The sequence below is a fragment of the Mustela lutreola genome, chromosome 7 (assembly GCF_030435805.1).
Source record: "Mustela lutreola isolate mMusLut2 chromosome 7, mMusLut2.pri, whole genome shotgun sequence".
NCBI lineage: Eukaryota > Metazoa > Chordata > Mammalia > Carnivora > Mustelidae > Mustela > Mustela lutreola.
In genome coordinates, this window is record NC_081296.1 from 62,627,231 (window position 1) to 62,699,319 (window position 72,089).

Consider the following 72,089-nt stretch of genomic DNA (forward strand, 5'->3'; position numbering starts at 1 on the left):
ATTTTTTTTTTGAAATTTTACTTATTTATTTGACAGAGAGAGACAAAGCAAGAGAGGGAACACAAGCAGGAGGAGTGGGATAAGGAGAAGCAGGCTTCCCGCTGGGCAGAGCGCCCAATGTAGGGCTTGATTGTAGGACCCCAGGGATCATGACCTGAGTCGAAGACAGCTGCTTAACGACTGAGCCACCCAGATGCCCCTCCATTAAGTTTTAAGGTGGTTTGTTATAGAGCAATAGGCAACTGGATAGCTGGCACAGAAGTCCTGGCTGCCCACAGATTCATGACATCAGACCTCAGATGCACTCTCACCTCTGTCAGGCAAACCCTTTTCAAGCCTCCCAGACTCCCGTACATACTGCTCACCTTGACAGATCAGCTCTCCCACTCTTCCTGTTAGTGAAATCTGTCAGGTTTGAAACTGATGTCTGAGTATGTGGATTTTCAATAGAAATTCTAGGAAACTTCGAAGTTTCTTAACATAGAAAAAGAATACTATGTGGGTATCTCCCTTAGATAACAAGGGTCAACAGAGGTCATAGAGCCCATGAATGAGTTGAATATTATGTTGACTTTTCCAGAAAACACAGAGATAAATTTAATTCAACATAGTAACTATTTTAGCTTGGGGTGGGGGGTGTAAATTGGCTTCTTTCTTCTATAAGATTCTGGTATTTATATGTTTTTAACCTTAACAATCTTATTGAATACATGTCTTAATTTTAAGCCATCTCTAAGTCCTTCTGAAAGCCTACAGGGTCTAAATTACAAAGAAATAATCCTAAGTCTCTGATGGTCAGGTCCCCTCTAAAATCTATGGAAGACACTTGGCTTTTCTCATTTAGAATAGAGCTTCCCAAAGCACGGAACTTGTACCAATGGCAGAACATAAGAAGTTTTAAAGTAGACCTGAGAGTCCCCAATTTTTAATTTTAATAGTAATGTCTTTATTTTAATACACATAAAAAGATCAAACTAGTATATCACATATATTATCACATAGAGCAAGTTTATGTAAAAAAGTGAATTGCTTTCAATAAATATGTTAATTTTAAAATACTTTGTAGATATGGCAAAACCAATAAAGGTAGTGAATAAATGATTGGGAAACACAAATTCAGAATTTCTGAAAAACCCTTAGGGTTCTAGGTTCCCCTTCTCTTACCAGTGATTTGTCATGAGGTAGTTCTATCTTTCTGGCTTATTGATTTCCTGTCTCTTCTTTGAATCAGCAAGCTATAACCTGCCATGGTTGGAACTCATATAGCCAATATTTCCTCTCTATTTAATTTTGTCAGCAAGCTTAATTTGTATTTTTTCCCATTTAATAGGAACTCATCAAGGCCAGTGTAGCAACATCCTCATGAGCTGAAGAGCTGCTTTCTAGAGGTGCTCTTGCTTTTCAGAAGTTTCCCAAAGCTAGGTAGCCCAGAGTTGGATTTCCAGAGCATGCTCAGCCCAAGGCAGCCCCACACCTGAGAAAAAGATGTCACTGTCTTGTCCCATGCCCCTGCCTCAACTGGTATAGCCTCATCTGCAGATTTTCCAGAGACTGAGTGATGATGCTCATTGGTCCCCTGCTCCCACCGTCAGTTAATAACCACCGCCATTTTCTTTGTCTTTCCATCTTCATCTACCCCTGCCACCTTCACCTTACGCATTTTATGTTAGCATTGGAAAGAGTATATTAACACTTCCTACAAAGTTACAATTCGTGTGTCTCCATATAAATAAATTGCATTTCAAAATGATTCCAGAGACATCTTTAAAAAGATAGATTATTATGTCCTTTTATCAATGGGGAAATGAACTGTTTCTATTTTCGAACTTCAAGTACTGCTAAGGAATATATGCCTCTTCAATCTTAACATCAAATAAACTGTCCCCTGTAAGCCAGATCAAGATCCACGGGCACAGGCCCTGGTCTTAGATGCCTCACAGACTTCCTCATTTAAGACCTTTGAATTTACCGCCCGCTCTGGAGAGAAGGTTCTCATCAATTCCCATTTATTAGTAGGTGCTTAAAAGGAGGCACTTTCTGACATGCAATAAAAAGCAAACCTAATGAGCAAATGGCAGTGAACTTGAGGGGCACTTTAGGAGAAGGTCTATCAGTATTCATAACTCTGACACACTATAAAAGATACTTTAGTGCAACGAAAATGTGTCAGAAAAGATATTGAGTTAACCGAAGGGAGAATTTTCTGGTAAAACACATAAGCGCACCCATTTCAAGTGATCTGCACTATTAATATATTTTCACCTTTACTGACAACTCATTTACCAAGTGTCAGATGAATGGTATTGGAGACAGCACTGGTATTAACTCCCAAATGAGGTTCTATAACAATGAAAGGTACATAAGTATTCCTCCCTAGCATCTTCTCTATAATTAATGCCCTTGGCCTTGCCTAGGCAGCTGATGCCACTCAAAAATTAGAAAAGTTATCTCTGGGAATAATTCTCATCATCCTATAAGTGGCACATTATAGCTTATTTTTCACACAACTCATCTTTCACGTGATATAGACAAAAGTTAAGCGTTGTCTTCAGATTCTTAGGGCAAATTCATCTCGATATTTCAAAGCACTATAGGTAACATCACATTAAGAATTTTAAGTTTATGTGGGATTTTTTGGCCCTCAGAAGACTTTTATTTAAAGCCAATTCAGCAGAAATGAAACTCCAAACCCAAAGAATAAAGTCAAAGCAAAATCTATGCATCTCCTACCATGGAGGAGAAAACGTGTAATCACGCTGAACACTTCATATAATGATAAGCCTGGTCAATAAATGTAACCATTCCCTAAATCATACGGGTATGCTATTTATGTAAAATAAGAAGAACATTTTCTCTTCTTTATCCTCTTTTTAAATAATGGGCCTCCAACTAACTTTCCTATTTGCGCTTGATTGATAGCATCTCTATTTTTATATCATTCTTTAGAACCATACAGGTATGGATGCCATATGTTATGAAAGTTAATAATAATATTCACAAAGAATGAAATACAGTGCTTGGCAGCGACATGAATAACAGATCTAGTAAGAGCGAGTTTTACTGCCACAGCATCAGATTCAATTATTAATAGTTTTCTGTACGATTTCTTGCAGGTAGTGATGTGGATTATGGAAGAGCAGACTATTTCTAGAACTATTATCTTTTTTCACCTCTGTATGAGTTAAATGAAAATGTAGTCCATGAAGGAAATTTGAATAAATATTGAGCTTTCTCACATGATAGGTAGAGAAGGGAAAGAGCAAATGGGAGGAGAGGAAGCAAATAAGTCTATGGCATTGGCCGGGATTCAAGACCACCTTAAACTCCATTTAACACAGAAACACTAAGGTCTCCAACTTGATCTGCATTGTATTTCTACATTCACTATACATTTGCTGTGAAAACCACAAGGCCACTTTATCCAGAAAATTGCAAAAAATACACATTAGAATTTCACTGGATGACTTCAAGTAAGACTCACTTAGTCTATTTGCTTTTCAGCTAGCTTCGGTAGTAAAGACATGTTTTATGGGATCATGAATCTTTGACTTTCATCTGTAAGCTGTATTACTAAATGCTTCAATAAAAGCAGGCAAAAGCTACCAGAGTATGCAAGAAAGCACTAATCCATTCCTCCTAATATTCTTTGGAATCTTACCTTATTCATTTATTCCTTCATCCATTCACTCATTCGTTATTCAACAATAATTTATTGAGCACCTAACATGGATATGGTCTTTTGCTAGGGCATTGGAATCCAAAGACGATAAAGATAGCAAAGATGTGATTATAACCCTTGCACAATTTATAATCTATGGGGGAATCTGAGTGGTGAGAAGATCCTCTTGATACAACATGGTAAATATGTTAGTGCTTACCCAGGCTGTTCAGTTGTATGTGCAGATACCTGGGGGTGGGATAGTAGGGTGAGAGGGAAATTAGCATGAGAATGGTTTTTGAGGGAAGGTCTAAATAGAAATTTCAAAGGTGAGCAGGGAATACCATCATTTCATAGATGTTCAGAAGACAAGTACCAACCAGCAGAAGGAGAATATGAACAGGTACTTAGGGAGGTAGCATGAAAAGCAAAGTAGAGATTGAAGGTAAGCAAAAAAACAAACCAAAACAAAACACAAAAAACAAATATGAAGTATATTTTGACTTCTTTAGGAAAAAATATTGAAGCTTTGATGTAGTCTCTTAATGAGTTATTGGTGTAACTGGTGTTTGAGCTTATGGGTGAAATGAGTGTAGTCACAGATTTTTGTGTGAGGCAGCAATGGCCCATATGTTTGGAAACCAGATATCTAGTTGAAATTACATATCTGAAAAACATAGATTCCATTCCTGTATTTTTATTAATTTGCATACCAGGCAAATAATTGTTCTAGAGATTATAGCTGTAGATGTAGGTCAGAGCTCCAAATCCCTGCCTTCATGTAGTTCATATTCTAGGAGGAATAGGGTGAAGAGGGGAAACAAATAACATTGAATATACTGAAATGCATGAAAATATATTTTTATAGGTAAGAGGGAGGATGACATTTCAGTTTTGAATAGGTGGCCAGAAAAGGCTTCAGTGAGATGACATTTGTATAAAGGAGGTAGGGGAGTGAGTTATGTGGATGTCAAGGGAAGAATATTAACAGAGGATGTGAATACCTGCCCAGCAGTTGTGAGAAAAAGGGAGAGCAATGAGGCAAAAGCAGAGTGAGAGGGAGATTAGTAGAAGACAGTGAAGAACAGGCCAGAGAGTATAGGGTCTTGTAAGCCCTGGTGTTTTGGATTTTACTCTGAGGTGAAAAACTATCACAGAGTTTTGAGAAGGGCCAGAAAATGATTAGACTCCCATGCCAGCAGGATCACTCTGCCTGTTGTGTTTAAAAAAGAAGGAATGGGACAAGAGCTGGAACAGAAAAGTCAGCTGGGAGGCCATTGTGCTACTCCTGGAGAGATGATAATGGTTGAAAAGGATAGTAGAAGGGGAAGAGGAAAGAAGTGGTTAGACTCTGAGTGTTGAAAAATAGAGTCGCTGTTAATCAAGACAGTGTGGGGGGAGTGAAGAAGATAAAGACCTGGTTTGGGCTGTTGGATGGAGATGAGCATTCGACACTCACATGGAGATGTTTAATGGTTGGTGTATGAATCTGGAGCTCAGATAAGAGGTCCAGACTGGAAATCTAAATTTATAGTCATCCATGATCAGATGATGTTTGAAGCCTCGTTACAGTATGAGATCACCAAGGGTGATGCAGATAAAAAAGAAACAAAGTCAACTGAGTGAGGCCTGGGGCACTAGAGAGCTGAGGGATCTGGAAGGTGAGAAGCAACCTGGCAAAGAGACTGAGAGGAAACTACTACGGAGGCAGGAGGAAACCCAGGAGAGGAAGACATCCCAAAAGCAGCCCAAAGACAGGATTCTAAGAAAGAGGAAGTGATACCGTTGTTGAACGTTGCTGATAGGTCAAGTAAGATGAGGAATGATCATTGACTTGTGGATTGATCTGCATGAAGTCCATGGGGACTATGGGGACTCAGTATACACTGACACTAGAAGAAAGTGTGAAGTTAACTAGTTTCATAGGTTGGTGGGATCAGAAATCAGATTACTGAGAGTTAAGGGTGAAAAGAAGGTGGGAAATTAGAGATACCAAATGAAGGCCAGTCTTTCTAGAAGCTTGGTTATAAGAAGGAAAAAGGAAATCCTTAGAATTAGTAGGATACCAAAGTGTCAAGAAGAAAATACATTGTTTTTCTAAGACAGGGAGACCAGAATTTATTCCTCTGGGCTGATAGGACTGGGTTGCCAGGGGACACAGAAAGGTCGAAGAGTGAGAAGAGAAAGTGTGGTGGGTCGAGGCTTTTGTGTGATTGTAGGACTCCTTCGTGCCTCACCTCTGCTTCCGTAGTTGCCATTATACTGTCACGGTAGCAGATTCTTCTAGTCTGATACGGGCAGTCACTGTTGTGGCGCCACAGTCCATAAGATCGTCAATAAGTGTGATGAAAGGGCATATGTATACATGTGTATATGTATACATGCATACACACACAAAAGAAAAAATAAATATGCCACTCCTAGGTACATGTATATATATGTGTATGTATGTATGCATTTATGTATGTATATAATATCAATAGCATGTTTATATATAGAATATAAAAATGTATTTCTTTCCTTTCTTTCTTTCTTTCTTTCTTTCCTTCCTTCCTTTTTTTTAAACATTATTACTCTTGAGGGAAGGGTATAAAGAAATTCACATTAATTGTTTTCACGAGGAAAGGGATCTGCTAAACATATCCATAAAAGAATATTTGGCTGAGCCCAGGGCCCACTAAAATTCTATGGTTCTCAAATGAAAGCTAAACCAAATTGTTTATAATCCAGTTTATATCTCTAGTAAAGTGAAACACCAACAAAGATAACACAAACACTTCCATGATGGATGTCTTCAGAGACAGCAAACGGATCTCTGATAATATTGCAGTAAACTCGGAGTTTTATGATAAGAAATAGATTACATTTCCTTTATCGTATAGAATAAACAATGGAATAAGGGAATAAGCTGGGGTTTCTTTATTCAGAGAAAATAATCAAAATATAGAATGTGGCCTATCTCATCTTTCTCCCATGCCCAGAAAGCCCATCACAAGGGGCTGGTGTGGGGATAATGGAGGTAGTTTGAGTTCTGTTTTTGGATATTTTATCTGCTGCGAACACACTTTGTTTACCAGATCGAAAAAGAACAACAAGAAAGTAGAAACGACAGCTCATCTTAGACGAAAGCTTATCTTTCTTGCGATCATGCTTTCCACGTCCCAAAGTGCCGGCATCAATTGAAAATTAAACCAACTACAGCATTGTCGGGAATCATCGCGCGCCAGCCCAGCCCTCCCATTTGTGTTCTTCTCCTCCACGAAGCCGCTACCGGGCTGCACCGAACAGCCCCTTAAATCTTTATTGTATTTTGCCTCTGGGGCTTGCTCATCACTGCGGGTCTAAAAATGTCCGTTACGGTCAGAAATACCTTTAAAAAAATATTGCACCCCTGAGCCAACGAGCAGTTCAAATGACTCCAAAATTGTAAACTTGTAAAAGGTACGGTAGAGGAAGCACTCCAGCGTTTGGAATAAACTGACTCTCTCACTATGTCATTCGCAGTGTGCTTGTTTTATGGAGACTAGAAATACTAAGTTGGAGCAGGAGTCCCCATAAAGCCCCTGAAGGTACTTCAGAGTTTTCTTTCCTTCCTCGCCATGAAGATGAATCGCAAAGCCTGGATTCTGTAGCTGAAAGCGATTCTTGAAACCTGCTACTCGCTTCCCAGTGATTTCCACATGTCTGGGTGGAGAATGGCTGGGTGAAAAATATTTCGAACGAAGAATTAAGAGACCAGTCTTTTTAGATCTAAACACATACACGGAGCTTTCTGATATAAGTAAGACTATTCACGGTCTGTCGCTTCTGTTTCCTCCTGGCAGCTGTGAAAAGAATTTTCACGATCTTGTATTTTCGCATTACTGGGGTTTGGGGAGCATTTGGTGGTTGTTCTCTTTATAGGTTAGTGTCTAAATGATACTTCAATGATACTTTTTGCCTTAATTATGAGTTTACAGAGAATGGGAGTAGATGGTGGTGTCCACAGATGAAATGCTTATTAAAATGCTTTGAAAGCATTTCAAGAGCAATGCATATCTTCAGGTTGGCTAGTCAAAATATTTAGAGGTTGTCATCAATATAAATAAGGAAAATGAATATGATATTGAGAAAGTAGCATAATAAAGCAAAGGTGAGCTTTTTAAATTTTTTAAATGAATTTTTTATTAATTACAAGAGAGATTTTGACATATGCACTGATGACATTCATTCCCTTTTAATGTGGTTTTGGCTTAGCTATCTTAAGTGCTGCATATATTTGGACAAGACAGAAAAGTATTATGTGTGTATGTGTAAAAATACATACATATATATATTTATATGTATACATACACCTATACACACATATATTAATACAGAGAGAAAAACAGTAAGACCAGATCTTGGGCAGCATTTCTTAGAACACTTGGCCTTTCGCCCACAAAGGTAAAACGTATGAGGGAGTATAAATTATTTGTCACCAGGAAGAATGTCTGGTAAGCCTAGAAGCACATCTCAAATCCAAATTTACATGTTTAAAATTAAGCTGCCATATAGTTGGCATTTGTGCAGGAAGATATGACTGTGCAACACTGGGAGATTGCTTATAGGAGTTGGCAGGCAACTGTGTTATTCCCCAACTCAGAAACCATGAAATCTGTCTCCAGAGTTTAATGACAAGGCCATGACACTCTGTTTACATTGCCAGATCCCAAAGTACTCCATTAGGCCAGTCAATTTAGCCCTAGGACTCCTCATGCTCTTCTCTTTTTATCAGTCCAAGACTGTGGCCTTTATGCAGTGAAAGTTCTATGGAAGCTTTTAATTGCATCTTGTGAAAAAATACATCTTTGACTCCGCAGTCATGTGTATCTGAGGACTTGCTGGAGCAATGTAAGGACATTCTTCAACATCTGAGAATCTTTATTAACTATTTATTTTAAATATTTTATTTATTATTTGACAGAGAGAGAGAGAGATTACAAGTAGGCAGAGAGGCAAGCAGAGTTGGGGGTGGGGAAGCAGGCTCCCCGCTGAGCAGAGAGCCTGATGCGAGGCTCCATCCCAGGACCCTGGGATCATGACCTGAGCCAAAGGCAAAGGCTTAACCCACTGAGCCACCCGGGCACCCCTAAATCTTCATTAACTATTATTTATTCAATACACATCAGTGTCAGGCACTGTGTTAGGAATCTCAGAAGGCCTTAGCTTGTTTAATTGCTGTATGATATTACTTATTCATTGCTTATTGTGTGTCACTTACTGTGCAACTAGTAGAACAAAAGGAAACACATATAGAGATAAGACAAAATTCAAAATATTCAAGAACAGAATCATCAAAAAAGGCAAATACGGTACTTACTAGCGAGTCCTAATTGGGAGTTAGGGAGAAATAGTAATAAAACGGAGGTGATGATGATGATTATGATAATCTTGTTATTTTTGACTCAAGTCCTTAAATAGTGAAGTTATTTGATTCAAAGTCTTTAAAAAAGTCATTTTAAGTTGCTCAATTTCTAGATGTTTTTGAAAATAATTTAACTTTATTTTTTAAAAATTATTTATTTATTTGAGAGAGAGAGAAGGAGATAGAGAGGGAACACACAGGAAGAGTGAGAGGGAGAAGTGGACTCCTTGCTGAGCAGAGAGCCTGATATAGGACTCGATCCCAGGACGTGAGATCATGACCTGAGCCGAAGGCAGACATTCAACCAACTGAGACACCCACTTACTGAAAGTAACTTTAAAAACATAGGCTGAGATAGTTCTTGAATAAGAGGCAAAAACCAGTTAGGCTTACCTCAATTCATTTTGATGGTGCCATATTTTCTTACCTCCTCATTCACTGGGACACAGTTAGATTGGAAACCAGTTTCACAATTACACTCTGGCCTTCCTCACCACTTGTGTTACTAATGAGGGCACAGCTGATCTTGTAGTAGCGGTTAGCAAGAGACTCACAAATGCTCATTTTAATCAGAAATTTCATTTTATTGACATATTCCATGGTATGCATTTGGCTCAGAATTTTGCAACTCTATAATGGGAAACACACACTTCCACTTTGGAATACTGCTTTCAGGGAGTAACTTTACTAATCACATATGAAGACTATTTTTATAAAACAACTGACATGGAGCATTAGCATGTCATACTTCCCCTACTCAGATCCTGAGATTGAGCCCTGCGTCCAGCTCCTTGCCCAGTGGGGACCCTGCTTCTCCCTCTCTTGCTCTTCCTGCTTGTGCTCTCTCTCTGTCAAATAAATAAATTAAATAATGTTTTATGGACACAGTGATGGGCAGAAAGGCCTCCCAAGATGTCCATGTCCTAATGCCCGAAACTTACATGGCAAAAGCAACTTTGTGGATGTGATTAAATTAAAGCCCTTGTGGTGGGGGAGACTATCCTGGGTCACCAGCATGGGTTCATTATAATCACAAGGTTCCTTATAAATGAAAGGCAGGGAAGTTAGAGCCAGAAGTGAGACAGTGGAAGCAGAGATTGAGGAGATGTGACCACACACCAAGGAATGTAGGCAGTTTCTAGAAGCCAGACAAGGCAAGGGATGGTTTCTCCATGGGAGCTTCTACAAGAACACAGCTCTTCTGACACGTTAATTTTAGCCCGTAAGACTCATTTCAAATTTTTGTATGACCTGCACTGAAGGATAATAAATTTGTGCTGTTTTAAGCTACTAAGTCAGTTGGTAATTCAGTAAGCATCCATTGGAAACTAATATGCCACAAAACACACCTTTATGGGAGCTAGCTTTTCTTTTCACTTTTATGACTCATTTTAGCTTCCATCTTCTCTTCTTTCTCACCTTCTTCACTCAATATGGCATTTGGGAAAAAAATGTGTAATATATTTAAGATCTTGGTGTTCAGACTGGAAGTGATGATTACTGAAAATATATATTTCATCTGAAAGCATAATGAAATATATTTTCAAAATATCTGCAACCATTATTTTAGTGAGGAAGAAGCCCTTCCTTAGAAAAGTTACTTTCACATAATTAAAAGCTTTTTGTGTCAAAATGTGCAAGTGTCTAAAATGTTTCTGCTCTGAGGGGCAAAAAAACCTTATTACTTTGTGGTGTATTTTTATTGACACAGCTAGAGAGTAATGCCATATATGGGAAAAAAAAGTGCTTTGGTGTGCTGTTCTAGTTGGAAATCTCTTAGCTGACACTATCTCTATAAAACAGTAGAAATTAATGGGAAAAAATTATAACCTTAAAGTACTATAAGAATTTTGAAGTGTCCTTTGAATTAAAGTTTAAATTTTCGCATGATGTCAAATGTATCTTTTTTAGGTTTTAATTTTTGGAAATTGAAAACCAAAAAATGAAATCAATCAGAATGTTCCTTTCCTTCATCAAAACAGATCAAATAGATTATAATGGAGTAAATGTTTTAAACCTTTTTCTATTTAAAGGATTAAAGCTTAATTTTCACTTTAGATAGTATATGTCTGATCTGGTATTTAGGTAAGTATGGTAGAATAGAAAGAACCATGAGGTAGGAATCAGAACACCTGGGTTTAAGCCCAGATGAGTACATGACCATGGAAAGCCATTTAATGTCCCCTAATAGCAGTCTACTTCTAGCATTATTTGTCCCAGCTACCTTATAGGAAATAAGTGAGATAGAGTAAATTTTGAAAAATGCATTACAGGCTGTTAATTACTATTAAAATGAGAGAGATGACTCAAGAAGAATTCTGAAATATCCTGTAGAATTGTAATACCTAGAAGTAAAATGTCCCCAAAAGGAATTCTTTAATTTCCTCATTTAGAATTGTGTGTGTGTGTGTGTGTGTGTGTGTGTGTGTGTGTGTTTATATCCCAGGCTGCTCATCACTCACTAATAAATTTCAAAAGATCTACAAATCTTCACAATAACTATAGATACTAAATTTTATATGTATATATATATACATATAATATGTATATATATATACATATAAAATTTAAGCCTATTCTTTTCAAAGTTAAGAAGTAATAGAGATTTACTTATTTGACTGTAGGCATCTAGAAATTTTTAAAAAAGCAAATGAGCAAAATTGTTCTCAGGCTTTAGAGATGTTGTTATGCTTTGAATTAAGGTTCAGGTTGATCTTTCTAATATTGCAGCAAACTCACACATCATTAATCACTTCGAAGTGGCCCCAGGTCATGGTAAATGGATGGCCTAATAATCAGACAAGATGTTTGCTATTTCCAAATTATTGTCAATAAGTAGAGTAAGGAGGTGACAATTCAATAACTAATGATTATTAACCTAACTTTTTATTTTTCTAATGTTAATCAAGAACATAAGAAGTAGGAAGGTGAGCCAGAGCATAACACATGTAATTATACAAGCATGAAGACAGTAATAATCATGGTAAAAGATGTGTTTATTAAAAACAACTCACATCGATCATTACGTATGAGTTGCTCTATAGCTAGAGATACTGTTTCTAGTTGTCTTAACCGTGAGCACAGAATAAAAAAATTGGGACTCAAAATATTTTCATTCTGAGAGAGCAAGAAAATGGTGGATATGGAGTTCATGAAAAGCAGGATAAGGATGGATGGGGATTGAGCAGAACGGACTGCAGTAAGAGCAGTGCGCATGTGGAAATAGAAAAGTAAATGAAATACAGAAAAAAACAATCCACATGGAAAATGGGAGAGAAGGAAGAAATGGGGCTATATAGTCAATGCAACTTACTGTAGCAGGGAAAGAGATCTTGAGGTCAAGGCTCTTAAAAATAACTAGATATAGAGAATATCTAGGAATAATGTCCTTTGACACCAACCAATAAGCCATGATACAAGATGAACTGAGAAAATTACAGAATGGTAGTCAGCATATCTTGGTCCACATTCTTAGAAGCTCTATCTCCTGGTATTAGAGGTGCTGTCGGACAAGCTGGGGAAATATGGCAAAACACAATACAATGAAAAACAAACATTAGCATTGGCCCCAGAAAATGCCTGATCATCAAAGTAAAAGGAAGGATTCTCATGAAATGGAGAGCCGAGGAGTCCTGGATAGGCTTGCATAAGCATGGGGTGAAGTAGAGAGAGACAAAAGTGAATCAGAGGGAAATAAAGACAATAAGCAACCACTTTGATGTTCTTAAGTTTCTGTTAGGACAGTGAGGTAAAGTGAAATTTGTCCACTTACTGAAAACAAAAGATATGGCTTCAAATTCCAGTTTTGGTTTTGGAGGAGTAGGGCTAGATGAGAAAAGCACTGGGTTTACAGTAAAAAGTGTGTTCAGGTCCTAGCCCAATCATGAACTAGTTAAGTAAGATCTTTTACAACACAAATTGTTGAAAGCCTAAGATTTTATTTGTTTTTTTTTTTATCTATAAAATGAGAATATTAATAGCCCCTACCTCCAGATTGCCATGAGAATTAATTGAGAAAACCCATGAAAAAGTTGTAGTATTTATGTTGAATGTCAGGTTAGCTATAGCACCATTAATATTAACTACAGGAGCTTAAGAAAATCCCTGGACCTCTGTCCATTTTAGTTGCCCAATCTGTAAAATGGCAATTATATGTCAATAAACTGATGATCTGGAGGGAGGCGCTAAATGAGATCATTTATTCAAAGGGTCTGGCACACAGTAGGCTCACAGTAAGTAGTAAGTACTATTATTTTAAGATGCAGTGGTTTCAAAGTAAACCAAGTTTCATTTTTTTCAGATGACAAAGATGTATTTAGGGGTTCCAGGGTGGCTCAGTTGATTAAGTGTCTGACTCTCGATTTCAGCTCAGGTCATGATCTCAGGGCTGTGAGATGGAACCCTGCATCGGGATTTGCACTGGGCATGGAGTCTGCTTAAGATTCTCTCTCTCCCTCTCTCTCTGCTCCTTCCCTCTTAGCCCCTGCCCCGCCTGCTCACTCTCTCTGTTCTACTTCTTAAAATAAAAATGTATTTAGAATGCCTGAATTATTTCTCAGCATGTATTTTTCAGCATAGATGATGCATTTCATATTAAGGGGAAGGAACCCCATTGGTTGAGATAGTGATATTTGTACTTTCCTTGGGAAAAGCACTAAGGATTAATAGCATCTGAAAGTCATTAGACCACCAAAATTCTGTCTGTCCAATTAATTTAAAACCTGCTTCTGATTTTCAAAATTCCATCTACCTCTTTTTAGCTATGACCGTGTCTTCTGCTATGAAAAGGACCTAGTGGTTACCACATGGAGAAAGAGAGTTCTGGTTATACCAAGAGTTTCAAAATGTGTTCTCTGAGATAAGAGAAGGAAGAGACAAGTAAATTTATTTTTTGAAATCTGCCTGATTTCTAGTAGCCCTGGTTTCTTTTGTGTTGCCATTGTTGTCTCTTGTACTATATACAGCTCCTACAGCCATGCTGGGTGCATAGAAGCCATGAAGTAAATAGTTATTCAGTTTTTCACTTAGTGAATAGTGAATAATTATTCACTTAGCAGCCTAAGACTAAGTTTTCCTGGTAATATTTGCTGTTTAGTTGCATTCAAAGACTCGTATCAGCCATGTTTTTGTAAACAGAGATTTAGAATAGGTGCTTAACTCAAAGCTACATTATTATAATTGATTCCAATTTTTTTTTAAAAATGCACGCACGCACACACATCTAAAACATCTATAATTAGAGCAAAATGCAACCCTGTCTTCTTTATTGGGGATCCATATTGCTGTCATTATAAATGTCACTTTTCAGCACCATGTCTCTTACCAAACAGAACTCATTCTGAAATGCCAGTTTTTTGTTTTTGGGTTTTTTTTTTTTTTTTTTTTTTTTTGTGAAAAACTTTATCCATTTGTCCAAATGGTATTTGGACAAGAGAAGAGGTTTTTTTCCTTTGGGTTCATTTTCAGGTTGTTAGCCTAACCTAAAATAGAGCTTCTTTAAAAGTCTGCCCAAACGTTTACTTAAAACAGAGAAGGGACAGCTGAGTGTTGAGTGGTAGTGTTACATTGAGTGAAGACACGACCGTAAATAACTCTGCAGTTTGGAAATGAATGATGCTTTTGACAGAGACGATTATGTCGTATTGACAACATTGATGTCAAACGTGGAGTGAAAATATGAGATTGACTATCAGCAGTTCCCACCAGTGATCACTTGAAATAGCTTCTCTGAGATAAAGAAACAGTAGCAAATGTATTCCTCCCCTTCCCTCCACTCACACTCTTTCCTTCCCTCAGAGCTAGCTTAGTCCGGCTCCATTATGGGGGAAAGGATTCTAGTGTTCACACTTCATCAAAGGAGGATCAAATGCTCTGTTTGTTTGTTTGTTTGTAAGTTAATCGTTTCTAGGGCATCATTAGTTACTTTCCCTTCTCCCCCCAAAAAGGGTAACCACAATACCTAAGAAAAAATATCAAGCCCTGAACTTCTATAGAAATAATTACCATTTCCAAGTTAGACCTAGTGCATCTAAAATAAGGTCTTTGTAGTGAAAACCTCACATGGGGTTCTTTGCAGTCTTCCAAGTCATTGTTCACATAATGGCTAAATACTGGCTTACATTCTGGAGACTATTCTGCATGATAAGTTTTCCAGCTTGGAAAAGTGTCATATACTGGAGAGTCTTGATGAGTAAATAATTTTTTTCCATGTCTATCTCTCCATTCCATTCATTTGTTGTGTCATAGAGGCTCTTTGTGTTTGTACTGACTAGAAATTACGCTTTTTTAACGTACACTAAAAATGCTTGCATTCCTTAATATTTATATTTAAACCTGTAAAATAATTTTCATGTTTATTAAAACTAGGATAGAGCGTAGGAGTTAACAGACCACATTTGCATGGACTTGGTCAGAAGAATTTGAGGAGGAATTTCTGAGGGCATAGAAAGTCTATGAGGAAAATGTTTGGCCCCTCATTCTCAGAAGTTACAATGGGACATTTATTTTGGCACGGAGCAGTGCTACCCGCCCTTGTGTTAATCCTGTCATTGTGGCTTTTCATGCAGCCTCGAGGCAATGATGCAGGTCATTCGTGGCAGGCACACTTCTTACAATAGGTATGACCTTTCTGTTCAGGGTGGGGAGATGGATAGGTGACTTTTTTGGTTTGTTTTGAAAGACAAATAGCGTGAGCTTTCTGTAAAATGTTACGTGACTTTCACATGGTAAAAAGAAAGTATCCAGTATTGGAGGCTAGAACTGGATTCTTTAAAGCAAGTACCCCTCTGTGAAATACGGGTCTGTTTTGGAAGTTTTTAAACTTAGTAAGGGATTTAGGAGTTCACGGTCAAGATCACTGAAGTGAAAAATTCACTGAGTGAAAAATAAAACCTGTCAAAGAGGAGAAACCTAAGAACATCTTTTACTTAAATAAAGCAAAGTAATTAATTAGTTAAAAGACAATAGTTGTGGGGGGCGCCTGAGTGGCTCAGTGGGTTAAGCCTCTGCCTTTGGCTCAGGTCATGATCTCAGGGTCCTGGGATCGAGTCCCGCATTGGGCTCTCTGCTCAGCAGGGTGCCTGCTTCCTCCTCTCTCTCTGCCTGCCTCTCTGCCTACTTGTGATCTCTGTCTGTCAAATAAATAAATAAAATCTATTAAAAAAAAAGCAATAGTTAGTACTCTGTTTCATTAAAAAGAATGTCCTGAAATGCAATTTAATAATTCACCTTTGATACCGGATTCCATAAATAAGAACCTATATTTTGTGTTGTTGTTGTTTTTTACCACAACATCTTAATCTCTTCATGATAAGAGGCAGATCGGGTGGAGAAGACACCTTTCCACATAAAAGACTACCTAAAAGGCTAAAGGCTACTAAAGGCCACCTTCCTATAGGACCCGTGTATTTATTTTCATTTTATTAACTGGGTTTTGTATTAGCCACCTGTAAACTAACAAGTATTTTTGCCCTAGGCCTGTCTCATTATACAGAAATATGTGAGACCATTTATTCCTGTGGACTTTCTCCTTTTACCTCTGCTTCCTGGGTCTCAACTCCCTTCCCTGCAACATGACAGAACTGAACTAACTCACAGCTATGGTCCTTCTGGCTCTAAAATGGCATCAACTTATGATCCTTACTGAGAGAATTAATTCAGTATATATTCTCATATAAATGCTTTTCTGTTCTAAGCTGAATTTATCGCTAAGTATTTTACTTTTTCACCTAATTTCCTGTTTTTTGTTTTTTGTTTTTAAAGATTTTATTTATTTTATTTGACAGAGAGAGAGATCACAAGTAGGCAGAGAGGCAGGCAGAGAGAGAGGGGGAAGCAGGCTCCCTGCTGAGCAGAGAGCCCGATGCAGGGCTCGATCCCAGGACACTGAGATCATGACCTGAGCCGAAGGCAGAGGCTTTAACCCACTGAGCCACCCAGGTGCCCTAATTTCCTGTTTTGAGAGAGCTAACAAAGCTCCCCTCTTTACCAACAGCTGCCTCTGTACAGTTTGTCTCCATTGTGTTTCGATGGTTTTGTTCATGGTCACAAAGTATGAGAAAATTTTATGCATACCTCCTATGTTGGCCTTTTGTTTCAACGTCTTCATTGCACCCTAGTAGATCAGAGTGATGAGAGAATTTGTGTTTGTTCAGGTTTAGAAAATGGGTGTATTAAGAGGCCTTAGCTGGTATTTCTCTCTCCCCTGTCCTCTGGTTCACAATATTAAAGAACACCCACAAGGGGTTCGGATTGTGCTTGAATAGACATTACTAAGTCAGATAGGAGTTTTCGGCCTTATGCTTACAATACAGTGGGGATACACACAAGTTTATAATTACACCAGGAATGAAAGGGAGAAGGTACACAAAAAGTAAGCGTCCTGGTAGAAGTGGTTTATATTGTGGAATTGAGAAATACCTGTTTTAGAAGGTGGCCTTCAGTGGACTCCCGGTGAGAGTAGGAATTAAACCAACAGATGGTTCAGAGGCAACTCATTGTTCTCAGAGGCAACAGCATGTACCAGGGCTCTGAAGCAAGAATGTTTGGTGTCTTCAGATTAGCTAGTTCCAAATGACAGGAGTTGAGGTTGGAATAAAATCATATGGGAACTTTGTGTTTAAAAGTAGGGTGACCCTATAATTTATTGTCTAAAATGAAATACTTTGAAGAATGACGGTAGATTCTGCTGATAATTAAGCTAGGACAATAGGCAGAGAGAGACCAAGACGCATCCCGAGAAAACCGGCACAAATTGTTATCACTTCAAGAGAATAGAAAGACAATTAAATCCTTGAGGCAGAGGAGTAATACAATCTGATATCAGTTTTCGAAAGATCGTCCTGGTTGCTGTGTGTAAAGTGGACTAGAGGAGGACAGAAATGGAGGTAAATTTTTGTAATTGTCTAGATGAGGAATGAGATATAAAGAGTGGACAGATTTTAGCTACAAATAGGCAGTACAATTGATAGAACTTGGTATTGGTTTGGTTGTGGGAAGGGAGAAGTAAGGGGTTGTCAAATGACTCAGACTTCTATTGCGTATAACTGAGTGAATGGAAGTGTGTTTTATGAAGCTATGATAAAATTAAAGAAGCAGATTTGGGGCAGTATGGAGAAAGATCAGGGGATTATTTGGGAGTTCCTAAATTTGAGATGTCTACTGAATCTCCAAATGGAGAAGTCATGGAGAAAGCCGTGTTTGGAATAGGGATCTATGTGGTGGATAAAAATCTATGGGTTGTAAACATTTTGGGTGCCACATTCAGCATGAGAAGGTCTGAGATTATTGGGAAGGGGTAGGAAAGTGATGAGAAAAGATAGCCCAGGAGTCCTGAGGACCACAAAAATTAAACGATAGGTAAAGAAGGAAGGAACAGCAAAGTCTTTTGGACAATTAAGGGGAAGCATGCTCTAGCTTCTCAGAAGGCCTCAGAGGAATTACTATCTTTACCCCTCTGGCCTACCACATGCACCCTGATAACACACTTCTATTTTTTTTTTTTTTTCTTACTCCACTAAGTCTATAACACCTGCCCCCTTGGATCACCTTTCACATCAACTACTCCCACACCAGTCCTCACCTTGGCCTCTGCTTTGGATGTGAGAAGGAAGAACCAAAGGAATAGAAATATGACCAGGAGAGTATATGATTGCAGAAGCAAAAAGACGATGTCAAAAGGGAATGTGTGGGAAAGGATTTTGAATGCTGCTGAAAGGTTGAGTAATGCAAGACCTGGTTTGGTGACAGAAATCAGCGGTGATCCGAGAAGGAGCTGGGATTGTGGCGATGTAAGCAAGATTGCCTTGGGGAGAGTGCGGTTGAACTTGGGTTTGAAGGGAAGCTGAGAAATTAGATACTAATTGGGGATGTAGAATCAAGGGAATTTGATTTGTTTTTATTCTTTTTTATTTTTATTTTTTTTTGAATGTGAGAACTATTAGTATGTGAATGCTGATGAAATGATCCATTAGAGAGAAATGGAAGAAATAAGAAAGGGGATAGTTACCTGAGACACGGGACAGAGAGAATTCTGAAAGAAAGGTTGGCTCCTCCTTCACAGTAAGAGAGGAGACGAGTGGATGCCTGCAGATGTAGATTTGGTAATCCGAAGGTAATGCAGCGTGTATTATGTGTTTTCTTCATTCTCAGAGAACTTTGAAACAGGTGATATGTCTAGAAAAAAAGAGAGCTGGGCAACAGGAGGGACGTAGACAAAGTGTTGACTAGTCACCGTGGCTGTGAGGGGGAGATCACTTTGGACTTTCGGTGTTAAATGAGCATTGGAGGCTGGTGACCCTTAGTGAATCATGATCACAGCTTCTCTGTTGTAAGACTTCGGTCCAGCAGTGTTTAGCTCTGTGGATGCTGGCCCCGAGGAAACGCGTTGCTGGATTCTTCAGTGAGGTTTGCAAACTGGATGTGATGGAAGGAGAAAGAGCCCAGGGAATCGAGGGTATTTGCAAAAGATTCATTATAAAGAAGGGCTCTGGGACGAGGGCTATTGAAGGAAGGAAGTGAATTCCTGAGGGGGTTGGTCGATAGAAACGAAGCAATAAGGATAAAGGATTGCAGTTCTCTGCGAGGTCAAAGAATGGTCGCAGTGGGAATGCTCTAGAAGAATAAGGGTGTGACAAGACTAGAGGATCTTTGAAAGAATGATTCTGCTTGTGATATGGTGTTTGGTGATAATCTCTGTTTGGTATTAAAATTCACTCAATTCCTACAAATTCTTTTCTGTAGGATAGGGCCACACAGGGATAAAGTACATTTTATTTTGTCTTAGAAAAATCACCTTTTCCTTTTCCTTAGTTGTCAAAGACACTCCTTTGAACTGGGCTTACTTACATGATCACATTATCTGTTCCAGGAAGGTGTCATGAATCTGATATAGTTTTCTATGACTCTGGGAGCCATACCTGTCTCCTTCTGCTTTACCCTGAGACTTCAGGGATAGACAAAGTTGAGGAAATCCTGATACTGAAAACAAATGTCATTATTTTCTCAAAGGAGTTTATGATGTTCAATTCCAGCAACATGCCAACTGTCATCTAATGTTCCCTATATGCCAAACTATTGGTATGTATGTAACTATATTATTTATTTTTTCTTTTCTGTGTGTGTTTGCTGGAAATGGCTTCCCTCCGTTGTCTCATATTCCTCTTCCAAAGATGATTCGAACACTGTCTTCTGTGCACTGTCCAACCTGATTACTCCTGAGCTTCTTCTCAGTCTTGTTACTCATTCATCCTCTGTGCTGAAACGGAATTTTAGACTTCATTTTCAGTCTTACTTTATTATAATAATTTATTTACATGACTGTCTCTTTACTTGACTGTAAGTTGTTTTTTTTTTCCCCCTTTTTTCTGAAAGCAGGGAACATGTTTATTCATCTCTGTTTTCTGAATGCCTCGCCTAATTCCTGGCATATTTTAGGTGTTAAGCAAATATTTGTTAAAAAAAAATTAAGAAAGGAACTGATGAATTCCATTTACCTTTTTATAAAGCACACAGCCATCACTAACAACCATCATGATATGAAATGGCACACACAGTCATAAGCTTGTTTGCTGACTCTTACATTGTTGACTGTCAGGAGAAAAGTGTCACCAAACACATTTTCATAATGAAGCAAATCTATAATCTGGCATTTATACCTCCTGTGCTGCTGTGGCCTGAGTGTGGTTTAGGAGGTGGAGAGAGAGGGGAGACAACGCTGATGCCATTCTTCCCAATTTATGAGAGGGCTGGGGAGCAGAGATTAAAATGCAGAGCAGCAATCAGATTAAAAGGGCTGATGAGACCCTAAATATATCCCTCAGGCCACAGAGGTGCCCGAGGGAGCAATCTTGGGAGGACTACAGGCCGTGGAGGGGAGGGAAATACTAGGCTTCCCACCACTAAAATAACAAGAGATAAAATGAAACCCCCTTATCTGATTTTAGAATTTGATCTGGACATAGAAACCTTCAAATTATTTATTTATACATAGTGATATCAAGCTCTATCTACTTCCACTCCAAAGGGAACTCTTAAATAATCAAATAAAATGTTGAGGTTTCCTGCCTGAGTTACTCAAAGAGGAAGAAGAAAGGGGAAAAAAAAAAAAAGACAATAGGTGTTTGAGATACTCTTTTTCTAATAATATATTTTTAGGTGTGTGTCCAGAAGTATTCATTGTTTTATTTCGTTCAACATAAAAAGATTCATTTTTTTACTAAGTCCATTTCTATGCATCAAATCTATGTATTTTCAATTTTATGCAAGCCGAAATACAAATACTTCCTTTAACTTTATGTTATAGACAGTAAGACATGAGCTAAAGGAGAAAATCCTTCAAATAGGTCAATTTTTTTCACTCAAGAGTGGGGTTTAAATGTTTATTTGTTGTCATTTACAATAAAAACCCATTTTAAATTATTTTAAGCACTTATGTTTCGCATACATCTTAGATACTCAAGTAACATGCTTTTAATGATGCCAATCTTCCCGTCACACCAGCTTTACTTTGACTTTAAAAAGATAGTTCCTTTTGAACTGAGTCCCTTAAACTATTACATCTGTTCCCAGTTCCAGAAGAATGATGGGGTAAATGATAGTTATTTTTCTACATGGGGAAACTGAGGGAGACAATTTGAGTTATCAGAGACCATGACCCAAACTTGGAAAGTTTATAGCTAAATTTGGGTTTACAAGACACATTAGCAAATTAATGATACAAATAGATTTGGATGCCCTGGTGCCCAGACATATGGATGTGTCTTTGCTTCTTTGTTCAGAGTCTAGGTTCAGAGATGAGGGAGTAGGGGCATCTGGGTGGCTTCAGAATATCTAGGAATGATGTCAGATTTACACATGGAATAAGAAAGGAAGTAATAAAAGAGAACAACAAAAAGAAACAGGAAGTTAGGGTGATAGGGAGGAAGCAAAGAAAGGACAGTGTGAGGGAGAGATCTACATTCAAGGTTGGGATTTTAGGGTTCCAATGTTCACTTCCAAACCCCAGCCAAGTTCCTGCTCCAATGGGCCCGTTTTTAACAAAAGGCAAATAAAATGTCTCCTGAGGACAGCCTATAAACAGGTTCGTAAACAGGACAATTCCTATCTTTTCGGAATTGCCACCCATTACATTACACTGTGTTCAGTGTTTCCTCATGGGCATTTTCTACCAGTCCCCAGGGCGCTTGTCCGCTTCACTGAAGAATGAAACACCGCCGAATGCTTTTCCACAGAAATTCCTCTTACCACCCTAGAGGTTTTCCACATTCATGTGGAGGACACATCAGCACCTTCCTTTAACAACTCTTCCATTCCGATGATCTTCATCTTTCCTCCTATTCCATCACCAGTTCCTCACGCAGACCTGCTGTTCAACCAGTACAGGGTGAGGTGCTGGACGGGAAACACTTTCTGCCCACATGCTCCCACCCCTCTGCCAGTCCCTCCACGCCCATGAGACCTTTCCAGAATTCTCCATGGTCCAGATCCCCGTTCCTGTGTGGAGGAGCACCAATCCTCTGCTCCAGCCCAAGGGGTGACTGTGCCTGACCTCTCCATAGCAGTCACGAAATGTTTGCATGTCAGTCCTGTCCACGGCCATTCACACAATCTTATCAATGTCTGAGACTCCTTTGCTTCTGAAATTACATGCCCCTATTTCTACTCTAATCCCCCGATTCTGTCTTTCTACTTTTCTTACTCCTTTGCTCTTCTTCGGCTGTTCTGAGCCCTCCACTCTCAAAAGTCCACCGTTGGCTCCAGACATCAGCTTTCCTCTGCCTTCAGTTTCTTCTCTATTCAATCTCTATTACGTTAACTCCATTTTCTCCAGCATTGTCCTTTTTTTATTGCCTTGTGCCTCTACCACGTCTGCTCTGTAAAATTTAAATTAAACCCGCAATCCATCTTCTCTGGAACCACCCAAGCTTTGGAAGAAGAGAAAACCAAGTAAGTGTGTACAGAGCATCTTGCCTCAGCGTGGTGGGCGGGGAAAGGCAGGTTACAGTCGGGGGTGAACTCCCTTGTCCCTTATACTCCAAATTCTGACCTTGCTCCTCTCATGCCTAACCTGCCTTCCAGTGTAGCCACTTCACTTTTACCAGAGATCTTTCCCTTTTCGGGGAAATAACTCCGCGTTCTCTGACAGGAATGCACTCATCTCCAGTTTCTGGATTTTTGACCACCTCTTTATTTCCTTCCTTTCGGAGCTGAGGGATGAAGCTTCCCTCCTTGGTCCAAAGCTGGAAACTGCCTATGTTTTTGTTTGTTTGTTTGTCTGTCTGTCTGCCTATTTCACCCTTCCCATTATCTCTCCGTCTGTCCTCCAACAATGATGCATTCTTTCGCTGCACTGGGTCGTTTCTCTAAGCCTGAAAGTGTGCTCATGCATATCCCATTTGAAAAAAGAAAGCCCAACCCTTCTCCACCTCATGACTCTGCTTGCTACCACGTAGTTTGTCCTTCCGCAGGATCATTTTGGTTAGTCACCCAGCTCCCATTCACTCTGCAACCTCGTAAGTCATTGAAGCCATTCTTTTTTTTTTTTTTTTTTTTTTTTTTAATTTCCAATGTTTGTAATATTTTCAATTATAGAGCACTATATAAATATTTGCTATTTTTTTCACCTCCCTATGCATTGAAGCCATTCTAATTAAGATCACCATTGTTTTCCCATTTGTCAAATACAGTGGACACTTTTTTTTTTTACTTTTATTTTACCTGACTGCCTGAAGCATGGGACACTGTTGATAACTTCCTCTGCCTGATGCCCTTGACCTACAATATCTTCTGTTTTACTTTCTTTCTGTGTGACCACTCCTCAGTTTCATTCAGTTCATCTATCAATGAAAGCATTTATATTCCCCTGGATTCTAGTAGTCCTGGCTTCTTCCAATGTTTCTGGATGATCTTATCTATGACAAAGTTTTAAGAATCATCTGGATGATATTTTCATCTGTCTGTGGAATATCTCCAGATATCTAATGATGATAGTATTAAAAATAACAAGAGTTATTAATATTACTGGCATTTATTAATCACTTCCAGGCACTGTACTAAAGTATTTTCTTATATTAACTGAACTCTCTCCCCACTTCTACAACTGAGAGGTAAAACAATTCGCCATGTTACTCAGAAATTAAGAGGCAGAGGTAGGTTTTAAATCCAGCTTATCTGGATTTTAAAAAGCCCATACGTTTAACCACTTTACTAAACCTCAGATATGCAAAATTAACTTTTATTCCCCAAATTATTAATCTTCCTGTTTAAGCTATTTCAACAAACATTATTGTTGTCAACAGAATCCAAAACAGAAAACTGGAAGTCATGTTAGATTCCTTCCTTTTCCAAGCAATAAGCCACTATGTCCCATTAAACTTTTATACTTTTTCGTTATATTCTCATCTAATGGTAGTCAGTTCAATGTCTCATTATTTCTCTCCTGCCCCACTCAAAAAGCTTTCCAATTGGATTATGCACCTCCTTCTAGGCTTGGTCTTCCAATTTATTCTCTAGGAACTATTTATCTTCTTATGTCATATATCTGACTATATCACTGCTCTGATAAATCCCTAATGACTGCCTATATCCTGCAGCCATGTTTCTTAAAGTGAGTTTTATGTATCACCTTCCATCAGAATCACCTGGAGAGCTTGTTAGAAGGCAGATGCTCAGAAAAAAACAAAACCAAAACACACACACACACACACACACACACACAGAAGAAAGCAAAAAATATATATATATATATATATATATAATATATATGAACCACACCAGGATTTCTGAATTAGAACTGATGGTGGAGGGACCTAGACCCTATATTTTTAAAGATTCATTTATTTCTTTTAGAGAAGCAGGCAGGGGGTGGGGGCAGGGGGAGAAGGAGAGAGAATCTTAAGCAGACTCCCCAACAAGAATGGAGCCCCATGGTGGGGGATGGGGCGGGACCGATCCCATGACCCTGAGATCATGAGATCATGAGATCATGACCTGAGCCAAAATGAAGAGTTGGATCCTCAAGTGTCTAAGCCACCCAGGTGCTCCTAGACTCTGTATTTTTTTTTTTTAAGATTTTATTTATTTATTTGAGAGAGAGAAAGCACAAGCAGGTGGAGGGGCAGAGGGAGAAGCAGGGTCCCCGCTGGCCAGGGACCACCCCACCCCACCCCACCCCACACACACCCACCCCATGAGGGGCTCAATCCTCAGATCCAGGGATCATGACCTGAGCAGAAGGCAGTCACTGACCCTACTGAGGCATTCAAGTGCCCCTAGACTCTGAATTTTTAACAAGTTCCACATGTGATTCTTTGTCATGCTAAAATTTCAGAGTGGCTGGCCTTCAGATCAGGTGCAAACACTTCAGAGTTGCCAATAAATACCATGGGACACTAGCTTTTCTTTTCTTTCTTTTTTTTTTCTCCTGGTTCTTTCCGTTCTTCCACCTACTCTCCGCAGTACCCTGGACTTGTTGTGTGCTCCCTCTCGGACCAAGCTTTTGTAAGTTCTGGTGACTTCATATGTGTTTTGTCTTCTACCTGAAGGTCCTTTTCTCTATATGTCCAGCAACTCATGTGAATATGTGTGTTGTCTACCTTGAGTCCTCCTGGGACTAAAAGTTTCTCCCAGGGGCGCCTGGGTGGCTCAGTGGGTTAAAGCCTCTGCTTTCGGCTCAGGTCATGATCTCAGAATGCTGGGATTGAGCCCCACACCCGGTTCTCTGCTCAGCAGGGAGCCTGCTTCCTCCTCTCTCTCTCTGCTTGCCTCTCTGCCTACTTGTGATCTCTGTCTGTCGAATAAATTAAAAAAAAAAAAGTTTCTCCCAGGACCCTGCTGCTGTATAGTTACAGGAACTGTGGGTCTTGAAATCTCTATGTAAAAAATACCATTCCAAGTTCAGCTTGCATGAAAAAGGTATGGGTGAGAACAATGAATTTAATGCGCACTTAGTATGTACTCAGTACGTAGGTGCTTGGATCTTTTCGCAATTTCTGTTTGGCCCATAACTGATTGTTTAGTTTGTGATTAAGCTGTTTTAAGGGAAATTTCATGTTTGTCAGCGTATCTCCAAATGAGAGCACCGGTGGAAGTGGAATTCAAAAAAGCTATTTGATCACCAACCAAAAGCTCTAATTAGAGAAATATTAGTAATAATTTTATGGAAATCTCTGTAAGGTCTGTTTATGTAGATGTCTCCCACCCCTGGGAATACAAATAATCCAGGGGATGGAGGGATGTCAGTAATCATGTTTATGCACTTGATGTTGAACTAAGCTTCACTAGTCACAATTTGCCTGTGAATGTGTCATCCTCTCTTTACAGATGAGAAGATTGTGGTCAGAGATGCCCAGAGACGTGGAAGAGTCACCTAGCAAAGAGACAAATCTGGAATTTGAATGTAGGTGTGTTTGTCCTTCTGTTATACCTGTGTTATACTGGAGTACATGTATATGGAGATTTCGCATTAATGAGTAAAAGTTTGGACTTTTTTTTTTTTTTTTTTTTTTTTGGTGACAAGTGGAAATGTTCTGTGGAGTTTCTCTGATAAAAGACAATTTGCTTCACATAAATTAGTTTGTTTCTCCAAGTTCTAGAAAATGATATTAAGGCTAATATATTTTGTTTTTGAAGCTTTTCTAGTAGATCTTTAGGCCTTCAACCGGCATGGGGAAGAGTCCTACTTTGCCCACAAATTACTGAGGGTGTCCTGTAATGCTATTAATGGATTTGCCAGATTGGTCACCAGATCAGGGGTAACATGGCAAAAAACGACATTAAGGGCTAATTCGAGGACTTCCCTATACCATTCCTTCCCCTCCCTTCTCAGCACCCTCTCCCTCCCCAAACCTCATCTCCAGGAAACTGGGACAGCTGGTTATCCATCTCATTTTCCTCACAGTTGCGTGCTGACTCTGTCACCAAGCTGTGCATTTGCTAGAACAGTTGATTTTCTTTATAAGACTGATGAGGAAGAGCAAGTAAAAGTCTTATTGTTTCTCTTAAGGTTCATCATGGTGGGGGTGGGTGAGGGTGTGGGGGTGTGTGTGTCTCCCCCTAAGTGAGGGGAAGCCATTAGGAGAGAGACAGATCTCTTTAATGAGCCTAGAGGTAATGCAAAATTCATGTGTTTTCACCTGCAGCTGGGTAAAGCCTGGTGCACAAACAGAAAGGAAGAAGGCAGGAAGTGTTGGTTATTTATGATTTTGCTGAAGCAGGTACCCTGCCTGCTACTGGGTATCCTGACCCACTTGTTCATTTTTTAGGAAGAAGTGGATACTTTCAATGGGAGAAACTCAAGCATCAGATTTGCTCCTTGGAGCATTAATAAAAGGGCTCAGTTAGCTTCATCTCATTATTTTACTATGAGTATTGACTTTGGCCTAGAGTCATGTATAGATAAAATGGTGCAAGGGCTTGTCCTAAGTGATTACTCAGAATTACAAATCATTTCACGTGTAACTGAATCCTGCAGTCTAGTTGGCACTCTGCCCCTCGCTTTCCCCCTCCCCTTTCTCTAATAGGAGCGCAAATCCAGCTTTGTCTGAAGAGGCAATTAATCTTATTCACTGAAAGCTGAATTTTAATTCACCAGCATGTGGAGGACATATCTGCCTATCACACAGAATTAGTTTAACAGAGAATTTAGAAAAAAAAAAATATTGGAGGTCTTGGCATTCTTGAGCAGGCAAAATATCTTGTAGGTACATTCCTTCATTAGCCATCTACATGCTATGGATAAGCTTCCTTTTGTACTAATAACTCTTTTAGGGTAAACTGGGTTGATTGTGTATTTGAAAATGGCCGATTACATTTTATGTTCTGTAAAACAAAACCAAGAAATCCCACAAGATAGGTATGTTTTGGGAGGAAAATGAACTGAGGTGAGAAAGATAAATTCTAGTTTTCTAGAGATTCTCAAAGGCTATTATTTTTAAGGGCACGGTTTAGAGATGATCAGAAAAATAAAGGGACACATAAAAATCTGAGAAAGTCTACATCCATCCAAATCAACCCCTATGGAGGTGTGAGTCGGAAGGTACAAAGTAGCAGGATTGCCTGAGCTATAGGGGAGATGCTCATGTAAAACCTGTTTGGCAAATACTGGGGGTTTCTAGTGCTTCTGCACTATATTTTAGCAATTTTACCCTGTGTAAGACCTCAGTGTTTGGTCTGAGGTTTGTTTGGTTCACATGTAGACAGTGTGTGTGTGTGTGTGTGTGTGTGTGTGTGTGTGTATTTTTTTAAACTTCCTGAAACAGGTTCTTAATTCAAATTTCTTAATTTGGACCAGAATAGGATTTAACACATGCCCACATTTAGTTAGATATCAAATTGCCATAAGGTCAGAAAACACATGGACTCTGGTTTGTACTTCTATTTAACATAGCACTGCTCAAAGGCTAGCTTGTAGTACAGGCAGATATAAAAACATGTAACTGTCTCCTCCCCAGTGGAAGAGGGGATTTAATAAAGTACAAATGATCCTATGTAACGAATAATAATTAGCATAGCATAAATCTTAAGGGTTTGCTCTACGGGAATTAAAAAGGTACTATTAGCTGTGTGTGTGTGTGTGTGTGTGTGTGTGTGTGTGTCTTTCTCTCCACTCATCATGGTCTTATACTCCTGGAATTAATTTTCATGATTCCTTCCATTGCCTCTTCCAGAAATTCAGAATACTTATAGATGAGTTAAGGACTCAGAAAACAATGGAACTTTTTTTTTCAAAACTAGTCCTAATGCTCCAAAAGGTTTTTTGTTTGTTCTGCCGTGGGTGGGTCTGGAGTGGGAGTGGACTGAGGACAGGGAATCTATCAGATTAAGTGAGCCTAATGGTCACCAAATGTCACAGTGTAACTGGTCAAGCACAGTGTAACTGGTCAAGCTTTATTGCCTTGTCAAACTATTCACGGTGCTGAAACTGGCAATTATTCTTAAAGGAAACAATTTAAAAATTCAAGGTTTTTACATTATTAGCAGAAACTACTGCTTTATGTAGTGTTGGGGCCATAAAGATGGATTTTTGGAATCCCCTGTGTAAACTTTGCATTATCTATATAATGTTTAGAATTTAAATTACGCAGATTTGGAATACGGATATGTGAACGCCCAGAAGCACATGTTTGCAAATAAACACTTGCAAATGTTCCAAGACTTAAATGACAGCATTGAATGCCCAGCGGTGTTAGTGTTCATCCATTATTTATTTACTTAATTTTTTGTAAGCTCTACTACTATACAAGGTGCTTAAGCTTATTTTGAAAGAAGAGGTGGTCTTTTGCATTTCTTCTGATGACTTTGTGGTGAGATTTTCAGTGTTGCAACTATTTGACCTTAAAAAAAAAAAAAAAAAAAAAAAAGATGGTGGGGGAGACAAAATAAAGAGGCATCCCTTTCAGTATTTCTTTTTCCTCCTCAAAGTATATGAAAACATTCTTGTTCCATTCCTTGCAGACATGAACTTAAACCTATACACTTTAAGGGAGCTTCTGGGTGATCTTCAACTTGCCCCTTCACTTCTGCTTGATGGGGCTCATCAGTAGTGTCCTTTCCACCATGAAGGTGAAGAAGTCCTCCAGCAGCATTTCCTTTTGGATGGAGGGCTTATTTCTCCTGTCTTTTTCCAAAGATGTGAATTTTGCTCAGAATTCTTAATGAGATCCCCAAAAAGTGTATATATATATATATATATATATATATATATATATATATATTAAAGATTTTATTTATTTGATAGACAGAGATCACAAGTAGGCAGAGAAGCAGGCAGAGAGAGGAGGAAGCAGGTTCCCTGCTGAGCAGAGAGCCCAATGCGGGGCTCGATCCCAGGTCCCTGGAATCATGACCCCAGCTGAAGGCAGAAGCTTTAACCCACTGAGCCACCCAGGTGCCCTCCCAAAAAAGTAGGTATATTTCTATGCAGAATTATTCTTTCCAAACTTCTAAATCTCTATCTGGATTCTTCTGAACATTCCCAAAATCTGTCTATTGGTAGTCTGTTTGTTGAGGCAAAATTGAGGTTTTAACGAATATAAAATAAGTTAACTGCATTCAGGGTTAATGAAGTTCCACGTACAACCTTACAGAGCGGGTTCTAGTAGACCTATTTACAGGTGGAAAACAGCTCTATTAGTTATGTGTCCCATATTTTGCTCAGAGTAGAGCAGATAAGATTTAAACAACGACCTTTTGACTCTAGTTCCCATTCTTTAAACTACTTGGCTATCTTGCCTTCTTATGAGCTACAGAAAAAAAAAAAAAAAAAAAGTTTTCAGTGTTTTCATAAAGTGACCAAAATGGAAAGCAGAGAGGTAACTCAAGTCAGTAGAGGAATTCCTTTCCATGTCTTAAAATTGCTAGATCCCATTTCTGTTGTCCATGAGTAGAGATTTTCAGGGGATTCCTCAGGCCCCTTGACAAGAAACCCTAGAAGTAGAAGGGCCTCAGATAAGGATTAGCTTTCTCTAGTACATGAAAATGGATTGCTGGGTTTGTGGGTGCAGACCGGGAGTTTTGTAAAATTCATTTTGAGGAATGTTAGGGTGTTTTGTGTTGTTAATTCATCAGAAAACAAATATCCAAGGCATTATGGGGTTTTAAGAATTGTCATGTGTGTGGTTACGTCTGAAGGTGGGAGATCTCTGGGTTGGGGAACCCAGCAGCCCAACCACATCACTAGATCCAGATTCTGTTCTTATTCTGCTGTCTTCAACATGAAAATTATTACTCCTCTGGGTCTCAAGGTGGCTGCTCCTCTCCAAGCATCACATCTTTATACACCAACACCAGAGGCAGAAAATGCAACTGCCTGTGTCTTGTGTGTTTTTGTTAAAGAAATCTTTCCTGGAAGTGCCGCTAGAATATTTCTCCTGCTATACCATATATTGCTATTTATAATGTGGTTGCCTATCTACTCCCCCCAAGACCAGTTGTTGGTAAAGAGAATGGAATGCTTCCCTCGGATTGACTTAGATACAGTTATAAGGATTTCCTAGAGTCCTCTTGTCTGAGGGGCCCCAGAACAAATCAGATTTCTGCCATCAGAGTATCTGTAGGGGAAATCAGCTCCACCGGGTGTCCCAGACACCCCCAGTACTGCAAAGAGGGAAGAAATGAAGCACGCAGGAGTCAGGAGAAGCTCCTTTCACTTCTAGTGTCCCTCCAGCACCCTCTACTAACAAAGATGAACTTTGTGCCAGCTGGCAAGGGAGAAATGTTCCAGTATCACAAGCAGGCAATGAAGGGTGGCTCAGGGCTGAGAGGCAATAAATTGGTAACTGGCACAGTTGGTTTGGCTGTCAAATGCTAGCTCTTTAATAAGGGCCTTCTGAGATGCTGACAACATGAACATCCAAGGAAGCTTTATGAAAAGAAAATTTAACACACAAAATATTTAGCCAGAGAGCTTCTTTCAGAAGTTCTATTGTGGGTTCTGAGAGTGATAGCTATTTTTTTTTTTAACTCCTAGAAATAGATTGGACATCCTACGTCTTTTATTTGTCTTTTATTTGTAAATATATATACTAAAATGTCGGTAATGTACTATGTCGGTAATTTTTTAAAAGAAGATGAGAAAGAACACGGAGAAATTGTTTTCTGCAGGAAAGTGAGTTACTTTATATCGGAATCCAAATAATAGTTCCCCAAATCCTCATGATTGAAAAACAGGTTAGAGAGAAGAAAAGACAGAAGTATCAATGGGTTCTGGGTATTTGATTTGACAGCCTGATATCCTAAAGTGTGTCCTAACTCCTGTCCCCCTTGTAGTGCATCTGTGGAGAGAGGACAAGTGGGCATTAAGCTAAGGTTGAGTCTCTATCTATTCCTTCCTTCATCATTGCATCAAATATTTATCAAATTCCTCCATGTGCTAGGTACTGTGTTTAGTGCCAGAGTGAGGAATAGGGAGTGTGAGAAAACAATAGTTTCCTCACACAGGAAGGTGAATAAAACTCAAGATGAACTTTGGGGCCTTAGTCTTGGACAAGACAGACAGGCTCTGTCAAGATCTGTGAACTGTAATGCAGTAATATATAATTTTTTTCAGGACATGCAGCTAGAACTAGTAGATGGGAGGGGTTCATGTCCTCTGTTATTGTCCTATGTTGTCTGTTGCAATTCCCATAACTGAGTGCTCATAGGGAGTGACTTCCCCATGGAAAAGACCCCTGATCTTTATTTCCTGCCCTTTTTTAATATATCTAGCCATAAAAGGACAGCAGAGATAGCTCCCTTTTTAGGTAAATCAGATTGTCATCAGCCCTGCAGTTCCTTAAGGCAGGTGGAAAGCCTACCTTCTACCACAAGAAGGCAAATTGGGCAAGATCATCTAAGCACAGCCGTACTCCTAGTTGAAAGAAGGATTAGCTTTAAGAATATTTATATATAGGGGTGCCTGGGTGGCTCAGTGGGTTGAGCCGCTGCCTTCGGCTCAGGTCATGATCCCAGGGTCCTGGGATCGAGCCCTGCATCGGGCTCTCTGCTCGGCAGGGGGCCTGCTTCCTCCTCTCTCTCTGCCTGCCTCTCTGCCTGCTTGTGATCTCTCTCTGTCAAATAAATAAATAAAATCTTAAAAAATATATATTTATATATACAAAAGCTTCTGACTTACAGTGAGATCTAATAAAGCTATTGTTTGCCCTATCCATTCTCTGAACCATTTTAAAATAAAAAGTACTCAAATTTATATATCCAAGTGGCTCTCCAATAAAATGTGCCATAGACCCAGAAGACAACTTCACAGGAGAAGTTCCGGGGTTTTAATAGTATCTGTATTGTTGGAATAAGGAAAGCCTCCTAAAGTGACTATTTTGAATACTCTCCTAAACAATTACTCAAAAAGTGATTGACTTTACACTTCAGGGGGACACCTCCTGTAAAACCTTTCCCTCTATATCAGTACCTGGCTAATGATCCAGGTGATGGTGGTTAGAATAAAACCCATTGGATGCTCAGCGCTTAAGGAAATGAAATATGGAGAAATGGGAACTCGACTGTGTTACCATGTGCAGTGTTCAGAAATCAAAAGGCGAGTGTGGAGGGGGAGTGGGAGAAGAATAAGAGGAGGCGTGGAGGAGATGAAGAAGATGAGCAGAAGTAGAAAAAAGAAGAAAAATACTTCCTGAAATTCCAGTGGGTTATGATGAACAAAGAGTAACGACTGAAAAAGAATTCTGGATATTTGGATGAAGAGCTAGCACATGGAGGGATAACACCTTTGAGGATTGTTGGCAACAGAATTTTAAACGATGTTATACTTATTGTGAAATTGCATTGCTTCTACTTATTTCATGGAGTATATGCCTTTGGGGAGTCTGGTTAACATAGTTTAGTTGATGATTATGTTGTTTTAACATTCTGTGGTGAAAGCAATCTGGCAAACTAGCCACATTACAGGACGCCTCCTGAGGAAATTTACCAAAAGCAAGCAAACTGTTCTCAACTCTGTTTGTACTTGGTGGCCCAATTGAGAACATGATTGGAAACACTTCAAGAGCTTATGCTGTGATAATCTGTCAAAATGCCCCGAACATCTAACTTGTAGGATCCTCAGTACTTGTTATTATCAATTTATCAATATCATGGATAGAATTCTGATTGACATTTTAGACATGCTGGATGCAAAGGTTAATAAGGTATGAATTCTTCTTCCAAGGAGCTAAGAATTCAGCATGTCAAATAAACTTTAGGCTTCTGTAAGAGGAAATAAGACCCAAAAGCTGTGCTTCTATGGCTATTAAAGAGTCACTGGGTCTTGGAAATTATTTTCCTCTTAGCCTAATAATTTAGTATGGCATGTGACTTACTAATAGGACTGACGAGTTTGACCCTGTAGAATTTCTCAAGTTCTTTGGCATTGGTTTGAAATAGTCTGACCTGAGACTGGGCAGCGTTAAGTTGAGAGTGAATATGGGGCAGGGGCATACAAAATAAATTCTTCTTAGCAACTCTATTTGACAAATTTTTTGAGGCTTTCACATTATGTATTAGTAGTGGATCAGAGGTTACTCCTCCTAGCCCAGGGAATCCCAGAGAGTTGTTGAGAGGTAACTTGAGGGGCTCTGGGAAGAAGGAGTGTAGCCCAGGCCATCAAGTTAGATCACAGAGATTAGAATTTTCAGTAACAAAGACTGGAGTGATTGCCTCTGCTGCGGGCTAAAGTTCTAAATGCATCAGAGTTTGGATTCCCAGAAGCAGGGGGAGAAAAGCAAACAACTTTTAAGTTATTAAAGTTAGTCTAGGAGCAACTGGGTGGCACAGTTGGTTGAAAATCAGACTTGATTTCAGCTCAGGTCATGGTATCAGGATCCTGAAATCTAGCCCCCCATTGGGCTCTGTGCTGAGCATGAAGCCTGACTGGGATTCTCTTCCTCTCCCTTTGCCCCTTCCCTCCCTGCCTCCACCTCCCTCTCCCTCCCCCTCCACTGCCCCCCACCCTGGGCAGCGCACATGTGCTCCCTCCCTCCCTCTCTCTTTCTCTCTCAAATAGATACATAAATAAAATCTTTAAAGATGGCCTAAACAACTCCTTGAGATGGAGAATGTGTATTTACAAGTTGCTTGTAGATGTATTTTTAAACAAATTTTCGGGAGCTACTATTTATGCTAGATTTTTCTATTAATTAATCTGTATTTCATGTTTCTGAACACTGGCATTTTTTTTCCACTGTTACTTGGAGTTATGTGGGCCATCCTGTACCCAAAAAGTCAGGTAGTTATGTCCTACATTGAATAAACATAGAAGAGAAAATGTAAATAAACAAATTTCAGAAACACAGGACAATACAAATGTTTCAATAAAATAATTTTTTTAAAAAAATTAGAAGTGGCAAAGCACCCCAGATTTCTCCCCCCCCCAATCTATCTTTTCCCATTTCCTTAGAACAAGTTTTAATGTGATTTCATCCCTGAGTACTTCCCCCCCCCCCTTTTGCAGGGCCAAAGGCAAAACACAAGTTAATACAGTAAATATATTTAGAACCTATAACTAACTTTGGTTATTTTTATGGTTCCATTTCTTCAGAAGATTGCATTTTGTGGCAGTTCCTTTGTGGAGGGCACATATCGCATGGAGCACTGGGTGTGGTGCATAAACAATGAATTCTGGAACACTGAAAAGAAATAAAATAAAACAAAATGGAAAAAAACGTTTTCTTTCTAAAGAAAAAAAGGAAAATTAAAGTCCTTAGGAATATTGATTGGGACTAAGTCTCTATTAGAAAATCAAAGTTTCTTTTATTCATATCTATGGAATTCATATCCTTGCTGATGGTACATAGTAACTACTCTGTAAGTATACATTTAATTTTCTAAGTTATAATAAAAACAACCAAAACCCAATCCAAAGAAACCATTTTCTATTTGATAAGACACAGGAGCCTTTGTGTAGTGGCTGTTTCTCAATGATGTAGATAAGGCCAAATTTATTCTGTGGTATTGACACTAGACAATTTAAAAACACGTTTTTTATCTTTTTCATTTGACATTTTGAGTCAATTAGCCCCCACCTAGCTGAGTTATAGCTCAATGAAAGAGAATTCAGAAGATTTTCTTTGTTGGCTTCATGTTTGAAGTAAACACCCTGAACCTTTTGTAAATGTGATGATTTTCTCTAAAAATTCACTAATATCATAACTATACTAATAAAAGCATAATGTATATTATTAGGTCTGAACTTTTGGCCATGGATATCAGTACATTTTAGAGATGGTCTGCGTACAAGTGTCATAAATGACCATTTTATAGATAGATAATGTTCTTAATCCATAATTCTTTATTGCTGATGGTTATTGCATTAGATGATGACCCATAGCTATTAAGAGTCAGTTTTTAATATCACAACCATTTAGAAAGGTTAATGGACTCAGTTTTGAGACTTAACCTTTGGATGCTGCAGGTTAAGAGGTTATATTTGTGCACTAAAATGCCAGAAAATATCTACTTATTTTCATTTCTCAATGTACTCTTAGTAGCATGGTTATGTACAGTAACTGTTATTTACCAATCAAACTAAAAGAAACAGTGTGTGACATATAAGATAACAAGTTTCTAGAGCAGTGAGATTCTTTTAAAATATACATTTCATATTTGGCTTCTATTATTTTTCATTTAGACACAAGAATTGAAATGTGAACAGATGTAACCTAAATCAGTTGAGGAATATTTATTATGACTGTTCAAAAAAATAGAAGGAGATTATAATTCATAGTTTTCTTGGCTAGTTTGGAAAGTTCACATGCATTGTAATGGGGAACTGGTTGTTTAGGGAAGTCATGAATTCCCAATAGATGATACCTGTCCACAGCTCCCAATTTTTAGAGAAATAAAACAGTGTCTATGTGGATTCGGTTTCATTCAAAAAATCTAATTAGGGTTCCATAGTGACCATTTATTGTGTATTTTTGCCACCCATTATCCATTATTCTTCTTAATGTCACCCTGATTCCTTTTTATTCCATTAATTCACTGTGACTTGGCTTTGTCGGAGGAAGAGTTCAGGAACTTCCCTTCTATTATGGAAGCCAAAAGTTGAGTGTGTAAACAGTTACACTAATGTCCCTCAATGAATTATACCTTCTTGTATTGATGCAGTTGTATCTCTACTCCAGGTAGACTCGGCTTTCTGTGCAGTTGGTTTTGGTCAACAGGGCGTGAGCAAACTTAATGCAAAGACTGGAAAAGTGCTTGTGCACTAGGCTACCCTCTTTTGCTTGCTGTTTTTGTGGCCTATGATGGATGAAGAGGGACCCTGAACTAGTAGCTTCTTGCAAAATTCATCATCAGACTTGGGAGGGAGGCCATCCAGGACCAGTCAGTCCTCAGCTGATATATTTCCACTCCCAGCTACTTAAATTCTTGTTGACTCTCTGAGCTTCTTGACGGTTTTCCAAGAAATTGCCTCTTGCTAATTCAGCCAAAATTGGTCACCGATGCAACCAAGAGTCTTAAATAACATAGATTCTTAAATTGGGATTTTTTTTTTTTTTTTAGATTTTATTTATTTATTTGACAGAGAGAGAGATCACAAATAGGCAGAGAGACAGACAGAGAGAGAGTTGAGGAGAAGCAGGGTCCCTGCTGAGCAGAGAGCCCTATACGGGACTCGATCCCAGGCCCCTGGGATCATGACCCGAGCCGAAGGTAGTCTTAACACACTGAGCCACCCAGGCGCCCCTCTTAAATTGGGATTTTGAAGCACAAAGAACTTAAGAATAGCAGAAAACCACATGAACGTACTTATACAGATTCACCTAGGAGTTAAATTATGAATGGAGTATATATTAATTAATTTGGTTATCAAATATTCCTTACCAGGGAGCAATTGATAGAACCTGTGGTAAGTCAGTGATACTAACTTTGCCACCTCTGGGTAGGAATCTGAGTTTCCATTTACTGATTGTGCGCATTTTGTTGACTTCCTGTGGAAATTAGTCAAAGAACAGATACAAAATTTCAAGACTTCAGCCCCAGAAGTATTCTCTACCCTTCCCTCTCCACTGCATAGATCAAATTGACATGTTACATTGTATTAGTTTAGGGTGTTCACGCTTTCTTTTTATTTCTGTATTCTCTTCTACTTTCTTGCCTGTTTCCCCCCTCGGTTGCATGGTTTTGCCTTTTGTATTCCACATTATGGTGGGTTCTGCTCCTGCAAAGTGCATGGTCCCAAGTGCCTCCCAGTGTTGCTTTAACAATTCCTGTGTGCTGTTCTTCTGTGTCTGCCCTGAGCTCATCTGTGTTATGCTACTGGAAACTTAATATAAAGGCCCTATACAATCCGTGAATTATCCTGAAAAATAGAGCACATTAGTGGGTTTTTTTCATCCATGGCTGTTCGCACAAGCTGAACTACATAATTATTGATAAATGTTTGTTTTCACTGCTTTGATAAAAGCCATACCTTCTTCTCATTTTATTGCTTTACTTCTTCAGTTCTCAGCTGGGGTAAATGGGGGACTAAATCGTGGCCTGTGTGGAGGGATGCATTTGTAGTGAGAAGAGACAGACTCTAAAAGCTGCTATCATCATCTAGCCCAGCTCACTGCTTTATAGATAATGCTCAGTGAATATTAATTGACTTGAAATTAAATGAAGTCGTTCTCCAGGATTGGAGAATTGGCCCTCATTTTCGAACAAAGGAGCCTAGAGTTTCTGACATTATGTAACCACTTCCACAGTAAAAAGGAAAGAAAGTTATTCCGTTTTGATAAACAGATAGACATTCAGGCACAGAAGATGAGGGGCCATAAGAAGACCTAGAGAAGGGATATGAAATCTACGATCCAAGAGAAAAAGAGGCCTGGGAGGTTAAGTAACATTTCCCTTTTTTCCCCAGCACCACTCCACCAAAGCTATCACAATCTAGTCAAAGATTGTAAATTCGGTATTTCGCACATTAGAAGGTGCATTTAACTGACAATGCTGAAAAATCCATTTTTACAACTTAACAGTTTCTGTCAACATTTAAAAAATGTTTTCTGTATCCATTTCTTGGGAGACTCATAAAGCTGGCTTTCCTGAGTGTTCTTGGTTTCTGCTGTTTGTTCGTTCTTTAACTATTTTTTTCCTTCCATTTCAAGGAAAAGCTGTTGGGCATTTTCTCACCTTCTTTGGCTTCGGCTGTGATACTAGGTGATTCCAATATAATTAGGTGAGATTTTTATAGGCCCTCAAAGGCTAACAAAATAATAAATGTGGCAGTTCAAATAATAGCAATCAGCAGGTCAAGCAAAAAAAAAAAAAAAAAAATCCTTTGGACTGAGATTGGCAAACCCTAATGCTATCAGAGTTTGGAAATGCAACATAGTTTCTTGTTTCCTTCTTACTGTTTTTTTGTTTTTTGTGTTGCATAGGGATATTTTCATTCTGCCTGTTATTACTATTTTTTTCATTTACATTTTCAATGCATAGTCTGCTTACTAAGAAATAGAGACATGTTAATGCAAAATGAATCTTTTTCCTTGAGATTATATTTATTGTAGACTCTCAAAGGATACCGATTTCTCTAACTATTCTTATAAATCAAGACAGTACAAATATCTCTAAAATGATTTTTTATTCTTTGATTTTAAAGGTAATATGTGCTTATTGTGGACAATTAAGATATTACAGAAAAGCACAAAGAAGAAAATTACTATCATTTCTCTAATAATAACTGCTTTTATATCCTTCTAGTCTTTTTTCTGTGACTAGATGGATCTGTGTATATAATATATCTAATTGAATATGTTTTTTTGATTAAAGATTAATAAATTTCTTGATAATTCACGTAAGGGTTTCTAAAACTTCAAATATTAAAATCGCAAATGGAGCTCTTTTTATAATTAAAACATGAAAATCAAATTTCTACAATGTGGATGGGAGTAAAATTGCATTTCAGGTATGACTACCTCTCGCTGTTTTGGTGGGGGCTTCTCCTAAAAATTAATGACAGCATATATAAAGGGAGAAAGATTTCAGATGGCCTTAAAGTAATGTCTTACGACCTATTTTGATATTTGGTTATTTTCCAAAGGACTTGAATAGGACTGCTCACCTCCCAGTCCTTACCTAGCATCCTCTTTCTCATGGAACTCTGCAATTCTACACGCTTAACTGGCTGTAATAAGCAAAAATCAAGCCCACAGCATTTTTCTTCCTTTCTTTTACCTTTTTTTTTTTTTAACCTTCACTTTCTTCTGTTTGTTTCCACCAACACTTATAAATGTGGCTTCTGAAAACTAACAAGGCATGGTTCCATAGCCTGCCATAGCCTCCCCGCTTCCCCCACTCACTGCTAACTCTTTTGTTTGTACAATATTCTTTTATTCTGAGCAATATAACATTTTAGTTCTTGTAATAAATGCCTTCATGTGAAGCAGTTCAGCTCAGAGAATGTTATTAGAGTGTGCTCCCAGGCAGCGCACCTCCACACGATCAATACAAAGCTGGGCCTCAGCTCATTCCCTCTTTGCTTAAATTCCCTGCAAATGTGCAAGAGAAGCAGCAGAGGGTGTCATCAATCACAGGCCACTGTGACATATGCTGAAACCTGACCAGGGCCGAGATGTTTTAATAAGGCATCCATTAAAACCCTCAAATAAATTGCAATTTGAAAACAGAACATAATACCAGCCAAGTTTTCCTCATCCATCTTGTGGCATGTCATGTAATGTAATTGCGTTGTTAATTTATCCAAGAACTTTCTCAGTACACTGTTTCGTTGGCACCGCTTAATTTCCCTGTAGACTATTTGTGTGTGTGTGTGTGCGCGCGCACACGTGCATGTGTGCATGTGTGCGTACGTGCACATGTAAGACAGAAAGCAAGTGAGTAAGCTACTGGAAGAGGAAAACAAAAACCCCACAGAAACTGTGTTTATTTCTGTGTGTTTGTGTGTCTGTGTGTCTGCGGGTTCCTTGGAGGAAATAGTTATGTTTCTGCTTAGCATGGCATTAGTCAGAGAGCTAGTCAGAAATTTGAAATGTTTGACGTTTTGTCAATGACCCCTGAGCAGGGGGACTCTGGCCTACAGCGGGACCACCTCCTTTCCCCGTTCACCTTGCCATTGGTTTATGCCCCTCCGGAGTGGGATCACTCAGAGTGCCTGTGGATCCCATCAATAAAAATCGACAAAGGTGTTTAGGGGCCACTTAGGATCACCACACAATGACACTCAGAACAGGACAGGACTGATTTTGGTTCCCTAGCTCTTGGGTCGTAAGTGAAAAGTTTTGACAAGGGTAAGAAAAGTAAGAAGTTATAAATCCATAGGAAAGAATAAGAAAGTTTTTCTCTGGAATAATGTCAAAGTTATTGCTATACACACACACACACACACACACACACACACACAATTTTTTTTAAAAGAGCTTGGAGGAAAGATACAGGCAGGCAGCAGCTCACATAGATTGCTTTGTCTTCTAAGCATAAATCTAAAAATAAGTAATGCAATTCTTCATAGAGGGGCTGCATCAGCAGAATCCTCACCTTTATTTACTCTTCTGGGTTTTCTTAATCAATCTGTTCTCTCGTCTTCTCTAAAAGAAGCCCCTGGAAGGCAGAGGGTGAATCCACCCCCGCATATCCCATCTATATCGAGGATGTCACCGTAACCATGATGCCAATCAAATATTGGTTTAAAACTGTCACATGTCTTTTTTGAGCCTACCGTTGCCAAGTGATAAGTTGTTGAACTAATGACAGAGGAGAGCAGACAGTAGGACAAAAGGGGGGAAATCCACCATAAATCTACTTGTGTAGTGGCGGTTTTAAGATTATTAAAGAAGAGCAAAATTGTTGAATTATTGAGGAGATCCAGTAAAAAACAAACAAACAAAAAACCAAAAAGCAACAAAACAAAAGCAGTCAGTGTAAAGCACACCAGTGAATAAACTAACAGCCACCCTCTCACAATAGATCCTTACGTCCAAAGCCATGTTGTAAGTTGATCCGGAGAACATAGTGACATTCTAATATGCAACCTGCATACAAACCATTCTTCTCCAAGGCTCCACCTTATCACCATGCAAACTATTAGACAATCACCGAGTATGAGAGGTGCCAGGGAAAGCCAAATTAGTTTCTGCTCTCTGCTAATGGATGACCTTTGTGCTTTGGATCAGGTGCTGAAATTCACTTAGTCCAAAAGGCGGGAGAGTGGGGGAAAACACCTAAAATAATTTTCTCTCCCTCCAGAGAAGACGCCTGGCTACCACCTGCCCAATAAATGTCAATTGGGTTATTTCTTAAAAAATAAGTAGCCTGATCCAAAAGCATTGGTGGACGCTGGATCGAGAGGGGCAGGGGAGTCGGAGTGAAATTGCTTAGAAATAGAAAAGCTACCGAAAGCTGAAACCAAAACATTACAAATTAGACATGAGAATGGTTAGTTCTTTCCTGGGAACTTTAACACCTCAGGGTTCTAAGTAGATTCTTAGAGCTTTACTGAAATTTTAGCTGATTTATTATGCTTAGGAGGAATTATGTTTGGTTTCTCATCGTTGAAAATATTTTGAGGTTTAGCTGAAATTTGTTTGGAATTGGGAGCGTAATACCCCAAGCAACATTCAAGGGATCAGAACCAACAGGAACTGGAATGTACAAAAACACTGTTTCTTTCGCTCCACGTGAGCCTGGGTTGCCAACTTTCACATGCTTCTAATGTTAGCTCAGGCTTTCTGGCAGTCCCATTGTAAGCTCCATTTCGCACACATCCTCTGCTGTTTTGGCATTTGAACGTTGGCCTTCTTTTTATTTCCTTGTCCAGAAACACAGTCACTTAAAAATAAAATAAAATAAAATAAAAGCATAATTATTATTAGGGGTGATTTTTTTTTTTTTTTTAAAGTTGCAGCTTGAGACGGATTCTTTTTTGCCATGATATTTAGCCACTATCCTCGAAATGCATGGCAGGGATAAAACAGTAAAGACACAGAGGACACGGACCTTTAATTCCTCTTGTGTATTGCAAGGGCATGAATGAAATGTCAGTTCCCAAGCTGATTATATAGCTCATGTTGGCAAGAATGGAATAATTGTGTCCTACCCGTGGTGGGAGAAATGTATACACGGGGAGATAAAATTGTAAGAGGACAGACAATATAGGGCAAGCACATGTACGGCACAAAGGAATTCAATTGGGTGGATGACACAGGTCTGCGGCCTTTGTGGAAATCAATGAACTGCTGTTGAGGTGTCTTTTTCAAAGCACAGGGACGTGGAAAGGATCAAGCCTTGACTCTGACCCACTGTGGCTTGCTCAGTTAACCCTAGGATATTTTTAAGAGAGTTGATGTGTTTTCCTGTTTTCCTCCTCTTCTTCTTTTTTTTTTTTGTTTCCTTCTCTCTCAGCTTCCTTGAACTGATTTACAATTCCTGCATCTATTGCTGCCTTTAGCTATGTGTGCCATTATTCAGCTACCCTTTTTGTAATTAAATTCTGCTTGAATTGCTTATAGGCCTAACCTCCCTCCTTAACTTTAATCTGTGACCTCCTGTTTCTAAGTTAGTTAGCAACGTTGTTGTCTTGGGCGCTCTGTGAATAACCTTTCCTGGCCACTAAAATACCTGGGTCTGAATTTAATTTGAGGTTTCATCTTTGTACAAGATTCCCTGCAAACTTGCATGCAAATTCAAAGCCCGATCCATACAAATCTTGTAGCAATATCCTTCTAATTTCAGAAGCCTGGTGAGATGAAGCCATGTGTTATGTTATAAACACCCCAACAAAAGAACTGTGATCTTACCATGTTATTTTTTCCCCCAATGTAATTTTGTAAATGTTGTTGATTCTGCCTCAGCATTTGGAGACTCTTGCATGTGTTACTCTTCCAAATTCCCTGCTTTAAAATTCCCTAGAGCCCCATAAGTGCTGGGTTTCTTAAAGAAATAGGTTATTGTCACCCCTACCCTCCCACTCCCCACTCCTCCAAAAACAATCCCCATACGAAAGTGCCAATAAACTAACTCAGCCGCATACAATGATATTGTCAAGAAAACCTCAGGAGAGAACCATTTAAATTTCATGGCATAAATCTGAGCTCTTGGCCAACCTTCCGTTAGCAAGTAGCGAGTACAAGTCTCATGCTAATTCTCCACCAAACCTCGAGTTTTATGAAAGCTACATTTTATCTGTTTGGTTATTTGCCGTCACTCGAGAGTTGGAAAAGGAATATTAGCACCACTCACATTTTATTGTGGGAGTCACAGTACTTGGTTGACCCCCTTTTCAGGTCCTATTGAATTTCCTATACAAAGGAAATGAAAATGTTTTATATTTAATACAGCAGCACGTAACGAGAGGCTTAGTTATTACACAGAGAGCTGCAATTTTCTGCCTTTGTTTCAGCTATTACTGTGGAGCTGAAATTTCCAAGCACATTTTTTATGATTTGTTTATTGCTGGCTCTAGAGATGACAGTGAGGGTGAATGCTACCCTCACGCTACCTACTCCACAGAAAAGGGATTTTTGTTTGGACTTCAGGACCCTACGAAAGAGTGGCCCAGTTTTTTACTGATGTCCCAGTTTCCTACATGAGAGTATAAGAAAAAGGAACTGGCAGATCACAGATGGAAGAGAGGGCATTTTCCTGCCTTTACTCCCCTGCGCTCTGGGGTCACAACGGTAAGAGAGGATGCTGCGTGGGCTCTTGGCCTGTGCCAGGCCCTTGGGGCTAAGAGCTTCACCTTCACCATCCTACTCCATTATGACAATGGGGACAGTCGAATAGCAACTAGGGATTCTTGTTACTATCATGAAGCTCTTTCTGCAGATAAGGAAACCAAGGATTGGGTTTTCGAATTTGTCCGATGTTGCCTAGTTAATAAAAAGGTGATCCTCCAAGGTTGTGGCTCGGGTCTGATTCCAGAGCCTGCTTTTCTTCCTCCTTTGGATAATAGTAATCATGTATTCTGTGTGTTTTGTTGTTGTTGTTGTTGGTTTTGTTTTTCAAAGAAATGTACTTTCCTTGCTGCTGCTTTATCTTAAAACTTAGATTTATTTTCTTTTTAAAATAAAGCACCCATAGCTTTCTGCTAGACTCACCGATTCTGCCATATTTTCTTTCTCCCCCACCCTGCAAGTTGAACATCTATATGTATTTATTTCAAATGGTTTCCGCTAAGCCATCTATAAGTAAGTTGTTGCCATTATGATACTTCTGCCCTAAAAATAAGAACATTTTCTCCTTTAACCACAGTGCCATTTGCCACATCATAAAAATAAACATTCATTGAATAATGTCATCTACTCCGGTCCATATGCGAATTTTCCCAGATTGCCCCCACAGTGACTTTTATCACTTATTTCTTGACCAGGGCCAATTAAGGAAGAGCTTTCCCTGTGGACTCCTCTACACACAGCCTCTGCAAACTACTGAATGTAGAATGAGATCCCCCCAGATAATAAGAATTACAAAGCTATGCCTAAGTGTAGCTATTATTTCAATTTATAGAATATCATGCTAATACGTGCTTAGGACCCTTGCTGTTCTGACATTCTTGGATCTGATGATTCTTTGATGCTGGCTGTCTAGAATGGGATAATGGAGTAGTCCTGGGATTCCCTAAGCCATTCTGTAGTCATTTCTTCTCAGAATTAGTTCTGGCTACCATACGCAGCCTTATTCTATCTTCTTGCTTCCATGAATTGAAACTTGCCTCAGCCAATCTCTTCCTAAACAGATAACACCAAACACTCCAGGATTCAGAAAGTCACCACTGAGGGAGAAGAAAGGGGATGGAAGGGGGAAGGGAGAAGTGAGAATCCAGAAATGAGAGAGGACTAAGGAGAGAATGTGAAAGAGAAAAGCAACAAGAATCGTGTTGATTAGACTTAAAAATCATAGCAACCTGGTAATAATGGCCAAAATATATTGAGTATTTCACATGCCTGGAGGAATCATGAGCTTCTTAAAGGTATTTCACTTAATCTTTACAAATAATGTTCCAAAATACGTTACTGTTTCTCGGTCACCATTTTATGGAAGCATTACTAAGTCTTACAAAGGTTAAGTATCTTGTCCAAGGTCACCTCTATAATAAAATGCAGCTGTGCTCAAGCCCAAACTGGAGGAGGAAGGAGGGGGAGGAGAGAGCTAAGGAATGGCAACACTGGCAGGGATCCAGCGGTCATCTTCTGCTCCGATGGTGACCTTTGTTCCCATAAGTTCGTAGTCAACACAACCCGAGTCACTGGTCAAGAATCTCATTTTTCCTCTATGTCTGCTACCAGAACTTTAGTTCTACCCAACTCCCATCTTTTGACCAGATGCCTGTGAAATCCCTCTCAACAGATTCCCTGCTGCCAGCCTCTCCTTCCTTTAACTTGTACGTCACAAAATGATGAGACCGTTTCTTGTTCCTCTTGTATCTCTCCCTTGTTTGAAACTATTGACTGCCCATCATTTAGACCAGGGATTCTTAACCCTGTTTGCATGTGAAAAGCACTTGTAGAGCTTTAAGAGAGCCTGGTGGCCAGACACCACCTCAAGAGATTCGGATTCGATTGTTCTGTAAGGGTAGGTTCCTGGGGTGGGAGTGGGGGGGAAGGAATATATATGTATGAATGACACCTAGTCACACTTGAGTTTCAAGTCAACAATAAGAACTTTTATTATAAATGTGTTCCAGATTTTGCACTGGACATACCTATACTGAAAAAAAAAAAACAAAAAACAAACAAAAAAAAAGTATTTAAAATTCTGATTTAACTGAGTATCCCATATTTTTATTGGCAAAGTCTGGCTCTACATTTGTGTGCATTGTGAGGGAGAGGAACCATAAGTATTTTAAAAATTTCCTCAGTTCAGTCATACGTACTGCCAGGGTGGAAACCACTGCCTTATAGAAAATAATTATGGATGAGATAATATCTAAATGCCAACTCATGGCGTAAATCTCCTTTACAATCTTAACTCCTCTTTCTCTCCACCCACACCCATCCTAAATGCCACATATTCCATGTCTGTGCACATTCTGCCTCCCAAGCCTGGAATTTCCTTTTCTGGGCTATTGGAATGCCCAGTCATTCTTAAAGACCCAAATCCAACCTCCTTAGGTGAAGGCAACTGTATGGTCTGCTCTATACCAGCAGAGTTTTTCATGTGTGTCTGTGGTTCTATCCCTGCTATTAACAACTGTATGCAAATGTCTACCCTCTTTTTACTAAGCACCATATTTAGTCATTGTACATTGAATATCTCAAGCTCTCACAATTAAAGTATAATCATTTGCTGATTTGTGAATTCAAGTTAATAACAACTGACTTTGTTATATGAAAATAGAACCTTTTCAGCAAATGCCAAACATCAATTTTAAGCAGATTAACAAGTATTACGCTCTTAGTATAAACTAAAGTTGTATACATTAAATACAGCATCTACTAGAATTGCACATTTTTTACCAAGATGCTTTTCTCTCCCTCCTACCCACCAGCCAACTGAACAAAACAAAATAGCTTAGATAAACATTTGTCCCCATGGATTCAGCATTTAAAAACATGTTGATATTTCTAATCTCCCCAGCTGCAACTTCCTGGGGGCACTATAGTTTCCCTCAGTAACATTATAGATGTGTCATATATTTATGTAAAGCTTAAAATGTTATCACATTTGATACTATATATTTTGATACATTTTCCTTATATCTAACACTGTTAAACATGTCTCATAGCAAAATTTCATCATTTTGGATTCCATCCATAATAATAGATTAGGACTTGGACAGAGGTTGTGTTGTGGTTACTTCTTACATTCAACATTCATTTTGCCAAATAACCTCTTTTGGAATTGGAAACAGAGGGAGAAAGGTAGAAACCTCTGCTGTTTCATAGTCCTGGAAAACCTAAAGTAGATTTCCAGTTGAGTAATGCAGGAAAAAAACAATTAAAAGAGGAGGAAAGTCAGGTGGTCACAGTTACCCCAAATATGTTATTCGTGTTTGTCTGTTCCATTTAGAAGGCAAGGTGGGGAGGTGAATAAGATCTTAGTTGAGATCTGGGATTTGGAGAAGCTACTGACAAAATTATTGATTTTTTTTTATGATATTTTTTTAGAGTGAGAAGGGTCAAAGAAAGAGAATATTCAGGCAGACTCCCACTGAGCACAGAGCCCAGTGAAGCAACTGATCTCATGACCCATGAGATCTAGACTTCAGTTGAAACCAAGAGTTGGTTGCTTACCTGACTGAGCCACCCAGGTGCCCCCCAAATTAGTGATTTTTAATAAATGCTTTATCAACTGCCATTTAACCTTGTAACATTTCTCACCAATTTACAAAGCAAACCAAGGTTTGCAATGTAACCCAAAGTTTTGGTTTGTTGCAGGGGAAACACATCCTGCTTCACTGAGCTCTTGCCCTATTCTAGGTTTCTCTTTTCCCTCTGGTAGTGTCTATATGGCCACTTCCCTATAGGTACTCTTAAGTAGTGTCAGCCTTCTTTTGCTTGATGTTAAGCCTTCCTAATTTTATTTGTTAGTTAAACGCCTGCCTCCTCACTAGAGGGTTATCTCCCTAATTTCTGTGATTTATTCTAGTGGCAAGTATCATGCTTACCATAAACTGGGTTTTTAGGATGTTCATTTGTTCAGAATTTGACATAGGATATTTATTGGAATATAAACTACAACTAACAAAGTTAGTTGTTAGGAACTTGAAATAACAAATCCAAAATGGTTACCTTTTAATCATGAGGTAACTTGAGATAGTCAATGTATAGTACCTAATAAATTTATTAGCCAAAACCACCAATGAAACAAACAAACAAACAAAAATGCATGCAATTAGTGGTAATCAGAGCAGTATAGATGCCCCTGGAAATCGAAAGAATATTGAGGACTCTACACTTACTTTGCCTACAGAAGTCAGATTTGGGGGACGCCTGGGTGGCTCAGTTGGTTGGACGACTGCCTTCAGCTCAGGTCATGATCCCGGAGTCCCGGGATCGAGTCCCGCATCGGGCTCCCAACTCCACGGGGAGTCTGCTTCTCCCTCTGACCTTCTCCTTGCTCATGCTCTCTCTCACTGTCTCTCTCTCAAATAAATAAATAAAATACTTTAAAAAAAAAAAAAAAAAAGAAGTCAGATTTGGGTCTTAAAGAATGACTGGCAGTTCACCAAACAGCCTGGAAAGGCAATCTTAGGTTTGGGAGATCACGTCTGTGATGTCATGATGATTAGAAAGGATATGGTTTTAGGAGGGTAGGTGTGGAGCGTGAAGGGATAGAGGAGGCTAGACTTGAAAATTAAGCAGGGATGAGGCAAAAATACCTAAATGGCCAACAGACCTATGAAAAGGTGCTCAAAACCACTCTTCATCAGGGAAATGCGAATCAAAACCACACTAAGATCCCACCACAAACCTTTTAGAATGGCTGTCCTGAAAAGACCATGAGAGTGAGAATGTGGAGAAAAGGGAGCCCTTGTGCACTCTTTGCTAGGAGCATGAATTGGTGTAGCCACTGCAGAAATCAGCATGGAGAGTCCTCATATTTAAATTAGAGCTACCATATGTCCCAGGAATCCCACCTCTCTGTATATGTCCAAATAAAGTGAAAACAAGATCTCAAAGATCTGCACTCCCATATCCATTGCATGTTCATCACAACAGACAAGATATAAAAATAATGTAAGCATCGGTTAACAAATGACTGGGTAATGATATGAGGTATGACTGGATAAGTATGTGTGTATGCCCATGGAAACACACACACACACACGCAACATGGAACTGCCACACCATGGACGGACGTTGAGGACATTATGCTTGTAAAGTAAGTCGGACAAATACTATATGATTTTTATGTTATATGTCTAATCTAATGAAGCCAAACTAGAAACCGAAGAGTGGTTACCAGGGGCTGGTGGCTAAGGGAAACGGGGAGCTACCCAAAGGATACAAACTTCCATCTGTAAGATAAATAAGTTTTGGGGCTCTTATGTACAGCCTAGTGATTATGGTTAGCAATACCATACTGTATATTTGAAACTTACTGAGAGAGTAGATATTAAGTGTTCTCAGCACAAAAAGGAAAGTTTAATTATGTGATGGTGATGGGAAGTTAGGTAATGCAATAGTGTAATATGGTTATTAATAAATGTATCAAATCTATGCATAATGCATGTTAAAATTATACAATGCTATAGGTAAATTAGATCTCAAAAAAAAAAAAAAAAAGGGAAAAAGGTTTTAGGGCCCAAACTCTGAGAACATTTTATACCATAAAAAAGAGTTTAGATATTATTCTACTCAAAATTTTTCCTATAAGCCATTAGTTTCAACCCTGGATGCACACTTAACTGTGTGAGTTTTTTCAGTAAATGATTAAACACTGATCTTTTTCTAGACTGAGAGCTTATTTTCATATGACTCATCCCCCTAATATCCTAACTTATTTAAAGACAACCCTTTTGGAATAATGATGATAAATATCATTTAGGTTTACGTAGTCATTTAGACCTTTCAGAACAAATAGTTTATAAAGAAGAAAATGTATTTCGATCCTCAACATCTTTGTGAAATAGATAGGGAAGGTTTTATAATTACAAATAAAAAGAGAAGTTAAATAACCTGATTCTATCTAGTAAGCAAGGGTACTATTAACCATTTCTGCCTTGTTACCCACTCTAATTATCTATTTAACGTGGAATTATAATGCCAATAACACAGAGAACATTTTATTTTGTTAGAAGTTGGTCTGAGAATTCCTTGAGAGGGAAAACCCACATTTTGGGGGACACTTTCATGATGAGCCTTTTGAGACGAACCTGAGACTCTTTAAGAGTATGCTAAAAACACAAAAAAACAGCTTCTAAATTGTTTTCTAAGATGAGTAGTGTCTAGTGAGAAATGTCTAATATCTTTTGTTTAATGAACAATGCTATGCAGTTTCAGGATAAAATTTTGATCTAGATGAGGATTTCTCTACATAATAGAGAGGAAAGGCAGCTGGGGAAAGAGATGGTCATGCTAGGAAGGAAGAAACAAGACCCAACAAAACTAGATCACTTGAGAAGTAAAAAGCGTCCCATCTCATGACAAAAAGAGCTGAGAATAGGAGCTATGCATGCCTGAGGTTGGTAGCTTGAGCATGTAATGACTGTAATCCTCCCTAAGTTATCTTTGCTTGTATACATTGTTTCCTAAAAATTCCATGTGGAAAGTAAAAATGAGAATGAAAGGGTACCTGACACTGGGGTGCCATAACACAGATCAATATACTATGTGTGACCAAGAAGACCTTTGTTGGCTAAAAATGGGATAATGACACTTAGTGCATGGGATCATTTCAAGGTCTCAGTAGTGATAAATTGCATACGGAAGTCAGACTGAAAATGGAACCCGATAGCATGTTACTAAACAGGACTATGACTATTGATGCTGCCAATCTATCTGCACCAACTGGTCGTAGAAACTTACAGACTGAGGTCAAGAGAGCCCTGGAGTGGGCAGCCAGAGCAGGCAGCCAAAATGAGCAGACTGGGTTCAGTGCACCCTTTGTGTGTCTTCCTCTCCTTCCCCTGCCTTCAATCTTTGTGTGTGTTCTGCTCTTCTATTTGTAGACGACTAAAGTCTCACATACACTAAGGTTTTAAGATACAACCAGCTTAACAAGTTTTCAATTATATCTTCCCAGAGGTTGAAAGAACACTGTTGGGTGATGAATGTAAAATGAATCTCTGATAGGGAAATAATGTCAGGCATCAAAAGCTGAGTCAATGAGAGTGAAGGAAACATCTCAAGCCCTTAAAATCATACCAAGAAGGTTGACCCTTAATCTCCTTGTGCATGAGTTGGACGGGGTTCCATTGCAAGCATTCTATTGGATCTTACAGTCCCTTCGTCAGTCTCCCCACAGAATCCCTGTATTGGGATGTGTGCCGTTCCAAGGTCTATGTGGCAACAACAGTTTTAAGACTTAACAATTTAAGACCTATCAGTTTCCTATCAAAAAGACCAAGACAATTTCCTGGTCTTCAACATCTATATGTACTTTTGTCTTGCAGTGGGTCTGTGGCTGAAACCTGATCCTGGTTCTTCTTTAATATCTCCTCTTTAAAAACTTCCTCCTACCGGGGCATCTGGGTGGCTCAGTTGAGTGAGCATCTGACTCTTGATTTCCACTCAGGTCATGGTCTCAGGGTTGTGAGGTTGAGCCCCATGTCAAGCCCTGTGTAGAGCTCCTCAGTGTGTATGGAGCCTCCTTGAGATTCCCTCTGTGCCCCTCCTCACAGTTTCTCTCAAAAAGAAAAATTAAAAAAAAAATTAAAAACTATTCTTCTCCCTTAATAAAGTCCTACCACTCACCGGCCTGGAGGTAAAAACCTCCACCATACCAAATGAAGCAACAATTTTTAGTTTTTAATACTGTTGTCTGGTAAGCCTCTTGTAACCAATGCACTAAAAACCTAAGGTCTTTCTCTTCTTTAAACATATCTTTATTAAGAATGAAGAATGATATTAAGAAGAGGCCCTTTGGTCAGGATGATATATTCTAATTCAAGTGTATTTGTAAAGTGGGTGGCAGAGGTTCTGTTTTCTTCCATGAATCTTTTCATTTTCCTTCACCAACTATTGTCAAAGAATGAATTATTCTCATTAGAGAGCCCTTTGGGAGGAAAGCAAAGGGAGAGACTGTGAGAAATACGGAGGTAAGGATGTAAGATTTTATGCCAAATCTCCATGCCTCATTTATCCTTATACCTACCTACCTACCTAGCTAATGTGACTTAGAGCTAGGATTCAGAAATGAGATGTTGTCACAGTGATGCATAATAACTATCAAAAAGTGATTTTTATTTGATTGGTTAGACAATGAAAACTAGCTTTGCCAAGTAGGTTAAAGGGTAAACATCTTCCAAGAATGGAATGAAGTAAATCTTCAGCTCCAAGTTGGAAAAAAAAATCTTCAAAGCATGTGATAAGATGAAAACATTTTATTTAAAAACATATTGGCAAAGATGAATTAAAATAAACGTTTTTATTTTCCCATCCTTTTTTGAGTATATCCAGGCTGAAACAAAGTGCTTCAAAGTAAAGGAATTGCAGGAATAATTAACAGTTATTTGATCGATACTGGTAAAGCCTTCTTGGTCTACTTCCCAGAAACTGAGGCAATGAATGTGTCTAATGACTGGGTGACAAAGTCTTTCACAAGGCAGGTTGTTTATAATTCTTTGCTTTCAGTAAAATTAAAGGAGTCAAGTTGTTAGCTGATAGAGCACTAGAAATAACTTTTGATAAGTGACTACATGATATTTTGGCATATAACTCAGAGGAATACTGTGAATTGGGTTGCAGTGTTATAATAAAATTCCTTCTATTTCCATCTCCCTGGTCAGGTGCACAAGGTTTTTCAGTGTTCATAAGTGAAGAAAGGAATAGAATCGATGTTCAACTCTGTTCCATTCTGGCAATGATATTCATCCAAAAATACATGAATCAATTGAAAATGAAACCAGACCTGTCCTTCTCATTAATAAATGCATTTCCAATGAAGTTTATAATAATATAATTACTTATCCAGATTTATCACTTATTTCTGCTGTTTTCATTGGTTTACTAATATGAATATTTGTAATAAAAACCCAGTTGGATTTTTTTTTTTTTACTTAGAGCCATACACCAAAGGAAAAAAAAAAACTTGATTTTGATTTACACACATTTTTATTACAGAGAAATAACATAGAGAAATTTAAAAAAAAAAAAACACCTTAAAGGATAGAAATACAAGTATTAGGATAGAATGTAGGGGGGGATTAGAATAAGTATAAAATCAGAGGAGAAACAAGAAAAGCTATAATATTTTCAACTGTTGAAGACAATCTCACTTATGTATTTTTAAGGAGATTATGGTAGTTTAAAATCCCAAAGTATTTAGCGATTTTTGGAAGTGTCAATATTCACAGCAAACCAGAAATTTTATACTCTTTGACTGTTTAACTTGCTATGAGAAGTTTTAGATAGCAATTTAAAAATAGATTTTCACTATTTTGGGGATCAGGAGAGCAAGAAAAAAATACTGTAAAGGGAAAGAGATAGTTGTGAAACTGAGTTGTCCTCTCCTTTTTCCCATTAAGCGAAGTTTTCAACTGCAGGCAGGTCCACACCTAACTGTACACATAAAGGCACATGCAACCCGCTTCCTGCTATAACAACGTGCAATAAAAATGCACCTGCGTAGCCATGTACCAGCACATTTTTAGAGGTACTGAAGTTGGGCCAGAACCAAAATGGTTTCTGGTGCAATTATTTTACATTAAGATGCAAATATTGCTAAAAATCTTAGTCCCCTAATGTTCACTGTTTAGAAATCACACATTGAGTTCTCCGGAAGATACTTCCCTCCCTGGTTCCCTTATCTTTTTTTTTTTTTCCAAATAGAATACAATGAACATGATTAATATAAAGTTTAATGGGGATTTGGCCATTGTCCAAATATATACTAACCGGGGGGAACCAGGGATTTAATAATGTGCTGACTCTGCAGAAAAATCCCTTTGCTCCTATTAAGAATACTTGATTCAGGAGTAAAAGATGAGCAGCTAAATTTTATCCAGATGTACTAAGAAATAGCATTTTCATGAATACAGATGCAACTAGAGTGGTAACCTATAAAGATTTTAAAGACCACATCAAGGTGCAGCCTTGAATAAGGACAGAGTAATGAACCAAATGGCTGTAAGTAATTATTAGTATTCTTAACAATAATAATAGCCAACAGTTATCTGGTCTTACATGGTGCTTGTCGTTGAGTGCTTACCAGATGCTACTCTGAATGTGGTAGTCATATTCAGGTAACACACACTCACAGACACACACACACACACACACACACACACACACACACACATTTTCTATGAGTTAGACTAATACCACTTTCATCTTACTGATGGAGAATCAAAGGCACAGAGAAGTTAAGTAAGCTTCTAAAGGTCACCCAGCAAGTTAGTTGACAGAGCTGGGGTTTGAACTCAGACTGCCTGGTTCTAGAGCTTAGCAGTCAACCTTTCTACGACACATCACATTATGGAAAGTCTGCTGCCATAGACAAAGAAATCTGTACTTCTTGAAGGTGGGTTTTTAAAAATATGGCAAGGGCAGATGGAGGCGGGGGCTTAGGATAGTTTGGCCCTCTGCCTAGAATTAAACATTCGCTAATTTTCTTTTGCTCGCTCTTGTTTCTAAGTAAATTGCTATACACACTTATTTTATTATCATTATTTCTATCTGGCATGCGGTGCAAGAACATCACGATTTAAAATATCTTAATAACAACCCAAAGAAAGGGACTCACAAGTAATGTTTAGAGAGAAAACAGATGGCCACCAAGTACAGATTCTAAATTCTTATATTTTTGTATGGGGAATAGTTGTAGTTGGTAAAAGGTTATGCTAATAAGCAAAATGTTCTTGTATTGTTATGAGCTTATTATTTAAAATCATTTGTGAGATCTGTAAAGTTGTTAAAATAGTAACCAGAGTGGATTCTGGCAAAATAAATCCCCAAGTCTTCCTGAGGAAGATCGTCTGATTGAAGCGGATCCCCGAGACTCCATTAAACACTCAAACGAAAGACTAAAGGTCACCGATAGGATGGAGAAAACTGCCTTCATCTAGGGCGTGTGTTATGAGCTCATATCTGAAAATACCAAGGTTCTTGTATACCCAGGCTCTCCACTGAAGCTAATTTTAAATCCCTGTAAACTTCCTGGGGAAAAGCACCATGAATAGGGTCAGGAAACTTGAATCCAGGATCCCAACTCTTGAGGCCTTTCTTGGTCACCTCTGAGCCTTTGGGTCTTGCAACCCCTCCCCCAACTCTTTCCACCGTGGGCTGGAGTCTCTGTCTCCTGCAAGTTCATGCCCCATTTAAGAGCCCCTGATGTCCTTTTCTTCACCTTTTCTGCATGACAACTGTTTCCTTCCTGTTTTAGCTGTGGAAATAGTAATTTTAGATTAAAAAAAAAAAAAAAAAAGATAAGTCATCTCTAAAACCCCCTACACAATTCTACAAAAAAGGATTTATTCCTGTTCCTGATCTGGCCTTGTTGGTGTTATCCGCCTAATCCAGCTGTAGTGATGTATTGTCCTGGCTGCCTGCCACACGCAAAATGCTACCTCGGGACATCCTGCTGGAGGCAAAAGGCCAACCTGGCCTGTTTCTCAGCAGCTGGATTGACAAGCCAATCCCCTAGGATGATGACAGCTGTGTGTGTGTGTGTGTGTGTGTGTGTGTGTGTAGACATACTCTGTGTGTGCTTATCTGTGTGCACGTGTATACAAACACACACACATCTATAGCATCCGTGCTGTATATGCTCTCAGCTGTCTGGGTTGTGTATACACACACACACAAGTACTCAGATTCCAGATGTGCTGTAAACTTCCCATTTCTAGTCTATATGAAATGGATAGCCTCCAACTTTGCTTTTTGTCCCTCTCGGTCTGAAAGGACATCACCCCCTCTTCAAGGTACTCTCAGAGTGTCACTCAACCCTTCTCTACTGCGTCGACATGTTTTCACTTTGGGGATCTTTCAAGCACTAACACACCTTCTGACAGGCAAGCGGCAAGCGTGAGGTTAAACAACAACTTTGTGTTTCTGGGCAACCCATTCACATGTCCTTTTATTTTTATAAGCAGGGAAAGGAAATACCAATCTCAATAGATAGCAACATAAACCCTAAACTCCCAGACCTTGAGGTTTAACGTGGATTTGCCTCTACTCCATAAATCACTGTCCTAGATTCTACTAAGTGGAGCTAAGCAAGCTATATCAATATTTTGTCTGACAACACAGATGCAGTTTGGAAACAAGTGAAGGAAAAAAAAGGTTACAAGTCCTGGAGATTCTTGGACGTTTCTCTAAATCTCCTATGCAATTAGAGAACGCAAATTTGGATGAATTTTAACAGATTAAAAAGAGAATTGTAATGAAGCCAGGATTTCCTCTTGAAGAATTTTTATTCAAAAAGTGTCTGGGATAACTGTGCACAAAGGCAGCAATGTATACTTTAAATGAAAACACAGTGGGAAGCAAAAGGTTAGGGCCAGAAAAATGAAAAACATCCAAAATTTATCTATCTTGATAAAATGATTATTTATATGTGTCAATGTATATTGTAAATACTTTAAATCCTCAAATAAGTCACTCAAACAACTCTGAATATACTATGCATCCCCCAAACTGTGCAGCTCAACACGTAGCCTCTCCTCTTAATTATCTTATTTAAATTTAGCAGCTCTTTCTATTTGAGGCTATCATCTGATGATGAGTCATTTTGGAGGTTTTCCTCTAGAAATAATTGACGACAGAATTTTGGCTTTCCTGCGGCACAGTGTTTGAATCTCATGTCATCCACGTGCCCTGTTTTTTACTTCAGTGACAAAATGAAAACACACAGGATGAATGGACTTGAATTCAAATAGCATTTGAGGTCACGGTGCACAGCGTAGGTCCTCTGTTGGGGACAGAACTGGTGTCCTATGTTGGGGAGAAATCATGAACCAGTTTGAGAAGTTGAGCAATGAGAAATGAACATAGAAATAAATACCCGTCTGTGAGTACAGCAGAAACACAAAACCTAAGGATTCCCTAAAGAGTGAGGGAGACGTGGAGGAGATGATGGGACTTCGTATCCTAGCGACATACCTCCTTCACTGTGGCAACAGTCGGTATAATGGAAAGTCTCTAATCGTATACAGTGAACTAAAATTCACACCTCCGATGCCAGGCCATGTGTTTTCTCCCCTGAAAGACACTTTGGACCCTCCAGCAGAAGACCTCTTTTCCTCCTCAGTGCTATTTCTGTGCTCTCTGCATAGATCCACTGCTCCACTTCTCACCCTCTGTTGTCCTTTTATTATTTACATGTTGTTTTCCTGGGCTCGACTGTGAACACCTGGGTAGCAACTGGGAATCCTAGTACGATGTCTTACTTGAAAATAGGTGTTTTATGGATTGGTAGATCAATGGATCGGTGACGAATAGTAATGATATCAAGCTGAAAGCTTGACCCTAAGAGTGAAAAGACTGTGCTGAGACATGTCATATCAGCTTTTTCACTATGGCTTCCCTCAATCACCTTTCCCTTCATAGCACTTCCTTAGAAAGTTCCATTTTCCCTTTAAGTCAGGTTAGGAGTAAAATTTCGGAATGACTTTTCTAAATAACCTTAACGAACTGAGCCACCCAGGCACCACTCTAAATAACCTTCTTTTTTAAAATAGGACTACATAAAGCATGATGGAGTCATTTAAAAGGATTTTGTTCTCCTTTTCAAAATAAATTCCTTCAATGAGATGAGGGCCCACCAGGGAATGTTCCTGGCCAAGAAAGAGCACTTTATGACCTGCTGGTCTGATGATGGATCTGAGACATTTTGCACGGGTGCCATGAGTGTCAAACTATATGAATGATACTCGGACTGTGTCACTGTGTTTTCCCTATTCCATACTAATTGTTTATGATATCCATTATAGCTAAAAATCTTCTGATTTCCACCCAAACCTGAAATTTTTAAAATATTTATTTATTTATTTATTTATTTGCTAATCTTGGGGGATAACTTTTGAAGTGGTACGTAAAATACTCTGGCATAAAAGAACCTGATTTTGACCTGATTTTTAAAATTTATTTAACTGATGTATGAGAGAGAAAGCAGCCCCGAGCAGGATGGAAGGTGGAGAGGGAGAGAGAAACTCAAGTAGATTCTGAGTTCAGCCACAGAGCTTGACTCGGGACATGATCTCATGACCCTAAGATCATGATCTGAGCTGAAATCTAGACTGATGCTTAACCGACTGAGCCACACAGGCATCCCTTGAGTTGATTTTGTTTTTGACCTTTAAGTAACTGAACTATTTTTTAGAATATTTGCAATATCCATGTAGTTAAAAGTGTACCTTTATTTGGGATACACTGTTTATTTATAAAATATTCCCCTGCAGCTCACTTCTATATTTGCTGCCAATTGAAAATGAAAAAGCTAAGCGTTTTACTTGCAGTATCATGGACTTTCATTACTATTGCAATTGCCACTGATCAGAACAAATGTTTCATTCCTATTTATCAAAGAATTATGTTTCACCCGAAGTTACATAATAGCTAGTTGAAAAATTAGATCCTAAGTCTTCTTCTCTACAGGATATCCTCATATGGGTCATTTGACCTTAAACTATGATTGATGACCTTAAGGATATAATGGAATCTACAACTGATTTTCTTTCCAAATAGAAAAAAAAAATAACAAAAATGTAGGAATCAGAACCAGTGTTACCCTGTCTTCTTATTTACTATATAATTATTTCAGGCTTCTACTGTTTTCCTTGAGCCCATTCTCCAAAGCCTCTCTTCTTTAAAAATATGCACAGCTTCTGTTCTGCCAGGCTTATGGGCATCTCATTCCCATCACCTCTTATCCTACTGTAAGAAGATCGCATCCTCATAGTCAAGGTAGAGACAGCTGACTATACTGTGGATCCCATGCCTGCCCCACCCCCATCTCTAACTCCTTCGGGGACTTCTTTCTGTCATAGTGCAGATCAGACTTTTATCTTCAGCCTCAACCTTCCCACCAGCATATTGATGTGTTTACGTCTTTCTAACTTTAAAAAGTCCTCTAGCTACTGCACCACCACTCTACTTACCTTCACAGTTAAAGTGTTGGAAACCATACTGCCTGTCACTTGACCTACCTTACCTTCTTTTTCTTCCTAAGATACAATGCAGTATGGTTTCTGAGGCCATTAGTCCAAAAACAAACAAACAAAAAAGAATGGCTTTACCACCTTGGTAGGTACAATGGATGCTTTTCAATTATTTTCCTGACCATACTTGAATTAGAGAAAATTAGGCACTCAGTTCTTGAAAATCATGCTTGCTTTGGCCTCCATGAACGGTGTTCTCCTCCTTCCCACTTTTGTTTCCGATTTCTCTTGCTTCCTTTACAGTATCTTATGTCCTCCTCTGCTCTGTTATCTATTCCTCAATCTCAGTTTTTCTTCTTGTCTTCTCATCTTATAAATCTCTCTTTAGTGAGTGACCTATCTACCTCCACTTCCATGGGTTCATGAACTAATTGATTCCACAAATATATTTATGACACAAGGTAGGCAGAGGAACACCAGAGCAGCATCCCTAGTCCTGACCTCTTTTTTGACCTCCAAACCAATATTGCTATCAAAGTCCTCCTATTCGACAATACCATAAAAAGGGCCTATAGGCACCACAAGTTAGTGATCCCTTGATAAATGCAGGTACCAAATAAGGAACCAGTAACTGATTACTGAAGAAATTACTGAATTTCCCCTGACTCTTTTTTCCCTATGGCTGAATGACAGAAATCACCATCTTGGAGAGAGTGGTTCAGGATTGTAACACTAGTCACTGTTCTGGGCGAAGGCTTGCAAAATAGCCCTGCCCCTAGCTGCAAGTGGTGTTCCTAGACCTTGCTTCCTTGAAATTCTCCAGGGCATGTTTCTCCAGGTCCCCAGCTCTCTGAACCCTTGGTTTCCCTGACCGTTGACTCCACGAGGCCTTGACCTAGCTGAATGGTGGTGCCCTGAACTCACTTCCTGGCTGTCACGCACCCACACACACACAGCTTAACCCTTTCATTCCTAATCCATCACTCGTTGACCATGTAGGTCACAAATCTGAGAGTTGAAATAGTTTGTCAGAGTCCCAATGCTTTCATAGTTGATACACTTTTGCTAAGGTGTAATTCATTTGATATTTTGACAAACTTTGAAAATTAAAATCTTATGTATGGTGACTCAAAAACCTGTGTATTAAAAAAGACCAATTAAGTTAGCTCTTATTTTTATAAGGTGAGTTACACATGTTTGGTATTTACTTTCAACATTTATGATAACTAAAGTAGAATAATAACTGCTTGCAATTTCCTACAAAACTCTTGTAGACAATTTCTTTGTTAGGTACCTAAGAGTGCTTATTTACAAAGTGCTCCACTGGTAGTCCACTTTGTGGGAATTTTAATGAGTAGATTTGAAAAGTTAATTAAAACATATTTTTAAAACATAGTTTATAATGTAGCACTTAACTGCAATCTAGGTTAAAACCTGGCTACTTAAGACATTTTAGATGACAAGACTATGAGAAGGAGAAACTGAATTTTAAGAATTATGAATGTATAGTTAAGCTGCCCTCTGAGAAATCCTTGTAGGTTACAGAAACTCGATGACAGAGAAGATAAGTTGTTTTTTTAAAGTCCCTATTAGGAACAAGAGACGTTCAAGAATATTCATCACTCTTTAGCTTGTAATCTTAAAACAGAAAATGGTCTAAATGCCTGACATGTGGAGGGAGGGAGTTCAGTTTTGAGGGTAAGGGGTAGAAGAAGTCCTGTAGCTGTGATCTTCTGTAGGAAGTCAAAGGAAAACAAGATCTATTTAGATCAAAGACTAGATGTTTGTTAAAAGCATCTCCATTTGTACAACAGATGTTCCATATAAAATTTTTCTACATATATATTTCAACCCAAGCTAGTTATCTGGAATTTAGCCTGTAGTCAGCCAGGACTTAGAGGAAAAGTCCAAGATAGTCTCTGTTGAGTGATAAAATAGGCGAATTCAGATGAGACTTAAAAGCAGCAGAAGAACAAGAAAAGTACAGAAGGAGAAAACAGGACGAGTTATGGAAAAGTGAAGAAAAAATAACCAGATGGTGTGGAAGTGGGCAGAATTCACTCGTTTTAAGGACAATATATAGCTTGAACTTTCATTGCCTTTGGTGGACTCCATTCGGCAGTGCGAGGTTTACTTTCAGTTTTCACAAGGTTACTTTCCTATTGCTTCTGGGGATGAGTAGCATGATGTTAAATACCAATCCAATTTAAGCATCAAACTATAGGTAAACCCTGAATTTTATAAAGAACGTAATTCAGTGAAAGAATGCATATAATGGGGCAGCTGAGTGGTGCAGAGGGTTAAGTGTCTGACTCTTAGTTTTGGCTCAGTTCGTGATCTCGGGGTGGTGTGATGGAGCCCTGCCACAGGCTCAGTGCTCAGCGGGGAGTCTACTTGGGATTCTCTCTCCCTCTGCCCCTCCCCCCATGCTTACTCACATGCTTTCTCTAAAATAAATAAATCTTAAAAAAATGTGTATCATTGGGAAACCTAAATCTTTAAATACAACTTATTGATAAATAAATCAAGCAGAATATTGGTTAAAATCATTTAAGTTTATTTTTATAGGGGTTCCAAATCTTCAAAAATCCCCTTTACTTTGAAGCAGATAGGACACCAAACAACATTCTATATAGCATCCTGATCTAATAAAGCTGAGAGGACTCAAATCTTAGCAACTGTATGTCTCAAATGCCTTGGACCTGCAACATAATGTGCACGCATCTGTTTTACACACCTGTAAAATGTTAGCACACTTTGAGCACCTGTTTTCGTCCGGAAACGTGATAGACTTCAAGGGGAATCTGAGAGCAAAGGACAGAGATGGAATGGGTGAAGGAAGGGAGAAAAGGAGAAAAAGTTGAGAGGTAACATGGTTTTGTGTGTATGTGTGCGTTATGTATGGGAATTTTCACACGGAAGGTGTAATATTATTTCCCTACTGAGATCTCATCATCCTTCCTTTTCATTTGGTCAACTCTTGAGTATATTCTCATTGAGTGATTCTTTGGGGGCTACCCAGATGCCCTGACCTGGCTGGCAGCGGAGAGAGGGCTGATTTAGGGACTGGCTCCGAGAATGTTCTAACAACATGCCTTACATGGCTGCGTGAGGGATTTAGGTCCTTTTAAGGGGTAAAGATTGCCACACACCAGGCTGGAGTGTGAATAAGCTTTCAGACCTTCATTTGCCTTTCAGCTCACCTTCTCGCTTTATATTGTTATTAATGAGAGACTCTTCCTACAGAGAGAGTTGTTTTTCAGGGCTGGGTATAAGTTAATATATTCCTTGATTTCTTTTTCTGCGCATGATAGAGGTAGTATTGAATAATGCTTCAAAATGCAACCTCAGGCCAGAAGGCCTGGGTTCAAATGCTGGCCTGGGCATTTTTAGCTGTGCTTGGACAAAAATGAACTCTCCAGGCCTCTGTTTACTTATGGAACTGGGAATTTTGTGCAAATTCTAGGGGTTTTGTGCAAATGAGCTATTAAATGCAGAGTGATTGGATCAGTGGGTGATACATAAAGTGTGCTCAGTGAATGCTGTTACCATCCTGTTTCTATGTTTTCTGTTCTGTCCTATTCAGTTTTATGAATATCGTCTTCTTCTTTTTTTTTTTTAAAGATTTTATTTCTTTATTTGACAGACAGAGATCACAAGTAGGCAGAGAGGCAGGCAGAGAGAGAGGGGGAAGCAGACTCCCTGCTGTGGGTCCTGATCCCAGGACCCTGGGATCATGACCTGAGCCGAAGGCAGAGGCTTAACTCACCGAGCCACCCAGGCGCCCAATAAACATATTATTCTTGAGGGTTAGTGGATGCAGTCTATGGCCATAAGTTTTCCCCTTCTAGAAAGCATCTTTTAATAAGCCTTTTCTCTTCACATGTTCAGAGCACCAGGTAACCTGAGAATGGGTACATCATTAACATTCTTTGCTCAGAACAATTGGATACAAATCTTTAGGGAAAAAAAAAATTGAGCATTTGATAAGGTCGAAGTGTCTTAAGGAAATAAAATATTTATTGTGTATTCAGCTTCAGAGGAAGCTGGCCCGTTTTGAAGCCAGGCCCAATTTTTTAAGAAGGCATTAGGTCGCCAGAAAGATGGTGCCACCAGCACACCGCCACCTCCACTGAGACGCCTCTTTGTTGACTCACACCTGTGAGCCCATAGCCCATATTACTGGCAGTCTACAGATTTTGGTCTGGGAAAGAGGTTTCTAAAATTTATCTGTGTGATCTAATCTGTGAATATCTAATACCTTTTTGTTTTTATGACCTATTACTGTGTTCTTTATTTGTCTTAGAATTTATTTTTAGTATGTTCTCTACCTATCTTTGTGAGAGTAGTCACAAAATAAAATGGCCCACCTTAGAACAGCATACTATTTCTAGCATGTTTGCTACAATAAAGAAAGGATGAAGAGATAGAAGCTAAAGTTTGTTTACTGAGGGGTGACCGTGTGCCATCTGTCCTCCTTAGTCTTCATAGAACTCAGGGAAGTCTCAGGATCAGAGAAATTGACTGACTTGCCTCAGGTCTTCCTGCTCATAACTAGTCAAAGAAGTTCAGGAGTACAGAGTACCAAATGATGCTTTCATCTCACCTAGCCCACCACCATCCAACAATGATCAACTCCTGAGTCCCAGATATTTAGAAGTCACAGATCCAGCTATTTCTCACCACCCCCACTACTACTCTACTAGTCCAAGCCTCCATCATCTCTTGCTTGGATAATTTATTACAAGAGGGTTTGGATTGGTGTCTCTGCTCTACCATTGACCACCTACAGTCTATTCAGATAGCACGTCAGAAGAATTCCACCTTGATCAGAGCCAGAGCCAAAGCCTTTATGCTGGCCTAAGAGATCTGCTGAGTCCCTGACCTCATCTCCTACAACTCTCTCTTTCTAAGTGTTTGTTCTTTTTGTATTCACTCTGGCATGAATATTTTTTATAAATAACGTAAATGTGTAGTTATGGGAATAAAGATAAAACCTACTGAAGGGTGTTATGAAGGCTCAGTTTTTGATACTAGAAGACAGGGAATGGGAAAGATACATGCAAGCCTATGTGGGGCAGAGGAGGAGAGAGCAACCACATTCCTACACCTTAAAGGATAGGAGCAATAAAGATGGTGGGAATGGATTCTGTTAGCCTCAAAATAGAGAAAAACAGAAAAAAGCAAGTTTTTAATTCTTATAGTCTATAATCCATGAGTCTGGTGCAATAATGCATGACTTTTTTATCACTTAATTCAGGTCTGTGATCAAATGGCATCTTCAGAGAGGAATTCTCTCACCATTGTATCAAAAACAGAGTAGCCCACCATCACTTTTTTTTTTTTTTTTTAAAGAGGAGAAAAAGTAGGGGAAGGGCCCACTGCCATCACTTTCAGATACCTTGCCCGCTTCATTTCTCACAGTCCTTTTTTCTCAAAGTTGCATTCACTTTTTTACTTACTCACTTTGTCTCATCAACAGCTCCATGAGACCAGGGAACGGTCAGTCTTACTCCTAATGGATCCCTACCGCCTAGAAGAGTCCCTAGCACATCAAAGTGATTAATAACTATTGGTTGAATAAACAAATGGGTTAAAAGGAAGTGAGACAGACAGTTGAGGCAGCAAGTGCTGATGTTCACTTAGGTTAAGGGAGCTGCTCAAATCAAATGTTTGCTTGATGTCAGAATGAGGACTGAAATCCACACTTCAGCTCATGGTGCACCGATCTTCATATTGTAACAAGTGGCCTCTCTTTAGAATAATTTAGTCTATCTTGAGAACCGTGTACAAAAAAGAGTTCCAAAAGTCTCTTTTTGAGTAAAAATGTTACTCTTATTTTTAGCATTTAAATCTGAGGGCTCATACTTCAATATTGCACAACTACTTAGAGTATCTTAGAAGAGCAGAATGGAAAATCTGGCTTTTCCCCAAAAGTGTTTTCCTAAGAAAACATTAATGTAGATAAAGTATATAATGAAAAGTGAATATGGGAGATGATAGAGGGATGAACGAATCAAAAGACCTTATTATTTTCTTGGTCTGAGTTTTCTCTAGAGGCTGGAAACTCATTTGGCCACCACCACCACCATCATGGTATATATCGAACACCTGTTCAGCACTGAGCATTGCCCTAGATGCTTGACAAACATTTTAATCTTTAATCCTCAGAATCTTGCAGTCTCATTTTATGGGTACAGAAGCTGAGGCTCAGAGAGGACATGTCACAACTAGGAGGTGACAGAACTATATTCACATGAAATTCGCTAACTGCAAAGCCTTGATGGCATCCCACTATTTCCCAAGACAGAAATCATTTCTAATATGTCATTCAGAGTACCTCAGTGCTAGCTACGTTATAGATGTTCAAAATATCCAGAATAAAACTTCAAGTTGGAAAGAACTTTCAAGATCAATTTACCCAGGAAGGAATCTATGACTAACCTTTTGGAATAACACTTTGAGAAATCTCTTATTTCTTTAGAAGCAAATGTGGATAGAGAACCGAGGCCCTTGTTGCCAGTGGTTTTTTCACTATACCACAGCCCTTTTGGGTTGGTTATTATGAATATGGTGCTTCTAAAGCTGCTAAATTATCTACATAATTATATATATAGGATTGTATCTCAAATGTGCAAATTATCGCTATTTAGTAGCATTCCAATTCAAATTCTTCCGTCTTCCACACAGGTAAACAAGAAAGTTAAAGCTTGGTCTGAATCAGAAAAAAAGATAAACAAAAACAAATTATTTTAAAATCGTACCCCCATCTCACACATCCACCCTACAATTTGTATAAAGGGTCAGATGCTGTGGAGGCATCTGCTTAAGTGTGTATATTACACATAAGCTCACACCTATAACCTGGCAAAACTCCTTCTGTGATGTAAGGATTACAGAAGCCCAAATGGTGAAGAAACCCGCTTAAATCCTCAGGCAACAGTAACGTTACCAGAGAATTGCGGTGACATTCGTATGTTCATATTTGCTTTTCCCAAACCATCAGCCTGCAGACTGTAAAAAACGCCGGCCCCAACCAGGAGATTATACACCAGGTAGGGATGCCAAACGCAGTTCACACAAAGCAATTATGGTAAAAGCTGTGAGTTTTACTACTGCTTGGGGAATACTTTACACATTTACTTTTCCTCTATGAAAGGAACTTGTGCTAAGAAACCATTGCCTTCTCTATGCAAATGAAAAAAGGGGAATACCTGAAGAAAGGGTAAAAAATGCAGGTTAATTTCTACATGAGCCTGGTCAAATAATTTTAAGAGTCAAACACGGTGGGGAGAGGGGTGGCGGAAGTGAAGTAAAAAGCCTTCTGGTTTCTGAACTGGCTCTCCTTCCTTTGCATTTTCCTCCCAGGGTATAATCTGATTCAGAGCAGGAACATACAGTACAGTTAACATTCAACTTTAATTGCAACGAGGTGACAACATACTGGGTAATGAGTTGTTTATGAGTTGTAGATGTGTTTACAATGAGTTGACAATGTGTTGGATAAAGTGTTCTTCTAAAGTTGTAGATCTATTTACAGTGAGCGGTGGGGGATGTTCATTAGTTGTCGATTTGTTTGTTTACATTGTTTTCGATTTGCAATTGCTATGAAACAAATTGCGCATTGATGAAGGATGATTGTTTGTGTGCCTTAATGATTTACTGCAGTAGCTTGTCTGAAAAAGTAGTTAACTCTGCCTCATCTGTCAGTTTCCACTGCAAAAGCTCCTCGTCACAATAGTTTTATTAGCACAGCATGGACCATTTGTAAGAACATTATGCAGCTAAGAAATCTCAGGACTTTGCTATTCAGACCATTGTATTTGGGCCAGCAGACCTGAACCGAATTCTTTCTGCTTGGTACACATTTATATCTTTTTAAGTTAAAACGTGATTGATAGTTGGTTTTCAAACTCCTAGTTACAGAAAGGAATTCTACAGATCCTTTGTAATGCCAGGGACAGCTCATTTTCAACCTTAACTTTGAACCACTAAATTCTGCAGAAAGGCTTTAAAAACAGAATCAGACTAATTTGAGGGTTATAATACAATTTTATGAAAATATATTTTAACATACTTTAAGACAAGAACAGTGTGGGTCCTCTATTTAAAAACTCACAGTAAGCCAGTGCGATTTGCATCCGTATGTATTACTTCTCTATCTTATGTATTGAAAAGCTTTTATTGATGGAAGGGAAGAAATGAGAAAAGAAACGTACTCCACCCACATCTTCACCGTCTCAAAATTCATTCACTCCGTCCCTTTCTACATGTACAAGACCCATATGTATTCACATAAGGAAGCTGATGTACACTGTGCTTCATTTATATTCCATTCAGACATTATGATAAATAAAACCATCTTGTAATAATTTGAATGGAAAAATTATGAGCCAGAATTCATGGGCCAAGCCAAACTAAAGAACCTGTAGTCTTCAAACCATCAAGAATGAAGTATTGTGGTTAATACCTGGGATCTAAGAAAGAAAGAAAGAAAATTAGAAGAGAGAAAAGAAACCATTAAAAGCAAGAATAATATGAGTTCAGTGAATGGTAAATAACATTTAAAATTTCAAGGCATACTATCTTATTTAATCTACAGATGGGCAAAAAGTAGATTTTTATCCTGATTTTAAATATAAAGTGCCTGAGACCAGAAGCCTACATTTTTATGCAAAACCTGTGATTATAAATACTGGCTTTACTTTTCTTAAATACATGGAGCAACTTCCCCTTATGGAAAGTCCCCATTTTATACAGAAAGCATGTGATAGAACCTGATGGCTTCTTGAAGTCTGACATCTACAAAGGACAGAGATAACCCAAACGTTCTGATTCAAATCTGGTGGTGTTATTGTCAGTTCCAGTTCTGTTTTGTTTTTATTACGCTAGAAGTAAAAATCCCAAAACATGAGCCAACACTTTTCCTTGTTTAATTCATAGATAGAAATCTAGTGATTTTTTTTTTCCTCCTACTGGTAAGCTATTTGCTATAATACATGTCCATCCATTTGGAATTTTTAACTTAGGGGAAAATGGGAAATTTGATGAAATTCCACAAAACTGGTGTTCTCCTAAGCTCTTGACCCTCACTTTTTAGAAGCACCCTGAACAGTAAGACCTATTAAGTCTCACTTCCATGCTTGTCCCCGAGGAACATATATTTGCCTCTAAACCAGAAGTCACCTTCATAGACACGATTTCCCATGCTTCCTAAGAAAAAGGAAGACCTTTTAGTTGCCGAAAACACGTCAGCTAATAGACACGTGAAACAATTATTTCTAAAGATAAAACCTGAAAGGTCCCAAATGCTAAACTGGGCTTTTGGAGACCACGTAAGGGCTCTCCTTGACTAGCACTGGGAGTGCCAAAGAAAACAGTGCTCGCATTTTCCTCTTCCAGTGTGCCATTTACCACTGCGAGCTTCCAAAAAAATAAATTCTCCATGCTTTCCAACATGCTGACCCTAAAACAAATCTGTCATTGGAATCTAAAGAAAAGGCACTGGACGAAATGCTGAGCTGTCACTGCTCCCGGGGAGTCACGTTCGCATATTCATGTTGGAAAGGATTTCATCTTGGAGGCTTCTGTTCATCTAACCAGATACTTTGCAAGTAAAAATGCATGAAATTTAAACCAGCTTTTCACATGGCCATTTTTTATGGCAGACCATTTCAGCAGTGTAACAGGGGTAGACACCTATAAATGTATAATGTGATGGATTCGATTGTAATGCAGCCTGGATACATATGGAGGTAGTGTTTGCCCTTCAGTGCAAATCCATTTTTATGTCAAAAGGAATCCATTGAAATTAATAGGGCATTATCCAAGCAATAAGTAATGTTGTATATACAATGCAAAAATTTCTAGCAGGAAGACAAATTTTCTCTAAATAATGTGAAAAATAACCATGCTAAGAGATAGGAAGCGCATTTTGGTGAAGCTCTGAATACCATTTAGAAAGAAAACAGGCGGAGAGAGGACTGCGATCTTTAACCTTTGGTGGAATAATACCTATGAGCAAGAGAAATGCATTATTTTCGAGACCCATGTTTATGTTGGACACATGCTCACAGCTTTATGATTATTAGTAAATGCCCCAATGTCACTGCCCAAATTTTGGCTCTATAATGCAGTTTACTTGACTGACCAAGCAGTTATTTTATTCTTTCATATATGGATTAATTTAAGGAATATCTTTGGCATTCCTATCATGTGCCACAAAAGCAAGTTCGACGGGAAATAGAGAAATCAATGCAGCAGGTATGGTCTTTATTTGATTGTGTTGAAGGTGATCCTGTCTGTTGTTGAACCTGATTTGTAAACTTTCCACTGAAGCATAATTTTTAATATTGAATTATTCTTTGAGTCCCTTGACTATTTTTATATTTCATATATATACATATGTATATATTTCTTGTGCCCAGTGTTTCTTAAAACATGACCTGCTCCCCTACTTTTGTTCTTACTTTTTATCACTTTATCTACTTTTTTACTGTAGGGTATGCTCGATTCCCCCCCGCCCATCCCCAAGAGGCATTTTCTGACCATAAGGAAGGCAGTACACCCAGCCCTTAGCTGGTATTCTATACATACTAATGTTTCCACCCCACCCTCAGTATAAACTACTGGCTTCTTAATTCCTCTTGTGCTTTACAGAATTTCATGAAGAGCTTTAAAAGGGAGTTGGGGACTGGAGTTATATTCATATACAATCAATAGTCCTTTACTTTTGCTGTCACTACTAAGTCACTGATAGCCACTGGCCAGATCTGGAATGACCAGATCCAGGCATCAGTTGATTGGGACAACTTGGTAAATGGTATCTTTCTAGTGGTCAGGTTCTCAAGAAAAGGAGGGCTACAGACAGACATTTGAGAATGGGAAAGGCCAGGGGCTGTAGCTAAGTGCTGAGTCTAGTTTTTCGTGGCATCAGGTAGGGGTACACAAGAAGCTCAATAACTATCAGGAAATCCAAAGGAAATGAGGAAAGGCACAAAATATAAATGGGCACAAACAAGCCACTTAATAGAAGACCATGAACCTGAAGAGTCAGAGAAAAGATAAATTCTCTCAAGGCATGTTGATAAGACATCCAATGTCTCAGAGTTGATAGAACTTGGGGAGGGAGAGACAGCAGGGAGTGCCCCCCCCCCAATAGCAGATTCTAAGCAGCAGGACACTCATTATAGCTGAAGCCCACAGAACATTTTTTCCTTTTAAAGAAAGTATACAGCTGATGACTATGATCTGAGGATAGAAGTCTACACCTTGCCTTTCTCAAACCTGAATGAGGGTTCTTCCTTAGGGTCTGTGAGGTGACCACCAGCTGGGCCTTACTGGCTGTTTGAGCCTTGACCTCTTCATTGACCTCCAGGGCAGGCACACAGAAATGAGGAGACTTGATATAAACATGTCCCTGCCTCGTTAACCTCCTGCCATTTGCACACGTTACAATGTATTTCCAGCACCTTTGTTGTGAGGAAATTGCTTTTTTGGAAGCTTTAAGCTACAAAAGTTGTTGAACCAAATGTCAGATATTTATTTGGAATCAATAAAACTGATTATGTACTGGGGAAAGGGTGAAATAAGTACAACCTTCTTTGAAAAGGGAGTTATGCCACCTCACTTCCGTGATTGTGGCCAACGGACTGAACAAGGGGACCGCTGGCCTGTTCAACCAGTCGATGCTCACACAGGGCCGTGGATTTGCGCCAGCGCTCAGACCTTTCTAACTAGACTGTAAAAGAAGTTTGTGGCACTTCATACATTACCTAGGACAATTGAAAAGAAGAATTATCCACTCATAGCAAGACGATGTTGTTCTCCCCATCTTCCAAATAAATGTTCACAAGCTGCACACAGTGTGCAAGGACAGACCCTTGCATCCAGCTGAACAAAAAAGTTGAGGATGGGTCATTTTGGAAGAAAGCAACTTGTTTTATTTTTGTTTTGTCTTAAAATGATGTGAGGAATAGAAGTGATTTTCCTGCTGGACGAGAATGTAGAAAGGTTACTGGGTATGGAGAAAGAGAGGCAGGATCTAGCTGTAAGTTCCCTAGTGGTCAGACTGCCTCTCTTCGGCACAGAGCTACAGTTTCCAAAGGTGTGCTACCTGGAGATTTTCTAAAAATGAGGCATCCTCAGCTCCACCTGCGGTGATCCTGATTCAGTTGATCTGGATTTTGATGCAAGTATCTGCAGTTTTGATAAAATACTTCATGTGTTGTTTTAAGGTAGATGGTTTATGGATCACATTACAAGAAATACTAATCGAGGGTCTTGGAGGAGTTGACCCTGATTTCCACCCATAAACAATGCAGTCCACACTCCTCAGAGTATTTTGCAGAAGTTTCTGAAAATCTCACTAATTGGCTTTGGTATAGAAATATCTCTAGGTCTTTTAGGAAAGGACCCACTAGTAACCACTTAGATCTTCCCAAGTAATTCAACTGTTAAATTTCATATTGGGAAAGAAAAAAGGAAAAAAAATTCATACTGAAAAGTACAGAGTAAGGCTTCGAGAGATAGCAGATCTTCAGATAGAAAAAGACATGTCATCTCCCCCTTAGAACAATGGAAACCTTAACCAGCAGAATAAACAGGCCAAGTAGATGATCAGAGATTTCATTGTGAAAAGAGAAGAGCTATCTAGCAGTAGACCAGACTATTTATTTGAATTTTTCTATACCCTTTAAATATCAGCTTTTTCGATGTTACTTTTCAGAGACTGTGACCTTTTAAGAAGTGAAAAAGCACCAAAATGCTATACAGTATATTGAAGCAGTTTATCAAAATGTCACCCAACAGTTGATGCCAATTGCTAACAAGATATTGTGTTTCCTTATTTAATTGGCCAGCTTGCCTAATTATGGCTGTTTTGGGATATCTATCGATGAGCTCTTCCTGAAGAAAAAGCA

General features: G+C 38.9%; 1 long non-coding RNA gene and 1 pseudogene across 2 annotated transcripts; one reads left to right on the forward strand and one right to left on the reverse strand.

Annotated features, from left to right (window-relative positions):
* Positions 1-21,523: 21,523 nt before the first annotated feature.
* LOC131835303 (uncharacterized) lies at positions 21,524-41,125 on the reverse strand. Of its 2 annotated transcripts, none has more exons than XR_009355120.1 (3): positions 41,010-41,125; positions 35,034-35,152; positions 21,524-22,407 (listed from the first exon to the last, which is right to left on the reverse strand). It is a non-coding gene; the product is annotated as an uncharacterized LOC131835303 (long non-coding RNA). The 2 variants fall into 2 exon arrangements; XR_009355121.1 differs by lacking the exon at positions 21,524-22,407 and adding an exon at positions 29,238-29,374.
* Positions 41,126-70,735: 29,610 nt separating this feature from the next.
* LOC131837163 (COP9 signalosome complex subunit 5-like) overlaps positions 70,736-72,089 on the forward strand; it is a 2,823-nt pseudogene continuing 1,469 nt past the window's right edge.